This window comes from Cyprinus carpio, unplaced genomic scaffold (genome assembly GCF_018340385.1).
Source record: "Cyprinus carpio isolate SPL01 unplaced genomic scaffold, ASM1834038v1 S000006629, whole genome shotgun sequence".
NCBI classification, from domain to species: domain Eukaryota; kingdom Metazoa; phylum Chordata; class Actinopteri; order Cypriniformes; family Cyprinidae; genus Cyprinus; species Cyprinus carpio.
This window is the reverse complement of record NW_024879261.1, coordinates 222,308-284,223: the sequence shown is the minus strand read 5'-3', so window position 1 is coordinate 284,223 and position 61,916 is coordinate 222,308. Positions and strand designations below refer to the sequence as shown.

General features: G+C 38.6%; 2 protein-coding genes across 2 annotated transcripts; one reads left to right on the top strand and one right to left on the bottom strand.

Moving 5' to 3' along the window:
- Positions 1-31,607: 31,607 nt before the first annotated feature.
- Positions 31,608-32,937, bottom strand: LOC122144285 (myb/SANT-like DNA-binding domain-containing protein 4). The gene is made up of 2 exons (XM_042755060.1): positions 32,190-32,937; positions 31,608-32,086 (listed from the first exon to the last, which is right to left on the bottom strand). The coding sequence occupies exons 1-2, from the start codon at positions 32,602-32,604 to the stop codon at positions 31,878-31,880; spliced, it is 624 nt and encodes a 207-aa protein (XP_042610994.1). The 5' UTR covers positions 32,605-32,937; the 3' UTR covers positions 31,608-31,877.
- A 6,489-nt stretch (positions 32,938-39,426) lies between these two features.
- On the top strand, positions 39,427-47,075 carry LOC109085434. Its single transcript, XM_042755053.1, has 7 exons — positions 39,427-39,559; positions 40,017-40,087; positions 40,455-40,766; positions 40,936-41,253; positions 44,043-44,195; positions 45,667-45,710; positions 45,900-47,075. The coding sequence occupies exons 2-6, from the start codon at positions 40,024-40,026 to the stop codon at positions 45,684-45,686; spliced, it is 867 nt and encodes a 288-aa protein (XP_042610987.1). The 5' UTR covers positions 39,427-39,559; positions 40,017-40,023; the 3' UTR covers positions 45,687-45,710; positions 45,900-47,075.
- Positions 47,076-61,916: the final 14,841 nt, after the last annotated feature.

The window sequence follows — 61,916 nt, the reverse complement described above, 5'->3', positions numbered from 1 at the left end:
CCATAACGATCTTTTATTTTGAAAAAAGGCTGGATTCTCTGTTACATCTTGGTCACATGAACGCTAAAATTTAACCCAGTAGCAAGCAAAATGAGTAAGAAACAGTCATCTTTGGAAAGTTTCTTTGCGAAGGGGAAAAGGCCCAGTGAGGAGACAGAACAAGAGCCCATGACTTCCAAGAAAAAGAAATCTGCATTTAACAGACAATACCAGGAGTCCTACTTAAAATACGGATTCATCGCAACAGGTGACTCCCACGAACCAAGCCCGCTCTGTAAAATATGCGGCGGCCAGCTCTCTAATGAGGCATTGAGTATTTTGAAAGAAAAAAATGGGAACACGAAGGACAGAAGAAATTACTGAGGGCCACCGCATCAACAAATGCGAGTGCACTGAGAACATCATACTTGGTGGCTAACCGTATTGTTAAGGCTAAGAAGCCATTCACTATTGGTGAAGACTTGATCCTGCCCGCCACTAAAGACATTTGCCGTGAACTTCTAGGAGAGGATGCGGTTAAAAAGATAGCACAGGTGCCTCTGTCGGCTAGCACGGTCACTCGGCAAATTGAGGAAATAGCAAAAGACATTGAGACACAGTTGTTGGAGAGGATTAATACATCACCGTGGTATGCACTCCAGGTTGACGAGTCTACAGATGTTGACAACAGGGCAATACTACTTGTTTATGTGCGATATCTTTATCAGGAGGATGTGCATGAGGATATGTTATGTGCACTATCGTTGCCAAACAACACCACAGCCACAGAACTCTTCAAGTAGCTGGATGGTTATATATCAGGAAAACTGAAATGGTCCTTTTGTGTCGGCATATGCACAGACGGAGCTCCTGCAATGACCGGACGGCTGTCTGGTTTAACTGCTTGGATTAAGGAGGTTGCACCCGAGTGTGAATCTACGCATTGTGTCATTCACAGAGAAATGCTGGCTAGACGAAAAATGCCACCGGAACTTAACAGCGTATTGAATGATGTTGTTAAAGTTATTAACCACATCAAAGCACACGCCCTTAACTCACGCCTGTTTGCGCAGCTTTGTGAGGAGATGGACGTGGAGCATAGACGCCTTCTCTTATACACAGAAATAAGATGGTTATCCCGAGGGAAATCGCTGACCAGAGTGTTTGAATTATGAGAGCCGCTGTTAGAGATTTCTCTCAGAAAAGAAGTCACAGCTGGCAGCACATTTCAGTTACGGGGAATGGGCCACAAAACTGGCTTACTTATGCGACATATTCAACCTGCTCAATGAACTCAATCTGTCACTTCAGGGCAAAATGACAACTGTCTTCAAGTTGGCAGATAAAGTAGCTGCATTTAAAGCCAAACTTGATTTGTGGGGACGTTGCGTGAACAGAGGCATATTGGACATGTTTCAAACATTAGCGGGGATTTTGGGTGAGACTGAGCCTGAGCCGTCATTCTCCCAGCTGGTGCATGATCACCTGTCTTTGCTTTTAAAAGAGTTTGAGCGCTACTTCCCAACCACAAAAGACCCACGAACCGCAAAGAATGGATCTGCGACCCATTTGTCAACAAACTAGGTGAATCCAGCATGTCTGTGCAAGAAGAAGATCAACTGCTGGAGATCGCAAATGACGTCGGCCTTAAAAGTATGTTCGAGACAACAACTCTGCCGGTGTTCTGGATTAAAGTCATGGCAGAATACCCTGAGATCGCCACAACAGCACTGAAAACTCTGTTGCAATTTCCGACATCCTATCTGTGTGAAGCGGGGTTTTCTGTCGTGACAGCAACCAAAACAAAACTACGGAGTAGGCTGGACATAAGCAACACACTTTGGGTGTCATTGTCTCCCGTTACCCCTAGATGGGATAGTCTCATTGCAGAGAAACAAGCTCAAGGCTCCCATTGATTTAGCGTTATGGTGAGCTAAAATTTTCATGGACTTTATATTCGTTTTTGTGGTGTGTCTTATTTTTAAGGCATGTTTAAACGTCACCATGGCGACCAGAGTCAGTGAGCGTTAGGGTTAGGGGGCAGAGAGGATGTTATTCATGTTATGTTGTTGGCGCGATGTTACGAGGATGCTGCTAATAAAGTTGCACACGAATACACAGTGGATTCATGTTTATTATTATATTTACAATATACCACAGTTTTTATGCCAGTGTTATCATTTTATTTTGTTGTATTTATCCGTCACACCTTAAAGCCCGGTCCGTGAAAATATTGTCTGACATTAAACCGGTCCTTGGTGCTAAAAAGATTGGGGACCGCTGGTTTAACGGTCTAACTCCACAATTCAGTGATTTACAGTTCACAGTCTTTGTAATATGTTTTAGCAATACATTTCTAACATGTATAATGTGTTTAGACATTTTTTTTTTAATTGCCTTTACAGGGACTTTAAATACAGGTGCGCTGCGCATCCATTGAGATGAACTGAGAAATATCACAGATCGCTTGACGGAGAGTGAATCTTTTGATCATTTTAATAACCTTGACATTCCATTACAATGCAATAATTTAGATTCCATGGCTGCAGATAAAGAGAACCATGGCTCTCACCTTTTCTTTACACATGTCACTCTTTTGGACTCTCACTATTATGAACGCAGTCTCTATCAAGCTGATGTATACATGGTCATTCTCCCATTCAAATTCAAGGCAAGATCTGGCTCAATGCTCAGCAGGCATCTTGAAGCTATAATCAAGGCTTGTTTATTTTTGCATCTACTGGTGGTGGTTCATTCTGTTTCCTCATACCAATTGGCTTCGGTCTTACTTGGCTGTTGTGGCCTTCACATTACATGGACTATTGTGGCACTTTGCATAACTCTGCTATGGTGGTCATTAGGTAAGTTTGTCCACTACTGTTTATGATATTCGGCCTATCATGGCCTTCACATATCACGGCCTATAGGGGACTTCGCTTAATACTGAGTATCTCTTCTACTTATGGTCTTGCTGATCTGGCTCATTTTCTATTTTTGGGGGTTCTGGCAGTTAGATGGAGTTCTATCAAGCATGCACAGGATGCCTAAATCTAGCCTAAATGTTTATGTATCCATATATGTTCTTTCTTAAGTCGCTGTTAGAACCCTAATACTACCTTTATCATTTAACCTAAACTAATGGCCTCTCTAACACAATGCGGTGGATTAGAATTCCTGTAATCCCCCATCAAGTTGCTATGTACATGATCATCATTCGCATTTGAGTTCTGTCAAGATCAGACACTAAACTATTTCACATAATACTCAAGGTACAGTATGATACTCTTAGCAAACTACTGGTGGTGGTTACTTCTCACAAGCTCCTCATGTCCAGTCTATCATGGCTTTTCACATACAATTGCCTATCGTGGTCATTTACACACAGGGCTTTCACATCACACAGTTTATAGAAACATACACAGGCTATCAATGTTATTGTACCCCGTCGGGCCTATCGAGGCTTCACATTACTCAGGTAGCCTTTCTCTCATCACCGCTGTCTTTCTCTCTGCAGCTGGTTCAGCTCCATTTAGTCACCTTTAGAAGCTGCGGTCTGTCACCGCTTCAATACACCGGCCACTACTGCTGTTGAACGTGGAGTTCAAACATCAGCCATCAAGAAACTGGGAAGGTGGTCATCCTTCGCATTTGAATCAACATAAGACCTGAACCACAAACCATCTCAAAGGTTCAGCAAATAATATCAAGCTGTCCTCAAGGTAATCTATATGCAATTACTGGTGGTGGTATAATACCTATTCATATTACTCCCAACAACCTCTGTGGTTTACTGTGGCTTTCTGTGGCCTGTCTTTCATGGCCTTCCCCTCTGTTGCCTATCTTATGGTGTTTCCCACTATGGCCTATTTACATGGCCTACCTCTCTGTGCCTACTGAGGCATTTCATCCTACGGCCTCTTGGCTTTCTCACTATGGCCCATCTGGGCATCTCCATCTGTGGCCTTATCTAGGCCTTTTCTCTGCAGCCATTTTTGGCCTTTCCTTGCATCCTATCGGGGCCATTACCACTGAGGCCTATCGGGGCCTTTTCCTCACTGAGGCCTATCGGGGCCTTTCCAACTCATGCCTTTCAGGACCTTTCCCACTGAGGCCTATCGTGGCCTCTATCATTATCCGGCCTATCGTGGCCTCTGTCACTATCTGGCCTATCGTGGCTTCTATCACTATCTGGCCTATCGTGTAAATAATTCTGTTCTTTGTATTGGTTTTGTAAATAAATACTTTTGAGTTTTATCTTTACCTCCTGAGTCTTTCTGGTAGAAATGGAAGCGACAACGCAAGTTCTACTAGAAAAACGTAATGCCATGTCACATATTACAATTAGATCTAGCCAATCGGCACTCAACACGAGGAATATAAAAGCCCTCTACTCATCCTTCATTGTGCTTGTAGATACTGCCGCTGTCGTTTCCCTCCATCCTTCCCACCATCACCAGGTTGGCCCTGTCCATGCGGGGATAGGCTCTGCCCTGCCTTCATCTTCAGCAGGAATAGCTGGAATCTACAACGTCTGATTCAAGCTACGGATGGGGGCAGAGGCGACATGCCCATTCAAACCGAGGGGGCACAGGCCCCCACAGATTTGAGCCAAGTGGATTTGTAATGCAGCTTGCAAAAGACAAAAATATTTTTTTATATTTTTATATTTCACAGGTGTGATGTGTGGCACATCACTAGCTATTAAATTCAAATCTGCACTCGCTGGCTGGTGCTGAGCCAGAGAAAGATGCATTTTTACAGCGCTGCGCATTATAACCAATCACACATTATTCTGTTGAGTTTATGAATTCAATGACCAATCAGTGGGCTCGTCGCTGACTAAATTCAGATCACTTGGGAATTAATTCTCCCATCAGAAACAAAGAAGTGCAGATGTGCGTACGATGTAAGTAAGATATGCATTTGACAGTGTAAACAGCTTCAGTGATTATAATGGAAGTTTTTGAGAGTGCTTGAACTCTGGCTAGAATGAAGTCTAGAGGAAGTTCTATGATAATGTAAATGTTCTTTCCTCTCTTTCTGCACAATGAATCATTATAAAGTGAAGTGAGTGACGCGACATACAGCCAAGTATGGTGACCCTGAAATTGTGCTCTGCATTGATTTAACCCATCCAAAGTGCACACAAACAGCAGTGAACACACACACACCGTGAGCAGTGGGCAGCCATTTACGCTGTGGTACCCGGGGAGCAGTCAGGGGGTCCAGTGCCTTGCTCAAGGGCACCTCAGTCATGGTATTGCTGGCCCGAGACTTAAACCCACAACCTTAGGGTTAGGAGTCAGACTCTCTAACCACTAGGCCACGACTTCCCCTTATAATAAGTAACTTACTGTGTTTTTTATTAAATTCACGTTAAATACAAAGTCAGTCATATTAAAAATAATATTTTATGGCATCACACCCATATCTGGTAGGCCTTCTTATGTAAAAAGCCAGGATTTATGTGTAGTTAATAGATTACACTAACATTAGTCTACTTTGCCCATTGCCCGGCATAGATCAACTAACATGACCTATAAAGGTGCAAAATGCATTTACTACACATAGGCTATTTGAGAATCGATATATCTCGAGATACCCCCCACCCCGCTTCAGTCATGCCCCCTCAAAAATATTAAGTGCATGACGCCCCTGGATGGGGCCTATGCCAAAATAATAATGTTCTTTGTATTGGTCTTGTAAATAAATACTTTTGAGTTTTATCTTCACCTTCTGAGTCTTTCTGGTAGAAATAATAGTCATGCACTTTAAAGGCAGGGTAAGTGATTTGGTTCCAAAACATTTTTTGTTATGCTGGTTGGAAGTCTCTTCACATCCCTATAGCAATCACTAAGTAACGTGGTCTAAATGTATTTATATGCATTTATAGTGTCTGTGGAATGTGTAGGACCATAATATGTTCGTCCAGTTATATCCCTCTGTCCGAGAGCTACAATAGGCACCCTGTTCACACAGATATTATACGTCATCAGAGCGTTCCTTCATGCTATTGCAGACCGAGCGAGAATAGAAGGCACTATTATTGTAATATTATGCGCTTTGTACTGTAATGTTTTCTCACTGGTGAAAGAGACATGAGTTAATCTGACAGCATTTTGTTCAACCCTCCACCAATGTTTTCTCTCATCGTGTCGCTGGTAAGCCTCTGGTCTGCCGGTCACGTTCATGTGTTTTGGAGGAGGTAAGGCTTTTGAGTGGGATTTCCAGGGAGGATGGGAGCTTATGCTAGCCTATCCGAAATCACTTACCCTACCTTTAAGAATTCCTTGAGGAAAACTTGTACCCAGCAGCATACAATAACAACTTCAAGTCAAAACTGAAGCCTTTGTCCAAAACTGGACTGTTTAGAAAGAGAGAGAGATACACATTTAAAATGTACAGTTTTTCTCTTCTGAGAAACAAACTAAAAATACTGATGAATGACATAGTCTTGCACTATGCAGAAGAAATGTAAATACTTGTCAAGGAAGAACAGAAACGACATGCTAATGAGAGCTCTACCTCATAAAAGGATAATTGAGCTTATTAGAGTAATTAATTGGCTAGAGCATCCTCTCAGCCTGGATCAGACTGTGATTTTGTTGCTGTATGATAAAGAGCTCAGGATAAATAACAGCATCAAACTGCTCATCAAACTCTTCAGGTGGTTCTGATTAGGTTTTAGTCTGTGAAAGTAAACCTCAATGATTTGTTAATGGATGTGGGGGAAGCAAAACTTGATAAACTGTTGAGTGACAAGAAAATCACATTGATTAGGAGAAAGACGCAAATTATATTTGACTGATTACTCTGCTACAAAACCACTATGATCTAATCATTACATTTACCAGCTGGACACATACTGTATGCTTATCAAAAAGACAAGACACCATTTTACCATAAAAGTGCAAATATTTTTTAATTAATTAAATATTCATAGAGCTTCTCTTTTCTCACTTCCAAACCCAGTAAAATGCAGGACAAAATGAAGTGCATGAACACTGCATGAAACATATTCTTAATCAGTATTTTTGTCTGTTTTCCAGTAAAGAAATGATATATAAAAACATCCTTAAAATTTCACAAATGTATTAAAGAGACTGTTTTTCAGAGAATATATCTTGAATATGTTTATTTATTAATTTTTAATTAATTTTTTTATGTATATATTTTTTTTTTTTTTATTTATTTTTATATTTTTTTATTTTATTTTTTCTTTTGTTAGAGTTATTTCGTTTTGCTGGCCCTGCAAAACTACAACATTAAGACTAAGCAGAAGCCATTCAATGTTTAGCCTAAACAGACCGAATTATTGATTTACTGCATGAAAAAGGCTCATAATGACTGGCAGAATATAAAAATAAGCATTTATAAAGCATTTATAAAAAGAAAAAATACATCAATTTCCAGAGAGCTGTAAAACACAAAACAAACAAGAGAAAGCAAATAGCCACAGGGAAAAATCTTTCCAAATGGAGCTATTTACTAAACAGAGGCTATAGCTATTTATTTGCAAGTCTGACAAACTGTTTATTTGTGATGAATTTATGTATATTTACATGTTTGATACATAATTTAGGCAACAAAACATATACAATTCATCCTTATGATGCAAATTTTAAGTACAGTGGTTCTTTGGGAATGTTTGAAGTTAAAATGCTCTAATAAGTTCTGTATCATAATATGGCATCAAACTGGAAATACAGCACAGAGAAATGAAGTCCTTGGATTCTGTGACAGTAGATAAGTGGTTTGAGCCAGTCATTGTGTGGACAAAACACTAAGCACTAGCACCCACTTAAGACTCCAGCAAACATTGTTCTGGACCACAAAAGAGGGAGAGAAGATAGAAAGATGCAGAGGACAGGAGGATACATGAAAAGAAGTACTAATAGGATGAGAATAGATGTCTGCATGTCTATTTTAAGATGGGAGTCTGAGCAGCTAGGCTCAGGGCTCTGGGCACTGCTGGTGCCTGATCCACATTTCAGTTCTTCATTGTATGAGCAGAATCACATGACAGAGAGGGAAGAGGGGAATTGAACTCTTTGTAAACTCAGATAAAGCCATTTTCTTATTGTGGCTGCTTCTGGTAGTGATTTCATGTGTAGATCTGGGGGATTTCGCTTATCCACATTGTAATGATCTTTAAACTGTTTTTTTTTTAAGTATGGACATCATCATCTTAAGACATATACACCACAAAAATAGAAAAAAAGGAATGTGTAAACGAACAGATTGAGAACTACTTGCACTGTGTTTATATAAGGGTGTTTCTTCAAATATTTTCATTGGGGATTATGATTTTGATTAAAACAAACATTTTTTTTTTTTATTAAACTATTACAATAAGAAAACAACCAATAACAGCAAAATAAAATAAGAATAAAAAAAAACTAACTAAAACTACTACTACAAAAAAATAATAATAATAAAAAAAAATAATAATAATACATTTTCAGCCTTTTCTTTTTCTTATATATGGGTCACATTATATATTTTTAAAATGCCTTTTAGATTTTATTGTTTTACACTGTTCCACATGCAGATGATCAATCTTAAATTCTGGAAATCTAACAAATTTTAAATGATCAATTAACTTTGATTTTAATTATTCATTAAAACTAAAATAATATAAACAAAAAGTGATTTTAATTTCTAAAAGTTCCCATATCTGAAGTAAAACCAAAATAAACTAAACTTTGTAAGAACAGCTACAAGAAATGACTAATTACTTAATAATGAACATCCAGTGTACATTTCCAGGGTGGATGTTTTAGTACGGAAGGTTTCTTGCTGCAGAGGACATCTGATGAAATCTAACCTGGCTGCTGGAGGAGTGAAAATGAGGAGTAGAGAACAGCAGCACAGGTAATGAAGGGAAGAGAGTGACCAGCGTGGGAGAGAGAGAACCACAACAGCGAAGGAAGAGAAGAGAAAAAACTGATAGGTCATGAGCAGATAAGAAGAGGGATGGTCAAACGCAGTAGAATAAGTTGAGTTGGTAAGACGGTTAGAGTAGGCTGGTGGATAGACAAAACAAGGAAGAGAGAGAGAGAGAGAGAGAGAGAGAGAGAGAGAGAGAGAGAGAGAGAGAGAGAGAGAGAGAGAGAGAGAGAGTGGGATGGTGGGTGGGAGAGAGAAGGAAAGAGGGGGAGAGAGAGGTCAGAAAGTCAGTTGAGCAGGAAAATTATATGTTCTTTCTTCTCTAAAGAACAACAATTCAGCTTTGAATGGTTACTAGGGTCTATTCAAAAAACGTTTGAAAGCTTGAATGTCAGCCTTAAGTAAGAAATGCTGTTCAGACATGTTACCAGATGGCTTATCAAAAATAGTGTCAGATTACATGACAGTTAAACAGGTAAAGCTAGTTTACACCCCACTTTATACAAGATTTAGTCTATGTCTCTATAGTTATATTTTAGTTACATCCTCATGTTACTAAAATGTCCAACTTCATGGCTCAGTTTTACTTTTTATCTGACTGGAACACTGCACAATTTTTGTAAATGTATTTTTACATATATGTATTTATTTTTGTTACGTAAAAGCTTTTTTGTTTGTTTCTTTTTTTCACATTAAAGCCAAAATTCCGTAAAGTTACATAAGATCATGTACAGAATGTGAAACAAGGGACTTAAAGACAGAACCAAAGTCAGAAAATACTCAGAAAAAGAAAATAATAATAATAATAATAATAAATAAAACATCATAGTCTCCAAAAATGCAAAACTATTTAATACTGGACTTCACACAAGCTCACAGAAATCAGTTAATTCTCAGCACATAGAGCCTCTTTCACCTCGATATCACACTATAGAGACTGTGTCTGTTCTCCGAACTAGAAAATACAAAAAAAGTCCAAACCAATTTAAGAGTAACAATTTAATTGATGTTCAACAAATAAAAAATAGATGCAATATGGATAAACAAATGATAAAGCTTGCCTTATTGAATATCAAGTCCCTTTCTATGAAAGCACTTTTTGTAAATGATAAGATCACTGATCATAACCTAGATGTGCTCTGTTTGACAGAAACCTGGCTAAACCTGATGATTACATTATTTTAAATGAGTCTACACCCCAAGATTACTGTTATAAACATGAGCCACGTCCAAAAGGTAAAGGGGGTGGTGTTGCTTCAATTTATAACAATGATTTCAGTATTTATCAGAGGATGGGCTTCAAGCATAACTCGTTTGAAGTAATGGTGCTTAATATAACACTATCCAGAGAAACACGTTAATGATAAATCCCCTGTGATATTTGTACTGGCTACTGTATACAGGCCACCAGGGCACCATACAGACTTTATTAAAGAATATGCTGATTTTATATCCGAGTTAGTGCTGGCTGCAGATCAAGTTTTAATTGTTGGTGATTTTAATATCCATGTTGATAATGAAAAAGATGCATTGGGATCAGCATTCATAGACATTCTGAACTCAATTGGGGTTAGACAACACGTTTCAGGACCTATTCATTGTCGAAATCATACTCTAGATCAGGGGTTTTCAACCTGTGTGGTGCACCCGGGGGCGCAAGCATCAGTTCACGAGTTCACACTTACATATAATTAGCTGAAGTATATAATGCATATTTGGCGTGCTGTCCGGGGAAGGGCTCCGAGCTCGGGAATGGCCCGAACCTAGAGTACCTCCCCCTACATATGTGTAAAATGAACTCTAAGTGGAGGAGATGGGGTGGGGGTGGGATGTTGGTAATGGGTCGATGGTTGGGTGTAAGTCATATGTATTTATACCCTAGTGTTGATTATCTTAAGTGAGCTCCACCTGTGCTAATTAGGCTAAGTATCTGACGTGCTCCTCCCGAACCTTGTTAATAAAACATCATTTCACGAGTTCACACTTACATATAATTAGCTGAAGTATATAGTGCATATTTGGCGTGCTGTCCGGGGAAGGGCTCCGAGCTCGGGAATGGCCCGAACCTAGAGTACCCCCCAAAAAGGCAATAGCAAAAGGACAGCCGCCAGACTAAGGACCCCCCCACAATAGCATTGAGATCTGGCGGGGGGCTGATATTTGGAAACTCAGCTGGTTGGCAGGCCGGAAGAGCCTACGTACTCCGGTGGGAGTGACTTGTACATTTGGAAAGGTAGGCCCTACCGGCTGCTGGTATTGAACTACGTGATTTGTGGCGCCCGGTCGAGAGGGCTCGAGCCGTTGCTCAACCGGAGCACCTCACTGCATTGGAACGGATGAGCCCTACGGGCCGATGAAGGAGGAGCAGCGTGATTGAATAGCCCGACCAGGGGGTCCCGAGTTACCTTGACTGGAATAGGTCACAGTGTTGGCGTACGGGCCCTACTGGCTGATGAGCCCCTGCTAATCAGTGGGCAACCAGGGCAGATAACTGACTGAGAGGGCCCATGAAGCCTCCGACTGGAGATCGAGACTCAGGACAACGGACGTGTAGGTCCTCTCAGTTGAGCAGATAAACAGGCTTTGGGCCGCCGGCAAAGAGGACTCTAGCGACATCTGACGGGAGATCAATACTCACGGCATCAGATGGATAAGACCTGTTTGTGGGCAGCAAGTAAAGAAACCCAACAGGGAGAACTCTCGCCGACATCTGACACGAGCACAATACTCAACGGCATTAGACGGGTAAGCCTCGCCGGCCAGGGAGCGGGAAAAGGAAAACCCGACTGCGCGGGCTCTCGCGGCATCCGATGGGAGATCAGGACTCAGGGCATCGAACGGGTAAGCCTCACCAGGCGGGGGGAAAAGATTTGGACAGCGTTTGGCAGGAAGTCGAGACTATTAATGTCGTATGGCTGAGCATCGCCACCCGTCAAACAGGAACGAAAAGTTAGGTGGCCGTTAGACTCTCGCCGACGTCCGATGGGAGCTCAATACTCAAGGCATCGAACAGGTAAGCCTCTCCGACCGTAGCATGGGGAAAGTAAAGTTTATGTGGCTGGGAGACTCTCGCCGACGTCCGATGGGAGCTCAATACTCAAGGCATCGAACAGGTAAGCCTCACCGACCGTAGAAAGGAAAAGGTAAGGTTGTCTAGCCGGGAGGCTCTCGCCGACATCCGATGGGAGCTCAATACTCAAGGCATCGAACGGATAAGCCTCTCTGGACGCAAGACGGAAAGGTAAAGTTGTGTTGCCAGGAGGCTCTCGCCTGCATCCGATGGGAGCTCAATACTCAAGGCATCGAACGGGTAAGCCTCGCTGACCGAAGGAGGAAAAAGGTAAGGGGTGTGTGGCCGGGAGGCTCTCACCGACGTCCGATGGGAGCTCAATACTCACAGCATCGGACGGGTAAGCCTTTGTTGACCATAGGATGAAAAAAGTAGTCTAGCCGGGAGACTCTCGCCGACATCCGACGGGAGCTCAATACTCGCAGCGCCGAATGGGTAAGCCTCGCCGACCGTAGAAAGGAAAAGTAATGTTGTCTTGGCAGGAGGCTCTCGCCGACGTCTGATGGGAGGTAAATACTCGCGACATCAAACGGGTAAGCCTCTCCGAACATAAGACGGAAAGGTAAAGTTGACTGGCCAGTATTTGGCCAGACAGTGAAGCTTTTATTATTTTTATTTATTTTTATTTATTTATTTATTTATTTAAAGTAAGGGAGTGTAGCCGGGAGGCTCTTGACGGCATCTAGTGGGAGCTCAATACTCACGACACGGACTGGTCAGGTTCGCCGGTAGTTGGATGGAAAGGCCAAGATCGCTTGACAAGGAGGGCTCTTGCAGCATTCGACGGAAGTTTAATACTCACTGCGCAGACAGCTAAGCAACACCGATAGTTGAAAGAAAAACATTCGCTCGACCGGGAAAGCTCTTGCAGCACCTGCCAGGGAGTTCAATACTAAGAACAATTTGGGTTGTCTAAATGGGTAGATGCTATGAGGATTACTTTGTGTAACGGTTTAAAAATCCGATGAGCTGCTTCCGATAACATGTCAGAAAATCTTGGTGCGGTCTTTGCATTCTAAAGTTAAGCGTACAAAAAATTAAATAATAGAATTTCCGGTGCCAGTGTACCCAAAATAAGTGTTATGAATCTGGATGCATAGGCATAACTCTGAAATCTGAGGTGATGTCAACTTTTGCCAAGACCCTAAGACCCATGACATATATAAGGTTTTTTTTTTTTTTTTTTTTTTTTCTCTCCCAGAATTTCAGAAATCATCAAGAGTAATCGAGGTGATTGTGTTTCAAAATAGCAAGTTATACGGAGCTGATGGATCGATTAGGAGTTTCTTACCCCAGAATTTTCCAAGTAGCCACTCCAGTGGCTAATGCAAAACTGAGAAGGCGGGGCATCGAAAGGGCTGATCGTTAATGGGTATGATAGCCTTAAGCGAAAAATATCACGGTTTTACAGTTTTTTTTTATTTTTTTTATTAAATAATATATATAAATGACTGGGTAAGTCATTTGGTTTGTTTCTTTGATTTGTTTCCTAAAAAGGAGAAGGAAAAATAAATAAATGAAGACTGACATCTTTATTTAACCTAAATATGTAATTACAGTTAATTTGTTATATAATTCATGTACATTTCATTTCATTTAGTTATATAACAATAATCATACACATAATCTGATTTAATAAGCAAAACCAGAATGTTCTCACAAGCTTTGTGAAATTATACCACGTAAACTTTTTATTAGACAGTCAGCTCCCCTCAAAACACGTTCATATAAACCCCCAAATCAGTATTGGGGATTTTCCTCCAATGGTTTGTGCATCATGAACAGTGAGTGATCTGCCTGCTATGGTAAGTCAAAAATTATTATTTTTTATTTATTTATTTTTTACATCAAGAGGGCTCGGATGAAAAATGGCAACTTTTGATGTCCACCTTCAAGGATTTATGATTGCCGTAGCACCTCTGTTGTAAAGAATTGTTTAAAAATTCAAGATTAAGTGTACATTTGAATTAAATGTTTAGCCAAACGAGGATTAAATTGCACAGTGACATGGAGAAACAATCATCGGGAAGTTGGTGCCTTTTGAAGGCTTTTGACAATGCATGTACATTATGTTGTTTAAAGTACGTTAAGTTTGTTCAATAGAACGGTATCGTTAATTGCTTTTCATACCTCATTTAAACCGATCACCAAGGCCTCATTGCTATTATATGTGTATTTCAGGTAATTTTAAAGGCTATTTTTTGATAAGGGCCAGTTTTTTTTTTCTCTTCTCTCTTTCTCCTTCCTTGGCTTCTGTGAAAGCGTTCGCTGCTGCAGCAGTGGAGAAATATAGATAGAGGCTCCTGCGGGAGCGAAAACTGCAGCGGCAGTGGAGAAATATAGATAGAGGCTCCTGCGGGAGCGGACACTGCAGCGGCAGTGGAGAAAATAGTGAAAAGCTCCTGTGGGAGTGGAGAGATATAGATAGAGGCTCCTGCGGGAGCGACAACTGCAGCGGCAGTGGAGAAATATAGATAGAGGCTCCTGCGGGAGCGGACACTGCAGCGGCAGTGGAGGAAATAGGGAAAAGCTCCTGTGGGAGTGGAGAGATATAGATAGAGGCTCCTGCGGGAGCGAGAACTGCAGCAGGGGTTTTTTTTTTTTTTTTTACGTGCAACTGTAAGGTTATTAGGTTTAAAACACATGCATTTCCTCTTAATCACGCGAAGAAAAAAAGTATTGAAAAGCTAGCCGATGCGCACGTTGGCTAGACTTGGAGAGACGTGCCTAATACTCACATCACATGTGAATTAGGTTGTACTTGTTGATTGTTTTTTAGTGGTAAACCTTATTTTTAGCTGTACAAAACAGTTGGTTTTGCTGCTTGATATTGACAATTGATGTGTTCTATCATTATTTTAATCTGTTATCTTAATAAAGAACACTAGTTTGTACTGCAAACAGTTTTGCTGTTTACTGCACGTTGTTATTCTCCTCGTTATTTACCTATAGCGGCTAATGAAACGAAAGTCTCACCAATAGGCTCACTTCCGCGTTGAGGAAAAAGGTGGATAATCAATAGTCGTTTAGGTACATAGCTGAAGTCATTTTCTCGCAAATCAGTCTTTCATCCGTTTATCTGAGTGAAGTGTAATTTAAAATACAGGAAAAAATACTCGCGAAATTAAGAAAATCTTAGAAATATATTTGTATTCTACGCCGTTTGCAACGTGGCTGAAAATAATATCAAGATCCTTGTGTCACAACGTCTTTAACAACTTTCAGCAACCAATGACACCTTTTAGCGACTTACCTAAAAATGTATTTGCGACGGCATGTGCCGCTAGCGCGAGAGCTTGAGGCCTGGCTGCATGATGACGCTGCGGCCGGATGAGCCACGGTAAAAGATTGAGTAGAAGCGGGAAGCCAGTGAGGCTTTGCTGCGGTGAGATCGGCGGCGCGGACCGGGCTCGTTGGAAGCCTGTCGCTGCGAGCCCGCGATTAAGGAGAGCCGGGTTTTGTGTCCTGCGGGGCAATGGAGGTGTCGAGCGAGGAGAGTTCAGGGCCTTGCGAGTTTTGCCCGATATATTGGCCGCCCTGTTGTTGTGGATTTAGGAGTGAGGTTTGGCGGATTGCTAGATGACTAATAACTTAGATCGTACAGATCCGCTTTGTTTACCTTCGCGAGGACGGAGCGTCGGAATTAATCGCCGTTTTCCTCGGGATTACGTGCGGTCCACTTTACGATTGGAGGAATTGTAGGCACAGCCTAAAGATAAAAGGACGCCGGGGAAAAATTGGACGTGACGCCGGTAGATGCGAGGTTAAGCCTTGGCGTCGTGGGGAGCGTGTGCTGGTCGAGCAGAGCGGCGGCCGCAATAGAGCACGGAGCTCGAGGCGGTGTCTGGCGGAGAAGGCGCGATCCTGGGCCCGGTATTGGCCAGAGAACTGAAAAATCCCCAATATAGACCTCGTCTTCTAAATGAGAGAAGCTGAGTCTGGTGCAAACCGTGCAAACCGAATGCTGATAAACCGTCAGCTGTATTTATACCCTAGTGTTGATTATCTTAAGTGAGCTCCACCTGTGCTAATTAGGCTAAGTATCTGACGTGCTCCTCCCGAACCTTGTTAATAAAACATTTAATTCAGAGACATTTCCTTGAGGATTTATAAATATGAGTTAGCAAATCTTTAGCCATCCACTAGGGGGCAATCTGACTCCCACAGTGCTTGTGGACAGTAAGAGCAGAATGGGCTCGAGTATCAGTCACGCTTATTGACAGTGTAAGAAGATTGATGGTTAGCCGTGTCGGAAATCCAATCACGGATTGGCATGTTGTTATCTCAGAAACACGCTCAGCCATCACATAGAATCAGGTAAACTGGTTATATATTTATGTTTCAGTATAATTATGCATGCTTATACCAGGGGCGGTTCTAAACCCTTTTTAGGTGGGTTTCAGCCCCCCATCTGTCACCTTAGCCCTTATCTTAATGATCAGGCCAGTGCTGCTTCCTCAAGAAAGTTTTTCATTCTCATTTGTTTTAAGTCTTGTCAGTTTAAACACTAAAGTAATTTAGTGACTTACGACTTCGCCACATTTTTCATTAATAAAATTAAAAACATCAGTTTTCAATTTTCCACACCACAATCCATCAAGCACATCTCACCAGCAAACATACACTCATTCACATCCTTCTCTTCACTCTCTGAGGCAGAAGCCTCCAAACTCATCCTTTCTAATCATCCTACTACTTGTCCGCTTGATCCTATTCCATCTCATCTCCTTCAGGCCATTTCTCCTGCAGTTGTACCTGCACTCACTCACATCATTAACATATCCCTCCACACTGGTGTTTTCCCCTCATCATTTAGACAGGCTCGTGTAACTCCACTACTTAAGAAACCCACCCTCAACCAATCTCTTTTAGAGAACTACAGAACAGTTTCCCTTCTTCCTTTCATTGCAAAAACACTTGAACGAGCTGTGTTCAACCAAGTCTCTACCTTTCTCACACAGAATAACCTCCTTGACAGCAACCAATCTGGCTTCAGAAGTGGACATTCAACTGAGACTGCCTTGCTCTCAGTTGTTGAAGCGCTAAGACTGGCAAAAGCGGAATCCAAATCTTCAATACTTATCTTGCTTGATCTATCCGCAGCTTTTGACACAGTTAACAACCAGATCCTCCTGTCAACCCTACTGGCAAAGGGCATCTCAGGAACCACACTCCAGTGGTTTGAGTCTTACCTATCAGATAGGTCCTTCAAAGTATCTTGGAGAGGTGAGGTGTCCAAGTCGCAACATCTAACTACTAGGGTGCCTCAAGGCTCAGTTCTTGGACCACTTCACTTCTCTGTCTACATGGCATCATTAGGTTCTGTCATTCAGAAACATGGCTTTTCATACCACTGCTATGCTGATGACACTCAACTCTACCTCTCATTCCATCCTGATGATCTGACGGTAGCTGCTCGCATCTCAGCTTGTCTAACAGACATTTCTTGCTGGATGAAGGACCATCAACTTCAACTCAACCTTGCCAAGACAGAACTGCTTGTGGTTCCAGCAAACCCATCGTTTCATCACAATATGCACCATCAAGTTAGGCACATCAACCATAACTCCTTCAAAAATAGCTAGAAACCTAGGAGTTATGATTGATGATCAGCTAACTTTCTCAGACCACATTGCTAAAACTGTCCAGTCCTGCAGATTTGCTTTATTTAACATTAAGAAGATCAGGCCCTTTCTTTCAGAACATGCTGCACAACTCCTTGTTCAAGCTCTTGTTCTGTCCAAGCTAGACTATTGCAATGCTCTCTTGGCAGGTCTTCCAGCTAGTTCTATCAAACCTTTACAATTAATCCAGAACGCGGCAGCAAGATTTTTTAATTTTTAATGAGCCGAAAATAATACACGTCACACCTCTGTTTATCAATTTGCACTGGCTACCAATAGATGCTCGCATAAAATTCAAGGCATTGATGTTTGCCTACAAAACCACCACTGGCTCTGCATCCCTTTACCTAAATTCATTACTTCAGACTTATGTGCACGTCTAGAAGCTTGGGTTCTCCAAGTGAACGTCGCTTGATTGTGCCATCCCAAAGAAGCACAAAGTCACTTTTATGGACTTTTAAATTAAATGTTCCCTCCTGGTGGAATGACCTGCCCAACTCAATCAGAGCAGCTGAGTCCTTAGCCATCTTCAAGAATCGGCTTAAAACACATCTCTTCCATCTTTATTTGACCCTCTTACTTTAGCACTCACTATTCTAATTCTATTCTTAAAAAAAAATCTAACTACCTTTCTAATCTTTTTGTATTCTATCCATTTTCTTTTCATTTATTATACAATTATAAAAAAAGACCTCTAACACTAGCTTGCTCTATTCTTTTTCTGTTCTATCTGTTTTCTTTTTATTTATTATATTATTTAAAAGCCCTTGCTATGTGTACTGTGTTTAAGCTAACTGAGACTCGTTATAGCACTTATATATCATTGCTCTTTTGTTGTTTTAGATTGCTTCCATTGTCCTCATTCGTAAGTCGCTTTGGATAAAAGCGTCTGCTAAATGACTAAATGTAAATGTAATTTTAAGCCATTTAAGCCCAAGACATCTCAATCCAGTACTCACGCGCTGTGATAAAGCGTTTCTATGCGCACCGCGCAAGCACACATGTGAAGTGCACAGATCGCCCTCTAAGACAGCAGGTGAATACCAATGGTTGTCTTGACAAGTATCCTTGTTGTAACGGAGAGTCAGAGACATTCGGATCCATGTGCAGTACTTTATTTACAGAGTAGTCAAACAGGCAATGATCAGATAACAGCATCAGGTATGCAGGGGACATCCAAAACCAGAAACAGTACCAGGCAAAGGTCGGGGCAGGTGGCAGAGAATCAAAGTCAGTATACACAATCCAAAGTCAAACACGGAAGGAACAAACATAGGGAAAGCGCTCGGAAATGCCAGACAGAACTAAACAAGACTTCGCAATGTGAGTGTGGATGAGTGCAACCTTTATAGTGGAGCAGGCGGAACTGGAGCCCTTCCTGTGCTTAACTGGGGATCTGGAGCCCTTCCTGGGCCTAACATGGGGAATAGGAGCCCTTCCTGGGCCTAACATGGGGAACAGGAGCCTGCCATGGGCTTATCTCGGGAACAGGAGCCCTTCTTGGGCCTAACATGGGGAACAAGAGCCCTTCCTGGGCCTAACATGGGGAACAGGAGCCCACCGGGTAAATTTGGAGCCCACCAGGGCAGAGCAGGTGGAGCTGGAGCCCACCAGGGTGGAGCAAGGGGAGCTGGAGCCCACCAGGGCGGAGCAAGGGGAGCTGGAGCCCACCAGGGCGGAGCAAGGAGCCCCCACAGCTGAGCAGACGGGATAGAAACCAACCAGGGCAGAGCAGGTGGAGCTGGGGCCCACCAGGGTGGAGCAAATGGGACAGAAGCCCACCAGGGTGGAGCAGAGGACCACCACAGCCGAGCAGACGAGACAGAAGCCCACCAGGGCGGAGCAGAGGACCACAACAGAAGAGTAGATAGCACAGGAGAGCAAGTCTGGTTAGGTGGGACTGGAACAGAGAACATAAACCGGTTAATGGTGGCCTCTGTGGCCATGATAAGGCAGGTAGAAAGTTCACTCATGGCCTCCATAGCTGTGACAGGGCCGGCAGAGAGTTCACAGCCGGTCTCCATGGCTGTGACAGGGTGGGACGAGAGTTCATGGATGGCCTCTGTGGCCCTGACAGGGCAGGCAATGAGTTCATAGACAGCCTTCTTAGCTGTGACAGAGCAGGACGAGAGTTCATGGATGGATACTACTGACACCTCCGAAGGTTCTGCAACAGTTTCCGCCACCTCTGGAGGTTCCACAGCAGTCTCCTTGACAGCAACACAACAGAACATTGCTGGGTGCAACAGACAGGATGTGACGAGGCTCTGGAAGTTCAGCTGAGACGTGACGAGGCTCTGGATGATCTTTTGTTGTATGTCGAAGCTCTGGAAGATCTGTTGAGACGTGATGAAGTTCTGGAAGATTGGTAGTGATCTGACTGGGCTAATAAAGATCAACTGTGACTTGACCTTGTTCATGAAGATCAACTGTGGCTTGACTTGACTCATGGGGTTTAACGGTGACTTGACCTGACTCTGGACGGTCAGCGGTGACTTGACCTGACTCTGGACGGTCAGCGGTGACCTGACCGGACCTTGACTCTGGAAGATCGACGGGGGCTGCCATCTTGTGCAGTGGTTTTGGGTTGGCGGCCATCTTGTGCAGTGGTGCCGGGCTGGTGGCCATCTTGTGCAGTGGCTCTGGAGTGGCAGCCATGACAGGATGAGTCTCAGGAGCGGCGGCCATTTTGTGAACAGCCTCCAGGCTGGCAGCCTTCTTGTGAAGAGACTTTGGGGCTTTAAAGTCCTCTGCCTCTCCCACAGTGAAAGGAGAACCACATAACAAGAGAGCATAGTCCATTATGTCTCTTAAACTACAGATAAATTCCCCGCCAGGTAACATTTTAAACAAAATTTAATTGGTTCATTGAGTCCAAAACGGAAAACAAGTCCTTAAACAAAACTTCATCATATAATGGTACTTGATAAGACAACTCACAGAACCGGTGAACATACTCCTCAACAGATAGGCCTCCTTGACGAAGAAGTAATAGCTGGTCTACTGGGTCCAAGGTTGTGCTGGGTAGCTGAAATGCTGACATATGGGTGGGAACAGATATCTCGGAAGTGAGAGGATACCGAGCTGCTGGTTCCTGGTAAGGCGAAGTCTTCTGTAACGGAGAGTCAGAGACATTCAGATCCATGTGCAGTACTTTATTTACAGAGTAGTCAAACAGGCAATGATCATAACAGTGTCAGGTATGCAGGGGACATCCAAAATCAGAAACAGTACCAGGCAAAGGTCGGGGCAGGTGGCAGAGAATCAAAGTCGGTATACACAATCCAAAGTCAAACACGGAAGGAACAAACACAGGGAAACTGCTCGGAAATGCCAGACAGAACGAGGGAAATTAGACAAACTTGGGGGGGGGGGGGGGTTGCATGTCCTCAAAGGTTGAAAACCCCTGCCCTAGATTTAAAACTGTCACATGGAATTGATGTTGATGGTGTTGAAATTATGCAGCCAAGTGATGATATCTCAGATCATTATTTAGTTTTGTGCAAAATTCATATAGCTAAAACTGTAAATTCTACTCCTTGTTACAAGTATGGTAGAACCATCACTTCTACCACAAAAGACTGCTTTGTAAGTAATCTTCCTGATTTATCCCAATTCCTTAGCATATCAAAAACCTCAGAACAACTTGATGATGTAACAGAAACTATGGACTCTCTCTTTTCTAGCATTTTAAATACAGTTGCTACTTTAAGGAAAACAGTCTGACAACGTGGTATAATGAGCATACTCGCATCCTAAAGAGAGCAGCCCGGAAAATGAAGCACAGCTGGAGGAAAATAAAACAAGAGGTATTTCGTTTTGCTTGGTGGAAAAGTAACCTATCTTACAGAAAAGCATTGAAAACTGCTGGCAGTTATTAAGCCTCTCATCAAAAAAACCCCAACTTGACCCCAAAGAACTAGTTAATTACAGTCCGATCTCGAAATTCCCCTTTCTGTCCAAAATACTAGAAAAGGTGGTATCCTCACAATTATATTCCTTCTTAGAGAAAAATGGTATCTGTGAGGATTTCCAGTCAGGATTTAGACCTTATCCTAGTACTGAGACTGCTCTAATTAAAGTTTTAAATGACCTGCTCTAGCGTTCGACACTATTGACCACAACATTCTTTTGCATAGATTAGAAAACTTTGTTGGCATTAATGGAAGTGCATTAGCATGGTTCAAATCCTTCTTATATGATCACCATCAATTTGTAGCAGTGAATGAAGAGGTGTCATAAGGATCACAACTGCAGTATAGAGTACCTTAAGGCTCAGTAATAGCACTGTTACTTTTCACGCTATACATGTTACCCTTGGGAGATATCATCAGGAAACATGGTGTTAGCTTTCACTGTTATGCTGATGATACTCAGTTCTATATTTCTTCGCGGCCCAGCGAAACATACCAATTAGAAAAACTAGCGGAATGCATAGTCGATATAAAAAACTAGATGGCGAGTAATTTCTTATTGCTAAATTCTGAAAAAACAGAGGTGTTAATTATAGGACCTAAAAACTCTGCATGTAATAACCTAGAACATTGTCTAAGACTTGATGGCTGCTCTGTCAATTATTCGTCATCAATTAGGAATCTAGGTGTGCTATTTGATAGCTATCTTTCCTTAGAAAGCCACGTTTCTAGCATTTGTAAAACTGCATTTTTCCATCTCAAACATATATCTAAATTACGACCAATGCGCTCAATGTCAAATGCAGAAATGTTAATCCATGCGTTTATGACCTCAAGGTTAGATTATTGTAATGCTTTATTGGGTGGTTGTTCTGCACTCTTAATAAATAAACTCAAGCTGGTCCAAAATGCAGCAGCTAGAGTTGACCATATGACCATATTAGCCCGGTTCTGTCAACACTGCACTGGCTACCTATTAAACATTGTATAGATTTTAAAATCTTGCTTATTACTTATAAAGTCCTGAACGGTTTGGCACCTCAGTATTTGAATGAGCTCTTGTTACATTATAGTCCTCCACGTCCGCTGTTCTTCTCAAATCCCTGGCAATTTGATAATACCTAGAATATCACAATCAACTGCGGGTGGCAGATCCTTTTCCTATTTAGCGCCCAAACTCTGGAATAACCTACCTAACATTGTTCGGGAGGCAGACACACTCTTGCAGTTTAAATCTAGATTAAAGACCCATCTCTTTAACCTGGCTTACACATAGTACAAAAATACACTTCTAATATCCAAATTCGTTAAAGGATTTTTAGGCTGCATTAATTAGGTCAACCGGAACTTCCCATAACACCCGATGTACTTGCTACATCGTTAGAAGAATGGCATCTACGCTAATATTAGTCTGTTTCTCTCTTATTCCGAGGTCACCATAGCCACCAGATCCAGTCTGTATCCATATCAGATTGTCACTGCAGTCACCCGGATCCAGTACGTATCCAGACCAGATGGTGGATCAGCACCTAGAAATGACCTCTACAGCCCTGAAAAACAGTGGAGACCAGGACAACTAGATGAGCCCCAGATACAGATCCCCTGTAAAGACCTTGTCTCAGACAACCAACAGGACAAGACCATAGGAACCAGTTGAGTCCTCTGCACAATGTGACTTTGCTGCAACCTGAAACTGCTGGTTTCGTCTGGCCAGAGGAGAACTGGCCCCCCGACTGAGCCTGGTTTCTCCCAAGGTTTTTTCTCCATTTTGTCACCAGTGGAGTTTTGGTTCCTTGCCGCTGTCGCCTCTGGCTTGCTTAGTTGGGGACACTTCATTTCCAGCGATATCATTGAAAGTGAAAAGTGAAAGTCGTGACATTTGCCAAGTATGGTAACCCATACTCGGAATTGGTGCTCTGCATTTAACCCATCCAAGTGCACACACACAGCAGTGAGACGTGAACACAATGTTAACACAACATTGACTTGATTGCAAATGATTGCAAAGATACTATTTAAACTGAACTGAGCTGGATGATGACATCACTGAATTCAATGATGAACTTCTTTTAACTGAAAAAGGAGTGTTTACTATTGTCTTTTTGCATTACTGACACACTATTTTCCTAATTAATGTTGTTCAGTTGCTTTGACACAATCTGTATTGTTAAAAGCATTATATAAATAAAGGCCACTTGACAAGCTGACTTTTATTTATTTATTTATTTATTTTTAAACAAGGGACTTTTATCAAGGGTCAAGGGATCTTTTTTGTTTGTTTGTTTGTTTTACTTTTTAATACTATGTCTTTGCTTTATCATTTGACTGAACTTATTTGTTTGTTGGAATGTATTTGAAATGATTTCTTATTGGAAAAATATGTTTGTTCTGTATTTACTACAATAATGGGAAAATTTAATGCAACTTTTCAGTATTATCACAACACACACAATGGACTAAGGTTGAGAGACAGTTTCAAAACAATAAATGATTTGATTCAGAGATGTTAGGAATCAAGAGTCCACTCCATAGAGTAACATAGATAGAGCTGATTCCACTGAGAGGAAATGTAAAATAAGTTAATAAATGAGATTACATTATGTATGTGTTTGTGTGTGTGTGTGTGTGTGTGTGTGTGGTTTTCACCATACTTTTTCTCCATTTTGAGTTCTTTTTCATAAATTTTTAAGCCATTTTTTCCTAGCCAGGTATACTATTTGTAGTTTGTGTGGTTCTGTTGTTGTTTTTCAGTTTTTCCAGACACTGGGAACAAAAACAAAAACAAAATTGTTGCTTGCTAGTTAAAAAACAATGTATGTTTTATACAGCACTTATTTTAAGAATTTGCATCTTTTTACTCCCAAGAATAAAGATATTTGGCAATTATTGCAAGCAGGTTATGAAAAACCAGGGGACTGTTGGAACTCAGATACTGGGTTTATTTTGTTGATCTAGTCTTCTGTCAGGTAGGCATCAAACACAAGTTGTCATGATGAACCCAACTGCTGGACTTACAAAATACAATGAAAGAATGTGGAAAATATAAATAAGAGCAAAGGGATCAACACCAGAGAGGGCAAATAAGAGCACACAAAGTAGAAGTTAGGATGAAGATGGAAGTGTTTAGAAGCCCAGGACCGTAAGAGTGAAAACCAGTGAGGGCATGACACTATTTAGTGAAAAGATCATTATTCTGCGGGTTCATGTGTAGAAGTTCACAAATCCCAAATGTCAATCCTCATATGAACAAGTCATCATTTGCCTTCAGAATTCTTGCAATGAATTAATCCTACTCAGTCCACCCCCTTTGCAGCTGTGTGAGAGAGTACATTCTCAAGACCTCATGAGAATGATCCAAAGAAACAAACACATACTTCAGAGGGTCAAAAGTGCATTAAACAGAGGCCATAAACTATTTTTAATCTCTTCTGCTATGGAAGTACCCTGTGAAATAATAGCTTATACTGAACATTAATTACAAGGATATTTTGCAAGAAAAATAAGCTTATTTTATTTTATTAAATTAAGCATGCCACCACATTGCTTTACACTGATAAAAAGGATTCTGTGGTGAGGTAAATTGTAACTGTGTATTGTGTACAAAATATTGAAGTCTCTGTGTTCAGGTCAGTGCAGCATTGCTACAGTAACTATGCAGATATGGTGTCTACATGATATCTATTGTATTATTTGCTTAGATGTTTGCTTAGAACACATACGCTTTAAAACCTTGGCTTAATTCAGTGCTATGTTGAGTAAGATCAAAGTATTGCCAAGTAAAAAAATACTCAAACTTTTACAGGCCAACCTAAAGTTACTTATTTTCTTTGTTAAATTTACTTAACTTGTATAGCATACAGTAGTAAGTATACTTAATTTCACAATAACAGGTAAATTGTACAGAGCAGTAGCAGTGAAACTTATTAGAATGTGTTTGTGCAAACTGTTATGAAGATTTTATCAAGTAAATCCTACAAGTCTTTTTTTTTTATTTTTCAATGTAGTTATGACTGTGTTCCTGTGCATCTGTCCATGTGCATCCCTGAGGACCACTTTTTAATTTTAATTGCTGAACATTATAAGCATGACTTTATATTCGTATATATGAAGATAAAGAGATCAAGATTAAAATTATATTTAACAAAAGCGAAAGATGATTAAATGTATAGCACACCATAATGAGACTCATTATGTCTTGAATACATGGCACGGAATCCTTCACTGGAAATACTCTCAATTAAAATTATTATTCTGTGTCAAATTATTTCATAGCTTGCTTGTTGTTGGTGGTGACCTAAAACCCTGTAAAATATATCATATGGATTGTGGTTTTGCAGAGAAACAGAGAAGTACTTCCAGCTAAAATTATTTTATGGGTGTAATTAAAAAGCCAAAACCATCTATGTCTACATGTTTCACTTTTGCTATGAACAAAACTGGATTTGCTGTAGCGACAGTCTAATCTGATTTGATACAGACATTTGTATGTGGTATTGTACTATTTTCAGCCCAAACATTCACACTGCCAGTATACTGTGGTATCAGTGGGCATGATTCATTCTTAAAGAATTTTCACTTTTATTTATCTTAACAGTACAACAATTCACAATTTTATAATCTCGTTATGTTTTAGTTTTATACAACATTCATATTCACAAACCTAATTTTGCTTTCAAAATGAGTCTGGCTGAAAATCGTTCAGTTAAAACCTTGTACAAAGATTATATTACAAACTTACAGCCTGAAAGTTGACCTTTACAGTGCTTTGCCTTGCTTTGCCTATTTGGGCAGTTAATTCAGTCATGAAAAAAGCCAAAGATCATATGACTATATGATAATCTAAGAAATTCTATGGTTTTGTTTGTCAAACTGATGTTCAATTCTATTGATTCTAGTATAAGCATTGCCCTAATATGTCCAGAAATGACAAATTGTGTTATAGTTCACAATCAAGGTTAGTTAAAAAAAAATAAAAAAGTTAAGTTAATGCTGTTTTACAGGCTGTCAAAAGAGGCAACAAGGTTATTAAATAAAGTGCAATACAGTTATGTCAGGTTACAATAATCAGTAATTTTTAAAATTGGAAAATCTTGATGTGTGCTAAGGATATTTTGGGCACAATGCACTTTTAGTACACAATGTTATGAAGAAATCAGTCAAATTATATCTACTAAAATAAGTTAGGCTTTTTGAGATATGATAGAGTTTTGTAGTTTACTTCAGTTGGTGAAGTAAGGAGAAAAGGACAATATAACAATAATATATAATATAATATAATATAATATAATATAATATAATATAATATAATATAATATAATATAATATAATATAATATAATATAATATAATATAATATAATATAATAACAGGGCCGTGCACGGGGGATGGCCCGGTGGCTAGAGCCACTGCCCCTTTGCCCTCATCAGCTGAGGTGCACCTCTCACCAATCCCCTCATCACCCCAGCTGTCTGTTACCACTCCGCTAAAGATTCGCTGATTCCGCTAATCTGCTCCGTGTTTCTCGCCCGCTCCATAGCATCACTCCCTGGAGAGTGCAGGTCCCAAAAGTCATTGCATTACCAGGTAGATGCATTACGATCCACATAAGTCAGTAGTTGATCCAATGAATTAGTAATTAGTTGGTAGTTTCTTTGTTTTTGTTGGTAATGACTCTGCCTTCTAAAAGTGTTGTACAAAATATCCATGTTCTTAGAATTAGAATCTAATCAAATTATTGTACCTGATCAGGTCTAATAAAGATAACACCAAATTTTCTGTTGTTGGCACACTTTGTAGACAATAAATAAATAAATAAATGCCTTCACAAAAAAAAGAAGACAGAGAGAGAAAGAGCGTAGGGAGGTTGCTAAAGGCAGTTCAACATTGCAAATATGAATACAAAGCTCCAGCAAGCCAGCAGGTAAATCATCATATAGAATATTTAGCAGTTTGTCACACTTTAATTATTGTAATTAAGTATATTTCCCATTATAATCACCTGTCTTGATACTATTAATCTATAACACATCATATTTTATTAAAACCATATTAATAGTAGCCCTATAAATAGTTAAAAAATATAGTATAAATGTTCTAAATGAGTTGTTTATTAGTAGCTATATAATATAGATTTATGCTGTAAAATATTAAATTAAATGTCTAATACTTATGGGGAGAGTGGGGTAAGATTAGCCATTTTTTACTATTGTGGTCCTCAAGATGAGGGAATATGACACAGAAGTACAATGAAAGTATCTATCCTATCCAAATGAAAGTATTCCTGTCATTTTAAATGATCAAAATGTATCTATGACAGAGGGTTCTAAAAATATGGCTTCTTATAAAAAAAAAGTGTTCCCATGGCTCAGTTTGCCCCAGGTTAGGTGTAAGTTGACCCGAGTCGAATCATTGGGTAAGATGCTCCATCTGTGTTTAAAATGACCATCTGACCAAATCTGATTCAAACCCATGTGAAATAAATAATAAGTTAAAAACTAATTTAATAATTTCCTTTTACAGACAGTCATATTTCTTTTCTTAAAGTTAACTTTACAACATAAAACCAACCAAATGAAGTTTAAATTTCAATTTTTAATTGTTTGCATTTCTGAACCAATATGTTGAACACCAGAGTTGTAGCCTTCCTAAAAACAGATTAAACAGAGTTTGTTGGCCATTAGTTACTGCAGGTGAAAATATATTTTTATTTATGTATTTTTATTTGTTTTCATAGCAATATCTGGCAAAACTGCCAGAACTTAAACTGATAGTAATCAAAAGTTATTGCTGACAGGATACAACAAGGTAAGGTAAGGTAAACGCAAAAAAAAGAAAAAAAAAGAAAAGAGAAGAAAAAAAAACATATTGTTATTTTATGTGTGAGAAAGATATTATGAGCTATATCAAGTGTAGTATATAACTATTGTGGAGAGATGTGTAGAAAGTGTGTTTTATCTATGCTATTTCATATTGTTACATTCTCGTGCCAACAACATTCATAAGGGCACTAGACAAAGTTATAATCTATATAGCAATGGTTATAAATGAAAACTATAACAGTAATAGGCCTATGTATTACTGAATGAATAATAAACAACTGATAAAATTATATACCCCTAACCTAAAGTAATGGTGCAGTGTGATATAATTTAAAATTTGATCGTTCACTTTTATTTTAAATCCATGAGTACAGTGCACCTGCATCGCATTAGCACTCGTTAGCTTGTCATTAGCGTTTTCCATTTGTGCCTATCGCTGTTTTCTTTTCTCCTCTCCTCTCTCTCGCTACTCTCTCTCTCCAGTTTTTCACAAGTTCCTCAAACAACTGTGGTAAGTATCTTTCATCAAGCACGGTGAGTAATGGCTTCTCCTGCTATTGTTATTTGCACTGCTTGCCACATGTATAGTTTATCTATCTCTGTCGGTGACGAGGGATTCACATGTGATAAATGCAGGGAAATAGTTAGGCTGACAGAGAAGATTTCAGAATTAGAGACACGCATCCAAACTTTAATTGAGAACAGTAAGAATGTGAGGGCTCTAGATACGGCTTAGGATGTGTCTAGCTCAGGGAGTCCTGTACATTGTTCGGTTCCGGTAACAGCGCCTTTGCAGCAGGGCAACTGGGTGACTGTGAGGCGGCATAATTGTGGGTCTAAAAACCACTCTTCTGTTCCGATCAAAATATTAAACAGGTTCTCCCCACTCAGTGAAGCACCCACTGAGAAACCTGATGAAACTGCTCTAGTTATTGGCAATTCTATTGTACGGAACGTGAAAATAGAGACACCAGCCACCATAGTCCAATATTTACCGGGAGCCAGAGCGCCTGACATCTTAGCAAATTTAAAAGTGCTGGCTAATGCTAAACGTAAATACAGTAAGATTGTTATTCTCGTCGGTGCTAATGATGTTCAACTTCGCCAGTCGGAGATCACTAAAAATAACATTAAAGAGGTGTGTGAACTTGCAAGCATGATGTCAGAAACTGTAATATGCTCTGGTCCCCTCCCTGGTTACCGTGGTGATGAGATGCATAGCAGATTGTCATCACTCAATGGCTGGATGTCTAAGTGGTGCCCGCAGAATAACATAGGTTTCATAGACAATTGGACGAGTTTTTGGGGCAGACCTGACCTGTTGAAAAGAGATGGGGCCCTATCTTGCACCCAGCGCAATTGACTTTGTACAACGACGCATGTGTCATTCCTATTTTACACCCGTGCAAAGCGCGATTTTCCCTCCACAGAAGCACGTCGCTAAACTAGTGAATGAACTTGCGCTCCCTGGGCGGTTCTGCGCAAAAAAAGGAGGCGTGTTCCGGCGCAAACAATCCCTGGTGCTATTTTGCTGTTCCATTAAACAATTGCGCCACTGACCAGAAAAAACCTAGTCTAAAGTCAGTGGAGCGTTGCGCGTTGTTAATTATGCTATTTTAAGGGCGCATGCTTGACCATAATGTATAGCGTGCACAACGCGCATACACTTTGCTCATGTAATCTACACAGATGCAACAGTTATTTTTTGCAAATCATAAATTGTTACACTAAAAAAATTTTAACACATGAGATGACGGAAATCATTGTGGTGTGCCACGAAGATGTGAAAAAATAGGCATAAATCTAGCTTACAAATTATTCAGGCTAATTGTAGTAATTAAAGGATCAGACCTGTTTGCCCAATAGTGGCAAGACATATATGTATATAAGGACATCTGACAAATTGGTTTGTCCATCAAGAACCAGGAAAAAAAAAAAATCGACTGAAAAAACTGAAAGACTGAAAAAAAAAAGACTGTGAAATCACCTTTACCATAATGTAAGTACATTAAAAACCTTAGTCTTCAACTTACCAGTTAAGTTGAGCTTGCTCATATTTTTTTCTTTTGCACAGTGAGATGGAGTATGTCTTGGGACAACGAATTAGACGCCGGAGGGAGAGGGTATACCGGCCCAGACAGACCTATCTCTCCCTCAGTGAGGAGGAATGCATAAGAAAGCTACGCCTGACCCGACAGGCTGTGACAGACATCTGCCATCTCCTGGCAGATGAGTTGGGGACTGATGCACAATGTCCCTGTGCCTTCCCCGTGGCAGTAAAGGTTACAGCGGCATTGCATTTCTATGCATCTGGGTCATTCCAGCACCCCCTTAGCTCCACTGGAGGCATTTCACAATCTGCCATAAGTTCGGCTATACATGCAGTTACATCAGGTCTAGTCCGACATGCTGGGGAATACATCAAATTCCCCTTCACACCTGACAACCAGGAAAGAGCAAAGCAGGCATTTTGTGCGACGTATGGGTTCCCTGGTGTCCTTGGTGTTATAGACTGCACCCATGTGCAGCTACGTGCCCCATCAGAAAACGCACTTGTATACATCAACCGCAAGGGAACCTATTCAATCAACGCACAAGTCATTTGCGATGCTTATAGTAAAATCACCCATGTCTTTGCGAATTATCCTGGCTCGAGCCACGACTCATTCATACTGGCAAACTCTACCATTCCTGCCATCTTTGAGGGGAATCCCCCGTTGGATGGGTGGCTGTTAGGGGACAACGGGTATCCGTTAAAGACATGGCTGATGACACCATATTTGATGCCAGCAACAATTCGTGAAATGCAGTTTAATAGAAAACACACACAAACACGCTGTGTAATTGAACGAATGTTCGGCATACTGAAAATGCGCTTCAGGTGTTTGGATAGATCAGGAGGCACTTTACAGTACAGTCCTCAAAAGGTCGCAGCATTCTTTGTGGCGTGTTGTGTTTTACACAACATTTCCATAAATCAAGGTTGTGTTGTTGACATAGAGGACTTAAGGAGACGTGATGGTGAACTGCATGTGCCGATGCCACTTAACCCAAATGCCCCAGCAGCAGCACGGGAGAGGAGAGCTTATTTGACAGAAGAACTGCTGCATCGTCTATAGTGAGGTAAGCAAATTTATCTCGGTCTAATGTTATACTACATTGCAAAAATATAACCATACTTGTGATTCAGAGAGAACGAGTCCAAAACATTCAAAAGTATTTATTTGTGAAATTTCTTTGTATTTTGTCAAAAAGAAAAATCAATAGCAAACAGTAATTGATAAAAAAAAATACAAATGGAAAATGAGGTTAAAAATATTTAAACAGAAAAAGTTTATTTCTTTTTCCCTCCTCTGGTAGTTTTGCGACGCGCGCCACGGCGGGATCGGACACCAGAGGGTCCGGGAATGGCATTGCGCGATGTGCGCCTGGTGGAACGGGTGGATGGAGATGGAGTGGGGGAAGGAGGAAGAGGCACAACAGGAGGTGGTGGTGCGCTTGAAGGGCCACGCTCCATGGCTGCAGCAATCCTCTCCAGGCTTGAGGAGATGCGCCCGAGAGGCCGCAGCAACATCGCCATCCGGTCAAAGACGGCCATTCACACTTTGCCGCATCCCAGACAGCTCCCGCTCCAGCATTTCAAATCCGGTTTGCTGGAGCTGCAGGAAGGGGTGGTCCTCCGGTCTAGCAATGCTGCCACGGCGTGTAGTGGGTCTGGACCTTGATGGTTGCGCTGTTCCCTCCTCAGATGGCCTGTGCGCATGGCTCGCGAGGCCAGGGTCTTCCTGCGAAGCTGTTACATTGTTTTTCTTTATTGTGTGGCTGCGTTAAATGTTTTTCATGTAAATAACGATTAAAATATTTTCATAAGAAACCTTGTATGTGAATTTGTGTACCTTGGGGTTGGACTGCTTGCGTTTCTGATTGGGTGCCGATTTCAAAACCCCCAAATCCTTCAACGCTTTCAGCGGTGAGGGTGGACGCAGCGATGTCCTCTGCTGGCGTCAGGTCCTGAGTAGAGGCAGATCCACCTCCCGTTACATGGCGTGCCCGATTGATGCTGGCAAGCTTGGACTTTCCCCGTCTTCTGATGTCATTGTAGCGCTTGCGGCACTGGTGCGACGTCCTAGGGATGCCAGCTGATGAAACAATTGTGGCTATTTCCTCCCACGCCTGTTTAACCGATGCTATTTTGGGTGGGTTTCTCCCATCCCCATACAACACAACTTCTCTGTCTTTCACTGCTCTTACAAGAACATCAGTCTCCTCGGCTGTGAACCACTCCTGGCGTGCGCCTGGTAAATACGCCATAATAATAGCAATCCATAATGGAACTTGCGTACCTGCTTTTAAAGGGAATGTTGGATGACGCTCTGATTGGTTTATTTCACGTTACGCCCAAACCACACCTATGAATAATGAAGCTACTTCAGACCAACCCATTTTAGATTTGCGCCGGGCGCAAGAGCCATTTATCCCGCCGGGAAAATAGCAACAGCGCCGAGACCCGCCCACAAAGTTACTTGCGCTTCGCGCTTTGACACTTGCGTTTCAGATCGTTAAAACAGGGCCCATGGTCTTCATCCCTCCTGGGGTGGTGCCGCTCTTCTCTCTAGAAATATGGCACATAGTCTTAGAGTTTGTACTTGACTAACTGGGGCCCAGGTCAGGAAGCAGACAGACTGACTAAACCGACCGTCTGCTAGCCACCTCACGTCACAGAAGTCAGTTAATTCTCAGCACAAACCCACATAGCAAACGGACTTGGCCCAAATGTGGTCTCAAGCTGGCACTGCTGGCCTCCTGTCGGCAATGGCATGTACCCTTTCAGCCAGAGCTGGGCCATGTGTGGCAATGACGGCAGGGCGGTGATCTGGCAAACAATATGAGGGCCGATTCTTGGTGGGAGGAGTGTGGCCCAGATCAGTCAGGTGATATGTGGCCCAAATCAGGCTATGATCTGGCAGCATATTATGTGACCCATGATAAACAAGATGCATAATAATGGTTAAATGATCACATACATTTTTAATGAAGTGTAGTATTGTTAATATGTAGTCTTTGAAATGGCAAGTCAAAACAGAATGAAACATTATCATTTCAAAATTAAGCAAATTAGTCAAGTGCATTAAACTGCACTTAATTACAATTTTATTAAATTTTATATTATTATTCTTGGTACAAATAATCTTAGAATCCTTACATGAAAAGAGAGAGAGAGAGCGAGAGAGAGAGAGAGAGAGAGAGAGAGAGAGAGAGAGAGAGAGTGAGAGAGAGATCATTTAACCATCATGTAATAATTATTTGGTTTACCATGAGGCACATCATTATTATTAGTATGCTGTCATGCACAAGCATTAAATAAAATTATCATGAAAGTATTTTATTTTTTTATTTTAATCCTCTGTATCCATGTGATGCTTGGTGTGAGGAACAGAACAGATCCAAATTCAAACCGTATTCATCGGCGATTTGTATCTCCTTCCTCTGTAGCTATAGTAACAGTTGAAAAATGTGCCGTTAATAAGTTTTACAACAAGTTTTACGGCAGCGACATCAAACGCTCATTGGCTCTCGCCGGTTTCGTCATAGATTGCGACCTGCCGTGTTTCCGGTGATGCGTGTTTTGAATGAGAAATGCGCGCCTTAACAGAGTGGATCGGGATAGTATTTTGAGCGTTTAACAATTTAGATTATTCCCTGCTCCTCGCACTACTATTATATTCTGCCAGAGAGGACTACAACTGCAATGTATCGTCACTTGGACTACTGTGGTACTGCTCTTTGACACACCTGTAATAAATTATTATGATTAAGTTACATGTGTCTATCTGTTACGTTTCTCTTATAGAATGCATTCTTTATATACTCACTCTTTATTGGTTGATTTGTTCTTTATAAAAATAAATAGAAAAATCAATGCAAAATGTTTTTTTTTAAATTAATTAATTTTTTTAATTGCACAGTTACATGATGTGTGAGTTTTAAGTCTGATTTTCTATTCAGTTTAATGTACTTTATTGGCATAGTTTGTGTGTACATTAATAAACAGATGTGGGCTGGATCTGTGTTGCTGTCTGGTTTACCAAAGCATGTCACAAAATGAATAATTGTGATTATAGTAATATACAAGGCAATAATCTGAAATATTAAGATTCTGTATTCCCAGACAGCAATATAGTGTTGGTCCAAATCCGGCCCACATCTGGCCCGCATGAAATCCAACAAACTGCTTGCTGTCTGGGTTGGGTCTGGGCTATATAAGGCTCAGGTGTGGCTCAGATTTGGAGATTCTGGTTTACTTAAGGCTGAGAATTGGCACCAATAATAAACTGTTTTGGCCCAGTTCAGGGACAGTTCAGGGTGATTAACTGGCTGAGATTCGGCCCGGTTATGGCCCATGTGTGGCCCTTGTCTGTAATCCAGTTCTGGGCCACTTCAGGACCGTCATTCTTTGCGGCACTTGGGCCGAGGGAAAAGTGATTGTGTGGCCCGGATCTGGGCCAGAAGACATTTGCTATGTGGGAAGAGACTTGGTCACCTAGATATCACACTATAGAGACTGTGTCTGTTCCCCGAGCTAGAAAATACAAAAAACATACAAACCAATTTAAGAGCAACAATTTAATTGAGGTTCAACAAATAAAAAACAGATGCAATACGGATAAACAAATGATAAAGCTTGGCTTATTGAATATCAGGTCCCTTTCTACAAAAGCATTTTTTGTAAATAATATGATCACTGATCATAACCTAGATGCACTCTGTTTGACAGAAACCTGGCTAAAACCTGATGATAACATTATTTTAAATGAGTCTACACCCCAAGATTACTGTTATAAACATGAGCCATGTCCAAAAGGTAAAGGGAGGGTGTTGCTTCAATTTATAACAAAGTTTTCAGGATTTCTCAGAGGGCAGGCTTCAGGTATAACTCGTTTGAAGTATTGTTGCTTCATATAACATTATCCAGAGAAAAAAATGTTAATGATAAATCCCCTGTGATGTTTGTACTGGCTACTGCATACAGGCCACCAGGGCACCATACAGACTTTATTAAAGAGTTTGCTGATTTTACATCCGAGTTAGTGCTGGCTGCAGATAAAGTTTTAATTGTTGGTGATTTTAATATCCATGTAAATAATGAAAAAGATGCATTGCGATCAGCATTTATAGACATTCTGAACTCTATTGGGGTTAGACAACACGTCTCAGGACCTACTCATTATCGAAATCATACTCTAGATTTAATACTGTCACATGGAATTGATGTTGATGGTGTTGAAATTATGCAGCCAAGCGATGATATCTCAGATATTATTTAGATTTGTGCAAACTTCATATAGCTAAAACTGTAAATTCTACTTCTTGTTACAAGTATGGTAGAACCATCACTTCTACCACAAAAGACTGCTTTGTAAGTAATCTTCCTGATGTATCCCAATTCCTTAGCATATCCAAAACCTCAGAACAACTTGATATTGTAACAGAAACTATGGACTCTCTCTTTTCTAGCATTTTAAATACAGTTGCTCCTTTACGCTTAAGGAAGGTTAAGGAAAACAGTTTGACACCATGGTATAATGAGCATACTCGCACCCTAAAGAGAGCAGCCCGGAAAATGGAGCACAGCTGGAGGAAAACAAAACAAGAGGTATTTCGTTTTGCTTGGAGGGAAAGTAACCTATCCTATAGAAAAGCATTAAAAACTGCTAGATCTGATTACTTTTCGTCTCTTTTAGAAGAAAACAAACATAACCAAAGGTATTTATTCAATACAGTGGCTAAATTAACAAAAAATAAAGCATCAACAAGTGTTGACATTTCCCAACATCACAGCAGTAATGACTTTATGAACTACTTTACTTCTAAAATCGATACTATTAGAGATAAAATTGTAATCATGCAGCCGTCAGCTACAGTATCACATCAGACAGTGCACTATAGATCCCCTGAGGAACAGTTCCACTCATTCTCTACTATAGGAGAGGAAGAATTGTATAAACTTGTTAAATCATCTAAACCAACAACATGTATGTTAGACCCTGTTTCATCTAAGCTTCTAAAAGAGGTGCTTCCAGAAGTCATAGATCCTCTTCTGACTATTATCAATTCCTCATTGTTATTAGGATATGTCCCCAAAACCTTCAAACTGGCTGTTATTAAGCCTCTCATCAAAAAACCACAACTTGACCCCAAAGAACTAGCCAAATTATAGACCGATCTCGAATTTCCCTTTTCTGTCCAAGATACTAGAAAAGGTAGTATCCTCACAATTATATTGCTTCTTAGAGAAAAATGGTATCTGTGAGGATTTCCAGTCAGGATTTAGACCGTATCACAGTACTGAGACTGCTCTCCTTAGAGTTACAAATGACCTGCTCTTATCATCTGATCGTGGTTGTATCTCTCTATTAGTGCTATTGGATCTTAGTGCTGCGTTCAACACTATTGACCACACCATTCTTTTGCATAGACTAGAACACTTTGTTGGCATTAATGGAAGTGCATTAGAATGGATTAAATCATACTTATATGACCGCCATCAATTCGTAGCAGTGAATGAAGAGGTATCACATCGATCACAAGTGCAGTATGGAGTACCTCAAGGCTCAGTACTATGGCCGTTACTCTTCACGCTTTACATGTTACCCTTGGGAAATATCATCAGGAAACATGGTGTTAGCTTTCACTGTTATGCTGATGATACTCAGCTCTATATTTCTTTACGGCCCGGCGAAACATACCAATTTGAAAAACTAATGGAATACATAGTTGATATAAAAAAAACTGGATGATGAGTAATTTCTTACTGCTAAATTATGAAAAAGCAGAGGTGTTAATTTTAGGACCTAAAAGCTCTGCATGTACTGTAATAACCTAGAACGCTGTCTAAGACTTGATGGCTGCTCTGTCAATTCTTTGTCATCAGTTAGGAACCTAGGTGTGCTATTTGATAGCACTCTTTCCTTAGAAAGCCACGTTTCTAGCATTTTTAAAACTGCATTTTTCCATCTCAAAAATATATCTAAATTACGGCCTATGCTCTCAATGTCAAATGCAGAAATGTTAATCCATGCATTTATGACCTCAAGGTTAGATTATTGTAATGCTTAATTGGTGGTTGTTCTGCACGCTTAGTAAACAACTCCAGTTAGTCCAAAATGCAGCAGCAAGAGTTCTTACTAGAACCGGGAAGTATGAACATATTAGCCTGGTTCTGTCAACACTGCACTGGCTCCCTATCAAACATCGTATAGATTTTAAAATCTTGCTTATAACTTCTAAAGCCCTGAATGGTTTAGCACCTCAGTATTTGAACGAGCTCTTGTTATATTATAATCCTCCACGTCCGCTGCGTTCTCAAAACTCTAATACTCACTAATACGCTTCTAATATCCAAATCCGTTAAAGGATTTTTAGACTGCATTAATTAGGTAAACCGGAACCGGGAACACTTCCCATAACACCCGATGTACTTGCTACATCATTAGAAGAATGGCATCTACACTAATATTAGTCTGTTTCTCTCTTATTCCGAGATCACCGTAGCCACCAGATCCAGTCTGTATCCAAGTCAGAGGGTCACTGCAGTCACCCGGATCCAGTGCGTATCCAGCCCAGATGGTGGATCAGCACCTAAAAAGGACCTCTACAGCCCTGAAAGACAGCGGAGACCAGGACAACTAGAGCCCCAGAGACAGATCCCCTGTAAAGACTTTGTCTCAGACGACCACTGGGACAAGACCACAGGAAACAGATGATTCTTCTGCACAATCTGACTTTGCTGCAGCCTGGAATTGGTCTGGTCAGAGGAGAACTGGCCCCCCGACTGGTTTCTCCCAAGGTTTTTTCTCCATTCTGTAACCGATGGAGTTCTGGTTCCTTGCCACTGTTGCCGCTGGCTTGCTTAGTTGGGGACACTTCATTTACAGCGATATCGTTGACTTGATTGCAAACTATTGCACAGATACTATTTATACTGAACTGAGCTGCATGATGACATCACTGAATTCAATGATGAACTGCCTTTAACTGTCATCTTGCATTATTGACACACTGTTTTCCTAATTAATGTTGTTCAGTTGCTTTGACGCAATCTTTTTTGTTTAAAGCGCTGCATAAATAAAGGTGACTTGACTTGACTTGACAACAATGCTCATTCCTCTAAAACAGAGAAAACATCTTTCACAAACATCTACATATCTGTATAAAGTGTTTAGTGTATATAATGAGTAGGGTTAATATAGCACAATTCCCTCCCAGACCACACTAATTTTCAAACCCTGGCTATGGCCATGGTGCCTTTCATTCTCCCAGTATGTTTCTCCTTTTCACAGTCTGGTAAAAATGATGGGTGGTTCCAAAATACATGGTCACATGACAGTAAAAGTGTACAGTTGCCAAGATGCAGGGGGTGGGTAAACTTACCCTCTGTCTCAACTTACCACACTGAGGGAGAGCCCACTCTTATCAAAACATCTACAATAAAGTCAATTATTATAGAGCAGTGGTTTCCAACCCTGCTCCTGGAGAGCTACCGTCCTACAGATTTCAGCTCCAACCCCAATCAAACACACCTGAAGCAGCTAATCTAGGTGTTCAGGGGTACTTGATAATTACAGACAGGTGTGTTGGATCAGGGTTGGAACTGAAGTCTGCAGGACGTAGCTCTCCAGGAGTATGGTTGGAGATCCCTGTTATAGAGTGTGCTATCTTATCTTTAAATTGTATATTTGTAACAACTGGATAATTAGTATTAACAAGCACCCAACCTCCTTGTGCCCCCTTTTTGGTTTGGGCCACTGCCCCTCAAAATGTCTGTGCACGACCCTGTAATATAATATAATATAATATAATATAATATAATATAATTAATATAATATAATATAATATAATATAATATAATATAATATAATATAATATAATATTACTTTTTACACCCAGCTTAACAACCAGTTTGAAAGGACTTTGAATAGATGCTGCGTGGAATAGTCATATGTACTTTTTTTTCTATCCAGTTTCTCACTTTTCTCTACTTTAAATATATTTTGTGTTTTTGGGGAAATGGCGCCAGTATTTTATTAAAACCGAATGTAAAAGGAGAAATAAAGGCTGTATCTAAAACCATAATTTATGTAGCTATAGGTGTGGCTTAAACAGTCATATTGAAAGTGAAAGCAGCTCAGCTTTACACAAAGCCTGTCCTTCATGCTTCGTTCGGTTGCATTTTACTCTCCTTGTCCATTTGAAGAGAATTTACACCGTAAGTTTTCTCTACTGTCTTTGTCTAAATCCGATTGTGTTATATTTGAATATTCGTTGGCACAAACTCTTTATAAGCAATGGATTACCTTAAGTAGGCTAAAACCTGATATCAACAATGAGGTCACATGCCGCTTAGAATAACTAAAAGACAGATTTTGGCGCAGTAATATAAAGTGTATCTCTCTCGTATGCTCATTTGTCGTGAGCGATGGCTCTTAATATATTTGGTATAGTTTATATTGATGCGTTCATACACGGAACTGTTCACGTATTTATATCCTAAAACATGTTTGTGCGCATGCGTTAAAATAACTATTCATGAGAACAGTCAACTTTAACACTAAAATACATCAAGTTGGCTTAACTCTGGAGGTGAACAACCTCAACAAGTAAAACCACACACACACACACACAAATCGTTATAGTTAAGTCTATTTTTTTACTTTTCATTTCAGATAAATCATGTCTTCAGTGAAGGTTATGCTTGTAGTTTCTCTCTTCATCCCTGCTGTGAGACCCGGTTCAGGTACATGCTTTAATACACAGATAAATTGAGTTTGCTGTTGTTGAGTGTTAAAAGGAACTTTTGGGTTTAAGAAATAGGAACACAATATAATTTTCACAATAATGTTTGTACCCACGTTACTAGAGATTATGACTCTTGTGCTTACAGCAGTTTATGTTCCAGTCTCAATACAATTTAAGTGCATTATACTGTTAATTATTTTCTGTGGTTAATCAACAGCATGCCACAGATTATGTCAACAGAACTTTACTTGTAAAAAACCATGACCATTCCTTTAATTACAAATATGTAAACTGTATGAAATTTGTTCTGCTTCCTCTGAAGTACCACAATCCAAATTTAATATTTGTAATTTTGTGTTCAACAGGTTTGTTTGAATTGGAATGCCTACCTGCAGTTGGAATTCTTGCTCAGACCACAGTTATCAGATGTTTTTTCAAAGGCATCAAAGATATTCAGATACTTGGAGTTTATTTAACAAAAGCTGAAGAGAAAGAGCCATTTTTTCATCAAGACGGTTCAGAAAGATCAGGAGATCCACGGTTTAGTGTTGAAAATTTAGAAGTGGGTCCATCTCTGCAAATCTCTGACACAACGTTTTCTGATGAGGGCAAATATCGTTACCGTGTTGTAACGGACTGTGGTGTTAAAGAAATACAACTTAGCATCAGTGTCACAGGTGAGATTCAATTTCTTTAGTCATATAAAACTATAAAACTATAATTAACATAAAACTAACATATAAAACTAATACATATGTATGTATGTATATGACCAAAAATACATATAAGCACACTGCCTTCCAAGAGTCTTGGTAGTCATCATTGTTTTGTTCTTTCTCAATAAAGCAAAGTACAAGGATCCTGTCACAAGCATATGGCCTGAAAATGTAATCGATGGAGGATCTGCCAGCCTTTACTGCAATGCTACTGATGGATACCCAGAAGGCTTCATCCATTGGTTTGACCGTTATGAAACCAACTGGACCGTAAATTCAGAGATGACAAAAGTCCCCAAGAACATCAACGGTGTAAAATCTGTGGCTTTGTCTAGCAAACTGACTTTCAAGACTATCAACTTGGGCCTGGAACCATTTAGATGCATCGTCTTTAATAGCAAATATGTAAAAGATGGAGAAAACACCCTGGGGATCATATCTGCTATAAGTAATTAAGCTTAATTTTCTTATTTTCTCTATGAGTGCTTATTTTACATAGCAAGCAGGTTGTGCAACAAAGATGATCTGCTGAAAAGATTGCTATTATGTCTAGACGTATGTCAACTCAGAGTTAGCAGTAGCACCATTTAAGGAGTGTTAACATAATTATATTTCAGAGTGTGAAGATATGTTTTCTCAAAATGAAAGGGTTGAGAAAAAGTCAGACATTCAACAGCCATAATTACTGGTAAGCACACAGGGAAAATGTGTAACGAATGCCTCACAGATACAAACGGGATAAATAATGTTTTATGTTTTGATAAAAAGATAGTTAACACTAAACGTCAGCGAAACCCTAACAATTCACTTTATTTTTACAATAGTGCTCTCATTATAACGTTAGCCCATATGACAGTAGTTATTAATGTTCTGCATATCTGTTTTGAGCTGCACGCGCTGAAGATGACCACTAGAGTGACACATTTGATAGCAAGTTTTTAATCAGTTGGATTAAACTCATCATTTCATATAAAATACACTTTGTTATTTATACAACATAATGTTAATATTAGGACTTAGCCTATAGGCTATCTGCAAAAAGGGCCCGAATGCACATGAACGTATCTGCGCGGCTCTGAATGAACTCATTTTGTGGACGTGTTCTTCACGCAACAGAAACATAGCAGCTAAACTCTAAAAATTCACAGCGTTTTATTATAATGGTGTTCTCATTATAATGGAATGTGTATGACAGTCCCACTCATAGTTATTAATATTCTGCATTGTTGTGTGTCCTGCTTGTGCTGCGCGCTGAAAAGATAATCACCATAGTACTAGGCAAGGCAAGTTTATTTATATGGCACATTTCTTACATAATGGTTATTCAAAGTGCTTTACATAAAATAAAGTAAAATAAAAAAATCATACAAATAAAACAAGGAATTTAAAATGATTTTAAAATGGATTTAAAATTAATTTAAGACAGTTAAAACTAGAAAGTGATTTTACTAGCATAAACTTAGCATTTAGCAAGATCAACATTCATTGACTCTGAATTGTGAGCAGCAAAAAGAGGCAATCAATTGTGAATATAAGGGATTTAATAAATGAAACTACAGCTAACACAAGACTAAGCAAAACACACATATACAGAATGAAGGAAAGTAAGGAAATAAAGAGCGATAAGAACAAAGAATGTTAGTATTTAGCATCAATTAACCACAACCTAATGAGAATCATCAGAGAATCAAAAATCACCTTGACAAAAGGGCCCAAACTTAGGCCGCTTTTCCACTGCATGGTACGACGGTTTGTGTTTCCAATGCAGTTTAGTATTGCTTTAGATTGGGCTGCCTTATTCACACGTCATTATAGTTGCCCCGCCTCTAATGCCACGACTCCTAAAAAATACTTTTTCGTTCCGTGTCGCCACGCCAAGCTCTCGCTGGATCCACTCCTCTGCTATCAAGGAGAGGAACGTCTGTAATTTTTGGGTTGTTAAAGAAAGGTGTGCTTCTTCAACAGTTGCATTCTGTCTTTTGCTGGCTGTGCTGATTTAAATCTAGCAGTTCTTTTGTGTTTGTGTCGCAAGTTCAGTGTCACAGGTAGTGACAATTCTCTCCAGCCAATCTGTGATCTAAGCAGAGTTAACATGTGACATTTTGGTAATGGTACAGTTCACTTGGAACCTCAACCGAGGTGGTACTGAAAAAACTACCAGGTACCAGGTACTGTACCCAGTGGAAAACCCCCCAAAAGTGAACCCTACTGAGCCGTACCGTGCCGTACCATGCAGTGAAAAAGCGCCATTAGACATGCATCTAACTAGATAGAAATGGTTACTTGCACTGGCTTAGTTGCTGAACAAGTGTCCGGATGCGGTAGACAATCAAGGTTCTTGATGAGTTCTGTAGAAGTGAGCTAGAGGCTTTCATCAAGTTTGAAGATTTGGAGAGTCTGCAGCGAATCGACAAAGTTACTTGAAGATAAAACTGCCGGAAAGTCAGACTCCAGGTTGATGAGTCTTGGAGAGTATGTCTCAAAGGGTTTGAGCAATGATTGATTTGGGTTAGGGACTTTTAAAGGTCTACCAGTCACACCGATCTGGCAGATTGACCAATGTAGAGGAGTGAATTTTGAGCAGGAAAGGTTCCTTTGTATCACGCAACACCTTATTTGCTTCACTACAGTACTAGAGAGTTATAACTAAGCTACTGTAACCTAGGATACAAGTGCATACAACACAGGAATACACTATACACATTTTGGAACAGTTTGATTGTGAATAAATGGGTCATTGTCCTTTCCTATGTGTATTGTGGCTTTTGAGTAGGTCTGGGCCTTGGTTAGTGGCTCCTTGTGGGCATGGGGGAATCACCCCCCAAATCTCTTTGAAGCTCAAAGAGAAAGTTGACGACTGTCGCTGCTAGCATTGAAGAAGATAGCAGAGGTGATAACGCTCTTTGAACAAGAGGTGGCTGTTAGACATGTATCTGTAATTTAGTTATAACAAGGGAGGAGGGAGAGTTTACGATGCCTGAAACCTGATCGAACATCTCGATTGCATTCAAACACTACAGTATCTTTGGAGTCTATATTTTTCTTAGCAATGCAATTTATGGTAGTGCAATAAAGGACTGACACTGCAACACAATAGTCTACTATAGATATCTCAGATTACTAAATTCTAAAACTGCCAAATGCAATGAAGATAATCTTGTAGTATGTTATATATTTTTACAACACTGTCAGGAAGAATCTGTGCTGGTGTAAATTATATGTATTTTGTTTTTCCAGGTGATGTTAATAAGAAGAGTTCTTCTGGATCTAATACAACAAACATTGTCGCTGGTGTGATGGTCATTGGATCGCTTATTGCCGGCCTGCTGTTTGCTCTGTTGTGTTTCAGAAAAAGAAAGGATAAGGATACCTTTAACATTCATTCTAATGGTAACAAAGGAACTACTTATATTTATTCCTATTTTATATTATATACACATTTCAGTGATTATGTCTGCATGAGGGATTTCTGTGAAACACATGCTTTTTATTTACTTACTTATTTGGTTGCCAAAAGGGAAGTGCTGTCATGGTTAAATTTAGAAAGAACAAGCCTCAGCAGAGCTCGTATTGGGGAATTTTTGTGTTACTTAAAGACTTCAAATAGCAGAGATTCACTTCCTTATCATGATTTGCTAAATGTATTTAAACATAACATGACTGTCATGAGTTTGTTAAACTACAGTCAACTTCATTTTGTGAAGTGGTGCTTTCACTTCTCTATAATTCTTGACTTTGTAAGATGGTGTTTTCACTTCTGTAAAGTTACTTTTAATCTCATGTTAATCTTTAGTACCTATAAAGTAATATTGAATCCTTCATATCTCCCAAGAGTCTTTAATTTTATCAGATTTGTCTGCAAGTCTGCGAGCTGTGACATTGACATAAATAAAACAGGGACAAAAAATGTATGGACTTAAATTAACTATGGCTAACGAATTAATGAATGAAGCATGTTGATGAGTGTGCTCTTGCTCTCGCTCTGGTTGATGAGTGTACGCGCTCTTCTGGGAGAAATGCCTATACAAGGAATTCTGCCCTTCATGATATCATGCAGGGCCATACTTGAAAAAACTTTACGAAACTTATATAAACCCTAAAGGAGTGCCTTTGGCACAGAAATACTCTGTAATACAACTAACTTGTTTTTTGAGACTTTGGTCATGTTTAGCATGAGAATCCTGATATTTTGTTCATTTTTTGAGTGAGAATGCTTGTAATTGGATTTGTGATTAAGTTTGAGTATATTTTAATTTAATTGTTTGACTGTATTGATATCATATAACTTTGCACTGAATTTATGCACATATAGTAGATGACCATCTGCCCTTTCTATTATAAGTATGTTAAATTTGTGTGTGTTTTTTTTAAATTCTTTTTCTGAAAGACTTTTTTGTTTCTGTTTCAAATAGGCCTATTAGTTGCACATTTGAATAGTTTCTCCATGGGGATCATTTGTTTCACTTTTCAAGCCAGATGCTTAATCTGAGTTACAATCTGTGTAGATTTATCTGAAAGCATATTTTGTGGGAAAGTACAGAAACTCCAGCTCATTCTGATACACATGGGAAACAGATACAGCTGTCTCTCTCTCTCTTACTATCACGCTCACTCTTACTCTCTTATGGCTGCTTTCATGAGGGAATGCTGGAGTGGATTATTTGCATAGTGTATCTGGCACAGGTTTATTTTTTTTTTTTTACTAATTTTCCTTTCTGACACAACTCTCTTTTTTCTGGGCTTGGGCCTGGCACTTAACAGTTCTGTAGCTTGTGCAACCCCTACAGCTGTATAGACTGAGCTAATACATTTAAAAGTTCTTATCAATGAGTAATGAAATGTTGTTTTTGTTATGAAACAGGGATGGATGGTCCTCTGTAATGATCTGGAAAATGATGACAGCAGGTAGGCCCACAGATAAGATTTGTGTTTAGGCTTAGATCAAAACAATACTACACATGGTTTAATATTACTTAATAGTTAACAGTTTGTTTATTTGTTATAGCCCATAAGTGCATTTATACGACTTAATTTTTCACTTTCTGTTTGTCTTTTTTGTCCTTTTTTTGTCTTTTTTTTTTTTATCCTGAGCAGCTTCAGGAGATGAAATTGAAACTATAAACCCTGATTTTCATACTGAGGTCAGTGCAGCCGCCATTTGACTGAAACAAAAGTGAAGCCATAAGGAAAATGGCAGCTGTTTCAGGAACAATCAGTAAGCTTCTCTTTACATTTACAATCAAATGTGGGTTTAGAGATCATGTACACTTATAACTATCAAATGTATAACTACATCAGTGTAAACACAGAGTTTTATTAAAGAGGTTCTTGGAGGTTTGCTGAAAATTGTAGGAAAGAGTTTGCAAAAGTGTTTTGCAAAAGTGCCTAATGTTTTTTTTTTTTTTTTTGGACAGTCAAGGTAAATGTAAAATTGGTTAAATATGTTATTGATGTTATAACAGTAACCAGCTTATACAAACAATAACAAGCAATGTTATTACTGTTTCATTTTTGTTCTGCTTTCTTTAACCTGGTCAAAAATCATTATTCAAGCTTATTTTAAATGAACAAATTTAACAAAACGACAGCTGTAATTTTCAGCAATAGGAATAATACCCAAATCTAAATCTACTTTTGTAAAACTGTTTTGTATCCATCTAGGAAGTTTCTCTTCACTACTGCCACTTTTGGCTTTACTCACTGAGGTTTTTTTTTTGGTAATATTTTTTGTAAAGCATCTTAGTAACAATATTCATGCTTATTCAGTAAGCGTTATACAAATATATTTGAATTAAAAATTTAGTTTCTCAGCTTTATACGTCAAACATACATAATGTTAATGCAAATAATAATAATAATTCACATAAAATTTTATGTAATTGTGTCTGTACTGCTGCCATTGTATCACTGGTCACTTACGCTTCACATCAATGATAATTCAACTTTCATTTTCAGATTCTGTTCATTTAAAAGTGAAGTGCATGATGCATGATTTGTAATGCGGAGATTTGTCAGCAAGTACAGAAACTGTGAATAAAGCTGTGTACCAATAAGAGGAGTAGTTTCTGTAAATACAAGGAATGCTGTGGTTTTGAAGTAGGAGGGGTCAGAATTAAGGATGTGTGTGTTTTCTCTCTTGATTTGGAATAAAAACTATGAAAGATATGCCTGTTTGTAAAATGTAGCTTGCAGAGAAACCTTGAATCTTTAAGAACTTTTGTATTTCTTGTTTTATTTTTAACTGTACTCTAATAAAAGTAATAAAAATTGCATTTTGTCTTCTTGCTATCTTGGTAAAAACATGAGGCAGTGGGGTATCTTCCATGGAACAATTTATAACATTCTAGTTTTACAGTATAACTAACTGACCTAGTTTCTTTTTCCAGTCCATTTTTAATGGTTATTTGGTAACACTATAAAATAAGGTCTCATTTGTTAACCTAAACAATTTATTTAACTATATTTCATTATTTAACTATATTTCATGCATTAACTAACATTAACTAGCAATGAGCAATCCTTATCATTTATTATGCATTTACTAATGTAAATTTACTTATTATCTTCTTTTGTGTTAAAAAGAGGAAAAAAACTTATACTGTGTTTGGAACGTCATGAGGGTGAAATGATGAAAATTTTCATTTTTGAGGTGAACTATTAAGTCTAAGATTCATTGAATAGGCTAGAATAGGGTTCTGTTTTGCCGTCGCCCAGTGATCTGGAAATTTCCATTCATTTCCTGCAGAGACAAGAGGCTGAGTTCCACTCCATTTTTAGACATGCACTCCCTGCATGAGTACTTCCCATAGATGAATCTATTTTGAAATGCGTTCCACTTCGTGTAGTGGACGAGGGAAGTTTAAATGGACAGACCCTCGACCCCTCGATTTTGTCAGAGGGAGCGAGTCCGCTTCATATGCACTAGTGTTAATTTTGTCAACTATTTTCATTTTAGTCTTAGTCCCGGGCTAAAATGTCCTTGTTAGTTTTTATCATATTTAGTCAACCTTATCCTATTTAGTTTTAGCCAAGTTTTAGTCGACTAAAAGTCTCAACATTTTAGTCTAGTTTTAGTCCAAGAAAATCGAAAGTATTTTAGTCTAGTTTCAGTCAATGAAAACTTGACATTTTAGCAATAAGATTATTATTAATTAACCATACAGCAGTATTAAATTTGGCAGCCATTTTTAAGCAAGAGAAAGCAGTGGAAAAAATGGGTACATGAAAGTTTTTCAATATCTTTTTTTAAATGTCACATTGTCAATGAAACAACCTAATTTCTGTAGTTTATTTTTGTGATGTAAAAATTAAATGAATAAGTTGTATACATTATTCATTTTTTGTAGTGTAATTTATTTGTAAATGAGCCTGAGTACTTTCTATACATTTTGTAATGTGTAAATAAAAGAGAAGTAATTATGTACATTGTTATTTTTTTTAATGCAGCTTATAATTTTTCACAAAACTTTCTTCTATATGTTTTTGCCCTGTAAAAATTTTTTTTACACATTAAAACAAATTGTTCTATACATTACTGAAAGTACTTTTTTACAACTATTTACAACATAGCTTAGGCTTAACATCAGAAAAACAACATCAGTTTTGAGCCCAGCCCTGCCTCCATGTGTTCTGGGGTCTTCAGGAGGTGAATCTTTTGATGAATGGCCAGCACCTCCTCAGAGGCTCGGAGGACAGTGGAATGAGGCACATGTCAAACACTCTGGCGACCACTATGTATGATGTACCACTGGCAGACAGAAAAGAAACACCAGGGTCTGGATTGTGGCACCCCATCCGTGTTGCCATTCACTTCTCAGAAGATCCAGCAGCACTGTCAGGGCCTCCCTGCTCAGCCAAAAACCATTAAAAACCTGTCCAGTGCTGGAACATTCAGCTTTATCCTGCTTCAGTACAGGGGTCTGGTCCTGATTTAGGGAAAGAAGAAGGAAAAGAAAAAATGTTTATAGCTATGACAACTTAATTAGTAGAAGAAATATTAATACTTCAGTAAACTACTTTTAGTAACTACTAATACCACACTGGGGAAAAACTACTAGTCATTTATAACCTTAGCTAAAGGGATAGTTCACCCAAAAATGAAAATTTCAAACCTGGAACAACTTGAGAGTGAGTAAATGATTACAGAATTTTCATTTTTGGCTGAACTATCCTTTAAGTAAAAGTATTATCTTGTATACTCTAATATACTTAATATATTGAGAGTAAAAGTAAAGGTATACAGTATTGTTCTGAAAAAAGACATACTGCTGCACTGATGTGTATGTTGCATTTTACTTCTAAATATGTTCAAGGTTATTACATTTAAAGTTGCCTACTTAATATACTGTTGGGTAGTTTAATCTACAACAATGCATCATGTTGTAAAAGACCATATTTTTGTAGTGTTGCTGTCCTGTGAGAAAAAAAAGTGAAAACTTAGTACTTCATATTTGTATGAGTATACTTAACGAATGTACTTCCTTACAGTCCATCTCGGATTTTTTTGAAAATGATAGTATCAACATTTTGTCCGAATATTAACAAATTGTTGCTAACTATAGGCTATCAAAGGCTGCATCTGAAGGACTCAGACCGGTCAAACAGAGCACTGTTCAGCTGTGACATTGAGCTGTAGCTACTGTACAATGCTCTATTTTTATTTATTTATTTATTCACAGTTTTATTTTTTTTGCTTAACTGTCTTAAAAATCCAGGTTGCAAACCTGTCTACATATAATCACCATGTTCAAGACAATAAACTATATAAAATCACACCTTTGTAAGATATCAGTCAGCATTTGAACTGCTATGTGTGTGTGTGTGTGTATTTTTCATATGTATCATTAAATTTTTCAAGTAAGCTCCAAGCCAATACCTGCATTTAAAGTTGTAATCTGACAAAGGATGCAGCAAACCAGTGTAACTTGGGTAAGCCTGAGGAACATCACCATCTCCTCCATTATGACGTTAAACGTAAAACCAGAAATTAACAATAACAATGTGACAGAGCGCTAACCGGGAACCTCTGGTGTCATAATTAGGAAATCCTGCGAAGGTAGAGCGTCTTTCATGCACTTCGGAGGGCCCTTTGTGCACTTTGGAGGCCTGGCCTTCGAAGTACCCCCTTGGTCTTCGAAGTGTGCACACTCAACTTTGGGACACAGCTTCAGTGTCAGACAGGCCCTGGTAAGTTTTATGGTTTTAGAAAATTTTAAATCCTAATGTTAATATTTCCTGTGTCACATTCATGATATGTCCAACACCATCTTCCAATTTCTGAGGAAACTATTTGAAATATTTAGATCATTATATTCTTCTGAAGCAGGTTCCTTTAGCATCAGTGAAGGCGCTACACCAAGGCTAGGGGGGGCTATAGCCCCGTCAGAATTTTTTATAGCCCCCGTTTAGCCCCATTTCTTTATGAAGTAACTTTGACGTCATCAATATCATTTATTTTCTTAGCACCCCCACATATTGGTCTAGCCCACCCACCCCCCAGCACCGGTAGAGAAAAAAATATGGCGCCATGCCTGATTAGCATCTAGCATTAACAGAAAAATCTAAACAAAATGGCTACTACATGAACTCCATTTGTTTTGTGAAAGAAATTTGTCAACACCGTCAGATGTCACCACCATGGGCGATTCCAGGATTTTAATTTTAGGTGGGCTTTATTATACCCAATGAGGGTATAATAAATATACTAAACAAAGTTATAAACGCAACACTTTTGTTTTTGCCCCCATTTTTCATGAGCTGAACTCAAAGATCTAAGACTTTTTCTGTGTACACAAAAGGCCTATTTCTCTCAAATATTGTTCACAGATCTATCTAAATCTGTGTTAGTGAGCACTTCTCCTTTGCTGAGATAATCAATCCACCTCACAGGTGTGGCATATCAAGATGCTGATTAGACAGCATGATTATTGCCTTAGGCTGGCCACAATAAAAGGCCACTCTAAAATGTGCAGTTTTTATAGCAGTATTGGGGGGTCCAGGGGGTCCAAAAAAAGGGGTCCAGTCAGTATCTGGTGTGAACACCATTTCACACAGTGCAACACATCTCCTTCACATAGAGTTGATCAGGTTGTTGATTGTGGCCTGTGGAATATTGGTCCACTCCTCTTCAATGTCTGTGCGAAGTTGCTGGATATTGGCAGGAACTGGAACACGCTGTCGTATACATGGACCCAGAGCATCCCAAACATGCTCAATGGGTGACATGTCCGGTGAGGATGTTTTCAGCTTCCAGGAATTGTGTACAGATCCTTGCAACATGGGGCCATGCATTATCATGCTGCAACATGAGGTGATGGTCATGGATGAATGGCACAACAATGTGCCTCAGGATCTCGTCACGGTATCTCTGTGCATTCAAAATGCCATCAATAAAATGCACTTGTGTTCGTTGTCCATAACATACGCCTGCCCATACCATAACCCCACCACCACCATGGGCCACTCGATCCACAACATTGACAATAGGAAACTGCTCACCCACACAACGCCATACACGCTGTGTATATACACATAGCAGCCGATCAAAGTCTCCCGCAGTTTTCATATGGAATGTAAAGGGGACTGAAGTTATCACAAATTTGTGTACAGTTTAATAGGGCTTAAATTTAAGGGGGGCTGAGCAGTCATTTTAGGGGGGCTATAGCCCCCCTAAAAATGGCCTAATGATGCCCATGGTCACCACCATAAGATTTTGTGTTACAATTATATATCAAAATACTTACATGTGACTCTTGAATAAAAGCTTTATAAATAATAACATACTTACTGTTTGTTGTGTTTGTTTTAATTCAGTTATTGATTGATTCAATTTATACTACGGGGCCGCTGAATGCTTGAATCTGATTGGCCGACGAACGTTCTGAGGTGTGCAATTATTTTCAGGGAAACGCATGGCAAACGTAGTTTTCAAGGCAGCTCTCTTGACCGAAAGTACCCAGCAAACATTTGGATGTAATGACCGTTGAAAAGACGTCCCTCCGTCACGTCCCGTCATGGTTGAAAATATATCCAAAATGAAAATTGAACCGACGTCTTTGACTTTTTTCTGGCCGTGAAATTACACGTCGTTTTCTGCACGTCCCTGGACATCTAAATGTGTCATCTTCTGGATGTTTATTTTGTGTTAATTGAATGTATTAATTTAAGCCTGCATATAAAATAATTACACACCCATTCTGTAACGTCGTTAAAGGCAATTAGAGTCCTGCAACGGGTCGGGTACCCACATAAAAGTGGCTAAAACATATTGTGACATTCCTAAAATTCACGGGCGGGAAATGCGGGTGGATAATTAACTCCTGGGCGGGTAGTAGCGTGGACGAAAAATATGTGCAATATTTGTGTCTATTTATTTATTTTTTTTTTAACCTAAATACCATTACACATACGCAACAACGATATTGTCATTTTGACCCATAACGTCACCACCACTGCGACAGTGCGACTTTTGTTGATGCTTTCTCGTAGCCTAGGAAGGCTATTGTTTGTGAGCGGACAGGCTCAGGTTGTATTTTTCTTGGTAGGAATTTTGCGCTAAAACTTTCTGTAATCATGTAGTATGGCAAGCACAACTGGTTAATATGGTTTAAATAGCAAATAGGTTATACCGGACTGGAGTTATGGGGAAAGGCAAGAGCTTCTTATCACTTACTGTGTACACTCAATTTAGACAGCTCTGTGCTAATCCATTTGATGAACAGTTACTTAGTCTGTTATTGTAACTAATGCCAGCATGGTCTGTGGTCTTGTTGATCTGCAACTCATACCAAGTTGGTAATTAAATGAAGTCCAGGAGCACAGTAATTTCGCTAGGTAGCCAGTTTGGCTGTAGAACAGAGAATTTATGTAAAGGATCTCATTTCACTGGTCCACAAACATGACAGCTCTTCCGCAGGAGTGAGATTCACGTGTTCCACCTCACTGATTTATTGAAGTCAGAGCTGTGGCAGTACTTCAACAAATATTTTATGTTTTATGCGAGTAACAGATCCTAGATTATTGATAAGTGTTGCTTCATAAATTGAGTTTGTGATCTAAACAACAAAAAAAAATACTGGATAATGGTTAACACGTGTAAATGTTTTTAGAGTTTCTCGTGAAAGTTGTTTATGGCAAATTTTTCATATCCACAACCCCAGCACTTCCTGCATGTCTGAGTCTGTATCATTTTGGCTTCACTTCTTCGCTAAACATGTGAGGAAAGAGAATATGAATATTTTTAACACACAATAAAAATCAACAATAACATGCTTGCTTACTTAAAAATGTCTTTATGGTCCTACAACTAAATTTAAAACAATGGAACTTAGATTTTATGTCCGCTTACAAACGTAAGCATAAGAAAAAGGTAATCAACATGTATTACATCATATTTTACTCTAGAAAAATCTTATTTAAGTAAAAAAGATAGTTCTGCATTAATTGTATTAGATTAGCAAAAACATTTTGTCCCCTCCCCATCAATACCAATCGCGGGTTTCCCTTGAGAAAGACCCTCTAACTAGGTGTAACTCAGGAAAGTTAACAGGACACTTGATTACACAGGTGGTCTTTTAGAGAATGTCCCCCTGAATAGTATAAAAGGGTAAACAATAAAAATTATATAAATTAATAATACAGAGAACAAGAATTTTTTTTGAATGTCATATACTAAAATTACCTTGGTATATATTGTCAAGGAATTTGACATATTTACTTATATTTAATCATCAGGCAGACGCTTATGGTCAAAAGCAAAGTTACAAATGAGGGACAATGGAAGAAATCAAAATCACAACAAAAGAGCAAATGATATGCAAGTGCATATTACAAGTCTCAGTTAGGCTCAATGCTGTACATGTAGAGAATTTTTAAACTATATAATAAATAAAAAGAAAAACAGAGCGTTGCCATATCCAGTAGGATGCCTTTTGTTTTGTTAATTGTAGAACAAATAAAAAGAAAACAAAAGAATAATGAAGATGCACATCAAACTATACTGCTATTACTTTTTTTTTAAAGAAAAGCAGTAAAATGAATAGAGTACAAGTCTAAAAGGGACACATTTTTTTGAAAGAATAGAATTAGAATATACAGTAGATTTTTCTAGATTAATTCAATTGAAAACAGCACTCAAATCCCAATCTAGTGACACCATGAAAACTCACAATTAGCCGTTTAAGCAGCTGGTCTGTAAGAGTCCCGACAGAATGTTCTCCTGTGTGGCAGCAGCGTATTTTGCCCAGGGTCCCAAGACATGCCAGGTTAGCTGTAACTAAAAATTTAAAAGAAGAAAGTAATAAATATAAACAAACTCCACCATTATTCTGTAGTATTTCCATCAGTAAGTTTCTTTTCCATTCTGATATATGTTTGACAATAAGGAGTTGATTGATGTACCTTAAACTTTTATATGTACTATGGGTAAATATGAAGAAATATCTAAGAATCCTACCTGCAAAGCTCCTGAGAAACTCTGCTCAAGTGCACCGAGGGGCAAAAAACCTGGTTTAAACACGTGTTGATGCTCACACCAAATGTTGATTTCCATTTAGTTAATTGAAGAAGCATTGATAAAGAAAAATCTATTTATGACATTATTTTTGGATATCATTCTCAGGCTTGTGCATTTTTGCCAAAAGTGCCTAATACTTACTTTAACAATAGTACCAGCTGGCAGGTAGGTTTTCTTGAATCATCTTGGAGACGCGTCCCCCCAGTTCTTCTGGATTGAGTTTGTCCTAGTTTCTTCAGCTTTGCCATTCCAGACATACTCTGATGATGATCAGATCAGATCTAACCAGCCGCCTGACATGATTCCGTGAAAGAAATTCACTCAGGATTAAACAAATTCCTCAGAAAAATTTCCATGTAAGGCCTGATAATATTACAATTAATAGTAATATGCAGCTGCGGTAATTGTATGCGTAAGTTAAAAACATACACTTTCTGCCAATCCACTCATCTAATAAGTGTAAATGCTTGATGAATCCAAGTCCTTATCCATAGCCACAGTTTTTTGATCTATTGACTGTCAATCATATTTTTACACTGAAATTATGTTTGCTGCTATGAAATATCATTTGTGAAGTGAAGGGGGACAGAAATGTAAAATGTACATTATTATTTTTGTTCTTAACAGGTTTTTATTTATTTTTCTCTTAATTTGGTTAAGAAATCAAATGTAAATAGTTGATAACAAATCCAATAATTTGTATTTGTAATATTTTTTTCCCATATTTTCCCTAATTTCAATTTTATGATTTGTTCATATACTACACCCAATTTTTATTACATAAAATAAGGTAGAAAAAAGATATTTTATAGTTTCTTTCTATACTATTTATAGGCTACTGTAATAAATACTATGTCAGTTAGCACTGCATTATTCAGATACTTTGTTTATTACCTGTAGATGACTTGAAAAAACAAAACAAATAAACCATATATTATCGCCTTTAATTTTTTTTTTTTTTTTATTCAGCACAGTAGGATGTCTTTTGACCAAATTAGGGGATTTCCTGGCTGGCATGTCATTACAGGTACTTCTATGAGGTCAGTTTTGACTTTTGTGGCTTCGGGAGTATGAATGAAACATATACTTACACATCTTTTTTCACTTTGAGTCAAAACTAGATTTATTCATGCTATCCTACTACTTTTAGCATACTAACGTTACTACCTGAGCCAACCTCTACATTCTCTCTAGCTGATAATATGCATTTTTTTTGGTTCTCTGGGTATTTTAACAAGCAGAAATCAGCCACATTAATAAAATACTACAAAATGTACTTACCCAACAGTAGATTTTAAATAATTCATCGACATTCACAATAAAACAAATTGCCCTCCTCAAGTCCTCTCCTTCTTGTGATTGTTTGAAGAAACTGATTGAAGATGATTATTTTGATATGTATTTTTGTTCTCTCACGAGATAATGTGTCCTATCGCGGTCACGAAGATATGTTATAACATCTTGGCAGTAGAGTTTTGGAAATTCACATAAAACCAGACTTGAAATGGTGAACGGATATATATCTGTTTCCATTTGTATGTATGCATAAATTTCATTAAAAATAAAGTAAAATCACATCAGAATGGAGGAAAACGGGTTGAATATGTCGACTAAAATGCAGTGGCTTCACAATCACTTAACCACACAGAGCACTTTGTGGTCATAATTAATACTAAAACTTAAGATGAAGCTTGATTTGGATGTAAATATTGAATTATTTGTGTTTTTTCATAAAGATTGCACTTGATTTTTTACAGATGGTCTTGGTCGATTATAAGCAGACGGTAAATGACATATCAGTGGACATTACTAAAAACCTCTTAAAAAACTAATACTTTAGAGAACTTAATTTAATTAGTGGAGTATTAACAAGGGTGTAAGCACAACTGCTTTTTGCATATTTCATATATAGGAATTTCAAGGTAGAGGGTTGTGATACTACTATAAATGCACGCAAAGTTGACGCCACTAGTGGATTGAAGTCTCAGCCTCAGACAACACGCCGCTGATAAAGGTCTGATGGTATAGACACAAAGTGGAAACACATTAAGAGGAAATGTTACCACTGATTGGTTTGGAATTCCAGCAGGTAGATTTTATGAGACGGTGTGTCAAGGCTTTTTAACGCTCCTACTGGAAACAAACAAAGATACCGTAGGGAAACCAAACCCTCACGCAAAGAATATTGAAAGTTGCTGTGTTTATTAACTGTGGATTTATAAGAGAGTGCTTATTAGGATCAACTAAACGCTGGATTTCTGCTAAAGTATGTGAAATACTGAAAGTTTTATGCACAGAATCTTTTTTTAAAAATATGTCAGAGAGTTTTTACAGAGAGACTGTTATTTTACGCATATTTCCACACTTCTGAAAGGGACATGCTGAAATGAAACAAACTATGATTGAGTTGATGGACTTCCAGGTCAAACGGCCTCAAGCAAATTGGCCACATGAAAGCCGCCATGAGTTCCAGACCTTCTCCAAAAAAAAAATGCAAACACATTTTGATAAAAGAGAGAAAAGTTTGGAGATTTAAATTCAGTACATAGCCTCAGTGTGTCAAGCCATATAAGATAACATAAATGTGGTTTGAATTTGTCTGTGTACAAGGTTTTATTTTTTCAATTTTGCACCTCCTTTTACTTTGTCCCACTTCTCAAGAATTGTTGAATAAAGTTGTTATTTTTGTTTTCTTCGCGGTACATAAAAAGTATTCTCGATAAATAAATTTAAATAAATTTCACCACTGATGGCAGATGGACTATTCTGATGATGTCTTTTCTATATTTTCTGACCTGACAGTGTAATTCCTGATTTTGGCAGTCGGGAATTTTGATTGTGTGTTTTTGTTGGCAGTCAATGGTGACAGTCCTACCGGTTTTAATCCTCAAGGTTTTTTTCCAATTTTTTTTAGAAGTTGTGTTAAGATTTATGGGTTTGGTTTGTGTGATTTTCATTTTCGGGTGAGTATCCCTTTAAGCACACGACAGTTCCATTGAGTGATAAATTTGTTTTAACAATGTCGTTGAACCTAATATACGAAGGAAGCTGTTAAAATAACCACAGCATGTACAACAAGCTAAAAATAAGAGCACAAGCTTTATCTGATAATCAGATGCATGAAAGTAGCATTCGTTGCTATAGCAAACAGACATCGGGTGTGTTTTCTTTCAGAATCATCATTCACCGATGAAGAGGAAAAGTTTAATACTATTTTATGAAAATGATATAAAGTTTTAGCACTGAAAGAGAAGTGATCTGATCTCCTTTCAGAATAGAATCCTATGACGTACAGGAAATCCTCAGAGGAAAGAAGAAATCGAAAGCGTATTTAAAAATCTCAAATATTTCTGCTTCAGACAAAAAATGTGGTTAATTTAAGATCGAAGAATCGAGATTTTTGCCTGAGTCTCTCCTGCTTCTCAAACTTGTCTCCTGAAAAAAAAAAAACTCTAACAACTTTGCAGTGGTCTCTTTAAAGTTTCTAAACTTGTGCTCCAAAAACACGCGACACCGTGCTCTGATATTTCTTCCTGAGCTAGAGACTCTAGATCTCTCACATTCATCTCCTCCCAAGTTTAGAAGACATTTCAACAACATCACACACTGTGCTTAGATAGTTCTCCTTAGCTAGAGACTCTGGATCTCTCTAATTTTTCTCAATGAAAGCTTCTGAAAGAGATCTCAACAACATCTCACACCGTGCTCAGATTTTTCTCTTAAGCTAAAGATACTGGTGGTCTCACATTTGTCTCCCTCCAAAGATTCAAAAAAGACCCCAATAGCATCTCACACACTGGGCTCAGATTTTTCTCCTAGTCTAAAGACTCTGGGATCTTCACATTTGTCTCTTTTTAAAGCTTTAGAAGAGATCTCAACAACATCACACACTGTGCTCAGATATTTCTCCTTAGCTTGAGATACTGGATCACATTTGTCTCCTCAAAAGTTTAGATTAGATATCTCAACATCACACATTGTGCTTAGATTTTGCCTCTTTAGCTAAATAATCTGTAGGTTTTATGTTATTCTCCTGTAATGCTTAAGAAGAGATCCCAACAACTTCTTACTAAAGTGTGGCATCAAATCAAGTACTCTGAAAGGCACTAAATAAAAAGGGAATCATAAATTCAGAATTAAAATATCAAAACATATTTGAAGTTGTTTTGTCGCTATGATAGTGCTTTTATTGCACAGTAATTTAACAGAGGAAAACCATAACCTATATTTGCATACATGCAAAAATTGTCTGTACAATATAGAAAATTCCAATACTAAACAAAGCAACAAAAAAAAAAAAACATTTGTTAAAAAAAGGTATTGCTCTTTAACATCTTGCACTTGTAAGTCCTTTCTAGTGTGTTTGGAAAATGTGGTGTATGCAAATGCTGGCACTGTATATATAGATTTTATAGAAGGTACAGGATTACAAGCAGATTGATTACTGTCCAGCCATATTTGATATCTGATACCTCTTATATAAATCTAAAGTAAGAGATAAAAATACCTTTGTATATATATATATATATATATATATATATATATATATATATATATATATATATATATATATATATATATATATATATATATATATATATACTGATAATACATACATACATAAATGGTTGTATTCTTGATATTTCTGTCACTTCTGGAAATATAAGGCTATTCCCCTGGTGTGGTAAAATGTTAGCCTATACAACACTTGTAGAGTTTTTTTGAGAATTTATTTTTTTAAATCTTTGGCTTATATAAATTTCTACATATGCCATGTTCATGGCACAGCATCAATAAACAGTATCAATAAATGAAGCCAAGTGTTGTTTTTTTTTTCTCGCTTCTAACCTATGGTTCTCAACCATAAAGGCTAACGTAATTTGCCCCCTGACTGGGCATTTCTAGCAAATTTAGGGGAAGCATTTAAATAATCCTGTGAATGCACTTAAAGAATGCAGAATCGAATCGAATTGAATCATTCTGAATTTGAAAATTCAGCTCATGAATCGAATCTCGAAAACCCATGGAACGTTGACCGAGTCTCAATCGCGATGTTCGAATTGAATTGTTGTCTACCTAAAGATCTCACAGCCCTAGTCACTAAGGAACGACAGCTGGCTTCTTAAGAGCCAATTCTATGAAACAAACAAGCTGCGGCTGCAGGATATCACTAGTTTCTCACACTGTGCTGGTGAGCCACTTGGTCCACTGTTCTTCCAGTCTCTTCCCATAGTTTGGTAACTGTAGTGGGTTTCCTCAGCCATAATGTTGTACGCCAAGGATTTTCCCAAAGATTTTCAATCTAGCTCTCAGTTTCGGTTCTTAGTTTTGTAAAGTTCTTAACTTCAAGGAACCGCTCACACCATTTTGCAGTGTGGCAAAAGTTATATGACTTTTGTACAGACACAGCAGGTTTATTTGGAGAAATTTGTAATGCAGGAAGGTACCCCATGTTGCTGAAGGAGGTTCTGATAAACATTTATATTTCACTTCACTGCCATGTGGTAGCTGTAAAACTAAGCACACAACCCTTTCAGCTACACAAAATATCCCCAGAAAAGCAAGACACTTCTTTCACCATTTTTTCACTCACATCTTCAATGAATTGTGGTTCATAGTCTTCCCCAGAACCTAACATAATGTTTCCCATCGCCCTGTTCCAAATAAAATAAACTCTTGCTCTCCACACTAAAGCAGAACGCCGGTTACATTTCCTCTCTTTTAATCCTGTTATCCTTAGTCGCGACAAGTCTGTTTTATTTAATTCAGATATAAATAAAATAAAATTCTTGCACGTGGGTAGCAAAGGTATTTAAATTCATTATTCAATGATGAGTCTCATCAGCTACAATTTTTGGGCTTCCCTTAATTCAGACTTCTTAAATATTCACATATATGTGAATGTTTGTATGTGTTATATAATTACAGCAGCTTATGCATGGCACAAAAAGGAAGCCAGTCCTGTTTAATAAATAATAGTTAATAGGTCTATATTGTATTTTTAGTAGGGATGCATCAAAATGAAAATTCTGGGCTGAAACGGAAAATGCTTTTTAATGATTATTTATTATTTAATTTAATCATATAAAGTAATTTTGTAAGAGTTTTTAAATTGAACTCAATTTGAATGATACTGAATTTAAGAAACACAAGCCAATAAAATAATCACTTTTACTGAAAGTAACACAATAAAACTGGACAGAATTTATATTAATATCAGTAACACTTTACAATAAGGTGCATTAGTTAACATTAGTTAACGAACTAAGAATGACAATAGTTCTTCAGCATTTATTAATCTTAGTTAATATTAATTTCAACATTTACTAATGCATTATTAAAATCAGCAGTTGTGCTTGTTAACGGTTAATGCATTCTGAATTAACACGAACTAACATTGAACAACTGTATTCTCATTACATTAAGAAAGATTAATAAATACTGTAACAAATATAGTTAATTTTTTGTTCATGTTAGTTAATACAAAATCCAGAAGGGTTAGGCAAATACGTATTCTGAGAAACACAGGCAATAGTCCATAAAGTGGCAAACAGTATCCAGGCAGGGCACGACAACGGGTAAATCCTGACACAGGCAAAGATCGAGACACAGGAAGACAGGGAATGCAAAACACAGCTAAGAACTAGACTAGTGAAAAGACAAGAACTAAGACTAGAATGACAACAAACTGCAAATTAAGATAACAACCATCGTAACACAACTGGACAAAATCACAGAGAAAACAAACTCCTGAAAGAACCTTGATCTTCAGTGTTGTAGTATGCTGACAACCTAATTTTCTCAGGAATTCCCGAACAAACACAAGACAAACCAGAAGAAGCAAATAAAGAATTTATGCACTCAAATCTGAAGATTTAAAAAGAAACAGTAGAGAAGATCACCTTTCATCGAATCCACTGTCTTGGCCACGAAAACAACCAGATAGCAGGTACCAAACAACCCCGACCAATAGTGGCAAAATTAAAACACTACAAACACAAAGAACTAGTAAAAGGTAAAGGCAAAGAGTTACGTGGAACGCACTATGGGATCAATGATCAGTTTCCATGAGAAATACAGGTAAGGTGAAGAAGACTTATACCAATTATGAAAAGATATAGAAACGAAGGAAAACGAGTATCACTTGTCGTAGATAAACTGTATATAAATGGACAGTTATATAGAGACACTGACACCACCTGGATGTAAAAAAACAAACAAACAAAAAAAACCTTCAAATTGCCAGCCAATAGCATTGAACAGAGAGAGAGAGAGAAAGAAATGTCCGTCATACCAAATACATAAACATTGCGAAAGTCAAGTCACTAATGTCATACATGTCATGTTTGTTTTGTGTAAAATGTGAAATGAAAATCAAAAGTTCTTACATCCTGATTATGAACGGGGAGCGAGAGTAAAACAATTAGAAATTAGACCAGCTGATCATGAGGACGCATAAATGTCCATTTAATGTACAGTATATTTATGTATGAGTTTGTGTATGCATAATTTTTTATGTAATATATGAAATAATTTTATTAAATGATCAGATTAATAAATGAATTTAATATGTGTTGTAATATGTATTACAAAATGTA

What these genes read in the sequence shown, in the direction of transcription:
- LOC109085434 (XM_042755053.1), top strand. Translation starts at nt 40,024, where the DNA reads ATGTCTTCAGTGAAGGTTATGCTTGTAGTTTCTCTCTTCATCCCTGCT. An exon ending in GGGGATCATATCTGCTATAA is followed by an intron (nt 41,254 to 44,042) that starts GTAATTAAGCTT and finishes TTGTTTTTCCAG; the next exon opens with GTGATGTTAATAAGAAGAGT. An exon ending in CTTTAACATTCATTCTAATG is followed by an intron (nt 44,196 to 45,666) that starts GTAACAAAGGAA and finishes GTTATGAAACAG; the next exon opens with GGATGGATGGTCCTCTGTAA.
- LOC122144285 (XM_042755060.1), bottom strand. Translation starts at nt 32,604, where the DNA reads ATGGCGTATTTACCAGGCGCACGCCAGGAGTGGTTCACAGCCGAGGAG. An exon ending in GCAAGCAGTCCAACCCCAAG is followed by an intron (nt 32,087 to 32,189) that starts GTACACAAATTC and finishes ACAATGTAACAG; the next exon opens with CTTCGCAGGAAGACCCTGGC.